A 68,371-nucleotide genomic window follows, 5' to 3' on the forward strand; every position below is an offset into this window, starting at 1 on the left:
TGCTTGACCATAACAGAAGTCTCATAATACCAGTATAGTTGAATGTGATTCTCAATTCTTTGTTTAGATAATAGCAGTGGAAAGATTAGAGTTTGGGGGAGTTTTGGTTGTTGTTTGGGTTTTTTTCTTGTTTTGTTTTTAATATGCATGTCAGCCAAATAATTTAGAGTGTCAAAATATAAATGTCAAAGTCAGTCTGTCTTTCTGTCAAGAATACACAGAGAATGTGAGCATGTTGCCAACTTCTACAACACTGTCAAAAGTATTAACAGCACTTTTTTTCCCCTCAAGGCATATGGTTCAGTAACAACCCAATGAGCTTCCATTTTTTAATAATGTGTTATTTGTGCTTAAAAAGCACAAAGGCAAAAATAACAGACAGAAGTTAACTGATAATAATACAGTGACAACACAGCTGTGGTGGTCTGGAAGAGCTAATAACGGGCTACTACAGTAAAATCTGTGGATGGCAGTGCCCTGAAACTAATTAGGAAGGAGCTGGAGTAATGAAGAATCACCATTAAGGGGACAAGTACCACCAACAAGAACAGCCTCAAAGTCTCGAGTCTGTGCTCCTCATGTGATCAAAAAATCATGGCAGCTCCTCACCACATCCAGCACAAGAGAGATTTACTGTGGAATGAGGGTGATGAGTGCAGAGTTTTGTGCAGGCCTCTGCAGCAAATACCCTCCCATAACCCAGAACTGGGTTAAATTATGCCCACTGCTGGGCCAGCACTCTTATTTCTGAGAATGGAACTGAGATTTTTCTGGAATGAACTTGTAAGGATTTCACAATGCTGTTTTTCACAACCATTAAGAGCCATCTTAAGGGCTTAAGACACACCTACAGATGTGATACTTTTTCCCCTTCCTTTTTATTAACGGAACGCGTTTGTACTCATGGGCTTGAGAAAGTCCCCAGCTCCCAAAGAGAGCAGAGAGAATGGAACGGGAACACCATCAAGGAGTCATAAGGACAGCGTTCTTTCTTCTTTATTCACCTCAGCCTCTTCATGGCATGAAATCTGACAGTGTGCTGGGCAACAAGTTTGGCCCTGCTAAAAAGTAACACACATTTCCCTCTTTTCACTTCTTTATCTGAAGTACCTCATGATTTTTAACAAATACAGTTTTGGAAAGAACACCACTGCTCTGTAAGAGATTCTTATCTCAAAAGTCCCATATCTTTCCATTGGATTTTTAATCAAGGTACTTCAATGGAAAATAAGAAAAACTGCACCATACATACATTTGCACGTCCACAGTGCACAGGGTTTATTTAATGTGCACATCAAGTATAACACACTTTCACCACCTGCTTTATATTCGTATCACAAATGCAGGCAAATGTTTAAAACTATGATAAAAAGGAAAAATTATGACTATTTAATGCTTTAATTTCTCATTTTCAAGGTGCATTGGCACTTACGTGTAAAAGCAGCTTTTTTCATAGCTCTGCAGTGAGGAATGGAGTATCTTATACTGGAACTTATAAATCAAATCACAAAAATATATATACATTAGTGTAATATACATACAATTTGTTTTGGATAAATCTCCACCCTGTAAGAGACTACCTTTGTGTGTTTTCACTGTGAATTATTTAAAAAAAAGCAAGCAAGTTAAATGCCCCAAAAGCACCAAAAAACCTGCTACCACAACAGGCTGATTTTCAGGAATTGAGCAGATATTCAAATAAGACTCCCAAATATATAACATTTAATTCTTGATTATTTTTGTCTCAAATTACATGACTCTCGACAAATAAGTGTCAATAAAAAAGAAAACCCATTGAAGAGAAAATGTATTGCAATCAAAAAAGATCTGAAAACCTATTGCCTTTAAATTGAATTGTTCTGGACTTATTTCTATTTAGCTGTAGACACTATTAAAGCCACTGGAGTTCTGTACTTCTTCCATAAGTTTCAGTCACTATATCACATGCACATCAGCTTGCTTACTGCTGAAAGTACAAGTAATAGGATTTATGGTACATGTGGAAAATAGCAACAAAATTCCAAAGCCCTTGAATCAGCAAAGCTATTTTTTTCAGGAGCTACTAAATTATCAAAAAGTAGAAGAAATCATCAAAAATAGAAGATATTTTTCAGAGTATAATTCCAGCCATCAACATTTTCACAACGATGACTTTGTCAGAACATTTCTTCTCATTCAGGTACCAGATAACACATGTAGATCTTTCACAATACTTGCACCAAAACATGATATTATCCCAATGTTGTGACACAGTAAATTCATATCATAATGGATTATTGTGTGTTGCCACTCCAGGGTACTTTCTCAGCCAATTGTTGTTTTCCATTTGGTGTCATCTCTCTGCCGGACATCACACTGTTTTGGCAATGGTAGCCCAGGTTGGTTCCAGGTTCTGCTCCACTCCTCTCATTAGAGCTCTTTAGTGTTATCTAAACTCTTGCATGTGGTGCTGTTCATGCAGCTCTCTGCTGCTCACAGATGCTTCTCAAATCCCATATGCAGATAAACCTAGACCAAAAGATTCCCAACACCTCATACATTCTTATAGCTGCATCTTTCTGGGCTTTTTTTTTTTGCTGGCTTTTTCTCTCCCCTTCATTTTCTGCTTCTCATGTTTTTGAAAAGCATGAGACAAAAACTATTTTGTCAGGAATTCTTAAATCTTCTTAAAATTTTAATCTCTTTCCTCCTCTTGCCCTGGTATTTCTTTTCCCCTAAGGTAGGATGATGGCAGTATTTCATATTGGAGCATACAGCAAGGGAAAGAATGGATTTATAGGAAACCATTCTATTTCAGTACTGCAGATTCCCATTATACAACTTATTCTTAGGAGCAGTAACTCACAGATTAAAGTAGTAGATATACATTCAAACTCAGGTAGAAGACAAGATGTAAATTTTAGTTTTGAAGTACTGAAAAGCCAAGGATACTATTTATCCCTCTGAGTCAATATATGAGGACATGGCCAAGTAGCTCTAAACCAGGAAGGATGACTGAAATCAAAGCCGTGTGCCACTGTGTTAACTGCTGCCAAGAGCGGCTGTGAAAGTGTTCCCCCACCAGTCTTAGGATTTCTGTGTAAACAACCAAAGCACGTGCCCTCTCTCAGCCGAGCTGGCTCAAACATCTGACTGACAGCTTGCTGCCTTTAATGAACTGGAAAACTGTGTCTTCTGCCTCTAGATTTGGGAAAGTTCGGCTCTGAGAAATCATGAGCTGCTCTTGGGCCTCTCCATCATCCCACTCCTTTCAACAGTCTACTTTGAATAATTAAAAGACACAGGCTTGTTTAACATTTCTGAAGGTTTTTTTGACTCTCAAGACATACCACTTTATCTTTCCTGTTGCTTTATGTCATTCAGACAGAAGATTCAGGTATTTGGAAGCTACTAGGCCCCCATGACAAAAGCTTTTATTCCCAAATGAAATGCGGTCAGCTTTTTCTCCTTAATATGTGCTCGTATTCATTAGCAAGATGACATTTTTCCACAAAACTGCATCTATAGAATGTAGCAGATCACATTCACAGCACTAACACCTTACCAAGAATTGTGCTGACTTAGGACTGCTGGACCTGATATCCACATTCTGTGTAAAAGACCTTATGGAATAAAGATAACTGAGATGCCCATCACCTAATTTTAACTCCAAGTTTTGGGGTTTTTTTTCTTGTTATGGTTATTACAACCAAGAAAGGCCTTTTAGTTTTAAAAAGACAGGAGGGTGATAGGAAAGCTGTTTCCTGAGCAGAGCACTGCTAGACAGGATGTGAATGTTGCTATGATTCTTCCTTGCTGTGAAATTGAATTAGTCTCAATGTAGAGCTGCTGATTAACCACTGCAACTGGTACCACTTAAGTTGCAGCAAGAGTTCTAAGTTCATATCCCATTCTACCTTATGTAAAGTTGGTTTTAATTTTTCTTCTTCATCCTTCCTCCACTTCAGGAGTTTTCTCCAATCCAGAAAACATTTCCAGATTAGTCTGCCTCATTTTCTCCTGGCAGCTTCCCCAAGAAACACATCCCCCTGCAGTGGCCCGAGTAAGGTTTTTCCTCCCAGGGCAGAGGAATCTCCTTCTGACACTCCTCTTGAAGATGGAGCACTTTACACAGAAGCTTGCAATAGGCCCCTGAAATCCTTACAGAGAATTTCATAGCTGCTAAATGAGAAGAAATTCTGTTTGTGATGTTGGTTTCTGAATCTGTGTCCTCACACTAGAATAATAAACAAAAACCTTCCGCTCTTAACAGCTGCAGCCTCAAAAATCTATGAGTGATTGAGCTCAGTGGACCTCAGGCCACACAATTCTAGATTTCCCCCTTTCAGTAGTTTTCTTTCCTCTGGTGCACGAAGCATCCATTCCCTCCAGAGGCCCCCTGTGACATCTGTTGAAACATCTGCTTCATTTTCTATTCTGTATAATATCCATAAGAAAACACTCAAAAAACCCCACAAAAAATTACTTGCATTTCTTACACTGAAAACGTAATAAAAGCACACATCATTTGGAGAACTTTTAACAACTTGTTCTCATCTTGAGTAACATAGTAACAAACTTTACAGGGAGAGAACAGTACACTTAAACACCAGTATTGCCAGTGTATCCTATGACATTTACTTTTCTCTACCACTTCCAAAGAAAACATGTACATATATGCTGTGCAACAGAAAGTGGAAAAAACCATATCTCATCATGAATCCACATTTGCAACACTGCCAAAATAAACATAATCAAGGGTAACCTAACACTCCTTCTTTCATCATAACCCAGCTTTCTTCCCCCACGTGTCCTTATCCCTTTAGCACACAAGGATAAGTATCCAAGGCTTTTTCAGCCAAGGTCTTTAGCTTTCTATGCTCTGCTTCATCCCTAGTAATAAAGTGGAATCAAAAATTATGTTTATTACACACTTATAAATAATTTCAGAAGTGATTTTTCTTCATTATATTTTAGAAGCAATGCACTGTTGAGAAATCCTATGTACTGTTTTAATCTATGAGTCATAAGCAAATTTTCACAATTAAAGGCCCGTTGTTCTCGTTCTTTTAAAACATATTTTGTAAGAATTAAGTTAGCACTTAGCAAAGATATTATATCTGCACTTCTAAAACAACTATGACCCTATCTACAAATTCTGACAGAGGAAAAAACTGAAGTTGCAACCCAGAGGTTAGAGGACTTTGTCATTTTGCTGTAAAATCCCTTGCTTCACCTGTGCACATGAAGGGAAAAGGGGAACAATATAACACGGCATAGGAAGATTAAACGCAGAAACAGCTTCTCAGTAAAACAAAATGTTTTAAACATGGAAATATTATAAGCTACTCTTAAAAAACATTGATCAAATGAAGTTTAGTACTGAAGAAAATAATGTCACCTGCACCTAGACATGTTCTTCAAAGAGAAAGAGAGCATAATTCTCCAAATTACACTCTTACCATTCTAGATCTGACAACTACCAAAGTAAGCACAATCCCCACATATCCTGCACTTGCATCACCTGAACACAGCTTCTTTTAGGACCATCACACCAGGAGATATGCTCCAAAGACTCTAGCTATCTGAGGAGTTGCCATTTCTAGGATTTCTAGGCACTGAACAGAACTTTGGTATAGATGTCCTGCCAGGCTTTCCAGAGCACAGCCTGCAGCACAAGCCATAGCCTGATGCTTCTTGGATGTGAGTCCACACAGATCCACAAAGTCTATACCTTTGCACTACCTTATCTAGATCATGTTACTTCTCTAGACAGCATTTCAAACCCTGCCATAACATTATTGTGAGGAGCATATGATTCGAAGCAAGTGGTGCAAGGTAGATGTGATGCTGATCAGTATTCTGTTTATATAAAAAAACCTAACTAACATGAAAAGATTGTCTGCTGGAAAAACTCAGCCCTTTAAAAACAGCCCAAAGTGCTTCTAGAATCTGAAATCCTTTCTCCTTATTTTGAAAATAGGATCTTTTGAGACAGACTCAGGAAGAGTAAGTTACAGTCAGCATAAGAAAATTAGTCATAAGCACCTAGCTACACACCATTATGGCCTTGTAAGTGTACATATATGCTTCTTTCCTCTCACCAAAATTCCCAATGAGATTCATTTGCAAGTGCCAGCTTTCTCCTACAAAACAGTATTTCCTACTATAGCATATAGATTTTCAACTGAGAAGAAAACAAAGTGAGAATCAATTTTGGTATTTTTCAAGTTATGCTAGACAAATTTTGAAGAATAAAACCTGATGAGCCGTAACTTGTTTCTACCACATCTACCCTTATATACATTTCCTATTGTACATACCCTTAAATAAATACAGATTTTAACCCTAAGAATATAATGGGATTATCATACTAAATAATTTAACACGACTTTTCATTTTCTAAATCAACACTCTACTCACTTCACTTAAAAAACCTGGAGATTTTTTTCTTCTTCAAGAAAAATTCAGAACTATGACACAACACAATGTGCAAAGCATCCTAATATCATATATTACAAATAGGTTTTTCACCCCAAGGATGGTTGGGTACTGGGACAGGCTCCCCAGGGAAGTGATCACAGCACCAGCCTGACAGAGTTCAAGAAGCGTTTGGACAACACTCTCAGGCACAGGGTGTGACTCTTGGAGATGGTGCCATGCAGGGCCAGGAATTAGACTTGATGAGCCTTGTGGGTCCAATCCAACTCAAGATATTCCATGATAATAAATAAATATTAATTATACTGCAAGGCTCCCTAGTAATTACTGTAAATAAATATTTAAACCAACTTAGCAAGATTTCTGAAGTCTTTAATAAAGGCAGATGCCAATAATTCATTTTGAAAAGTGGTAGATTGAAGATGAGCATTCTGAAATACTGTGAGAAATAAACGAACATAGGCTTGTGTAAAGAGCTGTATTTCAGAATGCTTTATACAGTAAAAGGCTGTCAAATGCACAGTTTTTCTCTTTAAATATCATCTATTTAATAGTTCTATTAGCCTGATGCATTTCATTTTTTTGCAATCATTTACTTAATATTCCTATACAGGTCTCATGGGTCTCAGTTCTTGGCTATTTGTACGCAACCCAAAAGAATTTTAAATTAAACTACTGTTTTAAACATGCCATTTTGATGTAAATGCATCTACATATGCTATATTTGTTTAGTGCTGCAGACTGACATGACATTCCATTTGCTTTTCTTTTTTATTGTATAAAAGGCTTTTTTTACCAAAGTTGTTGCCCTGATTTTAATGAAGTGCACAGTTCAAAAAGCAGTAATATGCAGGGTTTGCAAAGAGTCCAAGACACTGTACATCTAGATTTTTCATGACATATTTTGCATGTGCACACAAGGGAGAAGCTTGAAGTAGAAAAAGACTTTCTTATTTTTATCAGTATAAGTAGACTACATTCAGCCACTGCATTTAATATTATTCAGAATGACATTGTAGGCAACCACAGCTGTCATGTTCATATTTTGCTTTTTGAGATGGAATTAAATTCAACCACACAATTGTGTACATGATTTTCCATCAAATCTGCTCTTATTTTTAAACTTAAAGTACTGCAATGAGTTTATTCAGACAGTTACAGGGTTAAGAGACACCCCTGAAAAACACCCACAAGAGTGTTTTTCAATATATTTGAAATATTACAGCTCAGTGGAAACATTGAGCAAAATTATTGTACCCACTGAAGCAGACAACTTGGTATCAAAACTTAGGAACCTAAATAAAATTTCCAGATAGCAAATAAGGAATGACTTCTGGAGGAAATGAGAGAAAAGATACAATTAACAACATAATAAGTGGAGGAACTAAAAAGGTAAGGTGAAATGATGGAAGAGAAAAGGACACAGCATCCATATAAAATGATCAATGAGACACAGGTACAACCTACAGTAACACAAGACAATCCAATTTAACTCTTCTTAATATACACCAGGAGCCTGAGAAAAGATCTAACTACGTCAATTCTGCTACACAATTGGTTTAGAAGAGCCGCTGTCTTTCATGATAAACATCGGATGTTAGGATGGCTGAACCTCCAACACAGAGAAGTTTCCTTTCACAGTGAAAGCATAAATATATTCACAAAGGAGAAACACTGCAGAATTTTTTTTGTTTGTTTCCAACTGTGTTTTTATTCCAGCATCATGCACTTTTTTTTCATTTTATTTTTTCCTAAACTTGTAGGTTACTCAGTTTTTCTACCACAGTTCATAAGGGAGATGACAAAACAGAGTATGGTGCAAATGGCAAAGCAAAGCAGCATCTGCAACTCCCATGTATAGCTGTCCCCAGGGGCAGCCCGGGCTGGCACAGCCCCTCCAGCCTACTGCCCACAGGTCTGTCTGCTCGAGTTAATCTCAAAACTAGATAATCTACCCTGGGTTAATCAAAAACAGACCTTAGCAAATCAAGACCTACAAATACCATTTTGTTTTATACAAAACCCAGGTGGAAAGATACAAGGATTTTAGGGGGTGGGGGGGGAAGAGAAGGAATAGGGACAGGACAACTTTTAAGAACTGTCAATATTCAGTGTTTGAACTTTTCTTTCAGGAAATTAACATCTGAATAAAAGTAATATTTTTTTTCTCTCCAGAAAACCAAGACCCAGATTCTCAACACCCCCTGAGATGGTTGTTTAATGAGTGTCATCTTTTACTTAATATTGACAGATAGCATTACACTGCAAAACCAAAATGTTTACACCACCAGGGAAGTTGGTTTGGTTTTGATTGGGTTTTTTTTTTGTTAAAACTACTGAAAATATTGCAGTTATTTGATTTTAATAAAATAATTTCATGTGTGTAGTCCAGTTCAGAAACAAAATGAGCACAGCTTTACAAAGTCAGTATTAAGACATTGATAGTTTTTCCCCTAATGTTCATGCTGGTTAATCACACACCTTTAATAACAAAAATGCCCATTGCTCCCAAGCAAGATTGAAAAATAATTGTTATTCATGTTTACTATTCATTTGTTTGCTATTCATTTGTTCAAGGCTTCTCCTTTATAATTAACCTCTTATAGCAAGCAGATTACATATCAGACATGTAAAAGCATGCTATTTAACTGCTTATTGAGTTGTATGAGGCTAGATCTTGAATTATCCCAGTGACATAAGAATGTGCAAACCAGTGCATTCTGAAAAGCATTCTTCTTCTTTGAAAAATTAAAAACTTTATGAAGTAACGTGACTTGTAAATCTCTCAACAATTACAAAGATAACTACTAGTTCCAGGAGACTTAAACATTTTAGGAACTCTCCATTTTTCGCTTACAATTCATAAAAAAAAATTTTGCTCAACTAATATGATCAAGTTATAAGAAACTGGCATTTATAGAAGTAAGTATTTTTAGAAACTGAATTTATAAATTTAATTGAAAAACTTGAAATTCATTTAGGCAGTAAAGGACATACTGTATCATTAATACAGAAAAAGCAAGACGAATTGAGATTATTTAAAATAAGAGTATCCAATAGAGCAAAAGCATTTTCAGGAGGGGAGCAGAAAGGTGTGGAGATGTAAACTCAAGGTTTCTAACTTAAAAATCAATCACATCCTTACCACATGCATTTCACTAATACTAACCAGACAAACACAGGCAAAACTCCCTGTGCTTAGTTTCAGATCATTCTGATTGAAGTCTCATCTCATTAAGTAACATACACTCTCTACAATTTGTCAGGGAATGCTGCAACTTGTTTCTGCAGCTGGATTTTTTCATCTCGTCTGTTCTGTACACTGTATGGCAATAGGAAAGAACGTGGCATGTGAAACAGGTATTTGAATGACAAATTATTTCTATGTTACTTTTATTTTCTACTTCAACAAGTAATTTAACATGTGCTGAAGAACATATGAACTTATTTTGCCATCTAGTCAAAGTTTATTGAACACAGAACTGTTTTCTGCCCTTATTTAACATAATCCCCATGGAGAATATTTAATTATTTTGGTTATTGCCTTCCAAAATTCTTATTTCTGGAACTTTCAGATGCATCTCTGAAAGTACTTCTCCCCTCAATCTCTACGGCTTTAATTTGGAAGGCTGAAAAGTAGGTTTGCCTTCTGTTTTCCAGGGTAACAGATTCTTCTGATTACTTTAAATATTTAAACTTTATTTTTGTTTCTAATTTTGTGAGGTTTTTTGGTCTTAGATTTTGGTATTTTCTGGTTTTTGACCTCCTGAGTCTTCTGGAACCACACTGAGACAGAAGGAACCACAGATGCATATTGGTTTCTGCTAGAGTATAGTATGGAGGGGTGGAAATAATAGCCTGGAAATGCATCATTTCACAATGGCTTTTTAAAGCCATTTTTAAAATGACTTTTTTTTTAGGACCCTGTCAAAGGAACCATATAGGAACCCCTATAGATTGTCAAAGTAGGTAAACCTGCACCATGTTGAATAGAATAAAATTAATAAACCACTACCAAGGCAGGGGCTTGCAAAGCAGGATATCTGGCTAATCACCTCCTTCCTGATTATAAGCATTAAGGATGTCTGTAACATCCAAGTGCTATTGAGACTGACTGCAGCTATAGCTCAAGTGAGAGAGTTTTATTTATCCTTTTTTGAAAATTATAATTTCGGTTGAAAATACTTTGGTTTATTGTCAATTAGAAGAATACTTAGTTTATGAGAGGCTAAGCAGAATTTATGGGAAATTGTTTCAGCTGGAAGACTGGGAACTGGTTTTTTACCCTCTTCATATATCCCAGATGATCCCCTCACTGAACACACAACCCATTAGTCTAAAAACAGAGGATGTTGAAATATTCTTTCAGTTCACAGTGACCACAATCATCTGTTTCTGCCTCTAGAACAACAGGCCTCAACTGTATGTCTATGGTTTACCTTCTCCAGTTAATCAAGTAATTTCCAGTCAAGCAGTGATTCTAACATCTGATAAACTTACCCTTTTATTAATAAATACAAGGCCTCCCACATCCTTGACAGTACATGGCTGCAGATCACTGCCACCAGTCTACACCTGTCTTGCCCACAAGTACATTTTACTTTCGGTGGTGGTCCAATAAAAATTTCAAAATATTTCAAAGATAACATGTTATTCAACAGAGATAAAGGCATCAAGTATTGCTCTACTGCCACAATGGCTTTAAGTAAAAAGAAAGGAGAAAGTAACATTTATGCTTCAGAGATACATGTCCCTCAAAAACCCCAAATCAACAGAGAAATATTTTTAGTACATTATTTAAATAAAATAAAAGACCTCACACACTCTTATATAAGCACTTGCACTGTTAAGCAAGCCCCAGAATGATTTTTCAGGGACTGGGCAGATTTCCTATTCTTAGAGAATTTCACTGAATTAAGCCATTAGCACTAGTTCCTGGAGAATGTCAAACACTTTGAGCGATTAAAATGAATACAGAAATCAGTGACATGACATTCAGTCCCAGGGACGGTTCCTTATTTTACCCTGTACATATTTGAAAGACTGTTCCACTTTTGAAATAATAGATGTTGTCATTTTTATAAAAGTCATGATAGAAAATACAACCATAATAGATTTTTCCGGTCTTAAATTATGTTTAAAAGTTTAGTTCCTTCCTAACGTTCCAGTGGAATGACTTTTTGGCAGAACTAGCTGGAAAGTAGAAAGCAGATTTAAATGCAGAGCTTAACCCATTTATTTCTGATCTGAAATGAGTACTAATATTTGTAAAATTCTGAAGTCTTCTTCAAGCTTTAAGTTACTAAAATAGTCTTCTTTAAAATAATCATTTCGCCTTATTTGCCTTTTGATATTTTTTCTCCTGAGAATTTATAGAGAGATTATTTGGCAAAGTAACTGAAAAGTCCAACTTTTCCTTTTTTTTCCCAACTGTTTAGCTTATTTCTTTATAACTCTCAACAACCCTTTCAATTTGGAGAAATTCCTCCCAGACTGGCTCTGCAGTGGAGCTATTCACTGCAGCCATTTACTGTTTTTTCTTAAGTATTACGCAAACAAGGATTAGAATTAAACACATACATTTATTAAACATCCATGTAAAACACTCTCCATTCCATAACAAGCTGATCACCAAGGCATGCAGTTTTTTGCCCAAGACCAAATGGGGGGAAAAAAATTAGCTAGTTACACTCCACAACAAAAGAGAAGATGCCCAAGCCTTAAACAAAAAGGAATTATCAGTAAAGCATATGTAGCACATTAAACCAAGAAATACTTACCAGCATAAAAAGACAAGAAAACCAAAATCAGACAAAAAACCAACTCAACACACAAAAAAAAAAAAAATCCCTGAAATCAAGGTCAAAACTTGCTTTTTCTCCAAATAAGCACTGTCTGTCTTGTGGAATATGCAAAAACTACAGTAATAGTTGTTTTATACCAAGTCTTATTCCAGAAAACACTTTCCATGGGACTAAGAATTGAAACGTTTGAACTTTAGACATGAGTGAATGATACTTTTTCTTCTAGTAGAATAGCTCACATGACTAAAAGTAAGTTAACATCATTAGAGTTTATAGACCCTCATTCTACAAAGCCAGCTAATTGCTCAGTGTATCAGTTTTATTAGTGCACTGCAGCTTTATCTATATCCTCCACTAGCTGGAGTCATTCCCACAGTGCTGTATTTCACTGTTAGCTGCGTTCAAATTTCCACAAGTTAATGCATCTCTTCTCCTAACCAACTTTCCCTTCTGTATTACAAAGGAGTAAATAATATAAATTGCAAAAAAAATCCATTTTATAGGCAATAATAGCTAAAATGAAGGCAAGCTTTTACAATTTTACATTGATGTTCTGCAGCTTTTCTTTGGACCATTCAACAAAGATAAATGTAAGCATACAGATCAAATGTAAGCATATATTTTGGTATTAATTAAAAATTAAGCAAGAGCCCTACTGTACGGCTACATCATACAAAGTTGTCACTTGTTGAATTTGATACTTGGAGTTTGTACAAGGTGAATTTTTATATTGTAGAAACAGTATTGAAGAGAAAATAGAAGCAGTGATGATGAGTTTCCACAGAGAGACTATGAGACGATATCAGTCAGGTCATTGCATGTAACTACCCAGGACAAAGCAGCTATTGCCTTTTCTGCCTGAAAAGAATCTGGAGAGAAAGAAGTTGAGTTGTTTTCCCGCCACGTAGATTTAATCTGGACACCCTTGCTATTTCAGGAAGTTAGAAGTCCTTTCTGAATGACACCTTCAAGGAAGTACATAAAATGGGTTATTGCCTTCTTAGCCAGTGTAAGTTCTCCACAGCTTCATCTGTTCTTTTTCAGATGTTCCCACAACAGCATGACTTACCAAGAGCATTGCAAGTTCAGCAAATGCATGCACACGTGCTGCTGCTGAACTTCACTTTGCACTCCACTGTCATACTTGGTTCTATTGTTTTAACTAATATACTTAGTACTCTACTGCATGAGGATGGACAACACACACCTCTGAAACAAAGGACAAATTTTGAGGGTAACACAGAGAAGTCATTTATTACAGTAAAATTAATTCTTATCAGAATCTTATAGGTCTATAAATGTAATGTATGTGTGTGAATAAGGGTATGGACTAGTGTTTGTAATAAATAATTATTGAACACTTCTAGAGCAGCCATATGACTGTACAATAAGAGTTATACATTCTCACTATAAATCCCTCCAATCATGTAGGGTTACATAACTAAAAAGCTTGAGCCACTTAAATTGAATTAGTCAAAAACAATCCATGGCTAATTGGCATCTGCATCTTCAAATAACATTTGCTTTCTAGTTAAAGTCACACAAACCAAAAGGAAAAAACCTCCACATCCATCTCATCAATTACTTCATACATTTCATGACCACTTCCTTGATGATGACTTTATGCTACAATACTCCCTATTTTTTTTCATTTCAAAGGATTTTGAAATGCAGGCCTCTTCCACAATTTGGTTTTCAGCATTTAGTCTTTCTGGAAGAACCTTTCCAAGGGATCATTCCTGCTACCCTCCTCCCCAAAAAAGAAAAAAAAAATACTTAAATACAAGGCCTTTTCTTCTAGAAGAATAAAGAAGTATCACAAATACCACTAACTGATAATTATATATGTTGCACTCAACTAAAAGCAACTAAATTAGTGAAGAATACAAAACCACCTCTTCTATATATTTTTTTTACTAAAACCCATCACAAAAACACTGCGCAAGCACTAGAAAATGTGTATGTAAGTTACATAAAATTATGTGCTGCATAATCATGGCATATTTATCCATGACACTGTAATTAATAATCAGCTGTCAACATCCTGGAATGATTTTCCAAACATGTTAAACATAGGATGCTTAAATATTTTTAACTTCTTTTGTTAACATGCATCTTTGAACAAGCAGAATTATTTTTCCAAAGCACTGCATTATTACGAACGCCTGAATAGGATTAAGAGGCTTTCTCAAAATACAAGAGACGAAGGGGATTTCATCTGCTATGTGGGAAGCCAATGCTGTTCATGGACTTCTCAGGTTTACATTACATTCATTATCCACAAGCACTGTTAGGTGTTGACAGTTCTAACTTCCTTCACTGGAACAACAAGCCCTGCAAAACCGAACGCGCACAGAATTTACGATTCACCGCCCATCTGCCAAGGCAGCGAGTCAGTCCTTCAGAAGCTCATGTCACAGCAGGCACATCTCCCCCAACCTTTCTGGGGAGGTGAGAAGAGGGAGTCACGGCCAGAACCAGGAGGGGGAGCTGAGGAGAAGAGGTTTACACATAGTTTAAACGGCACATAAGTCTGCGCCTCAACCTGCTATGCCAGAGGAGTCAGCATAAGTTTGTAACAGGATATTAATTTCCAGGTCCAGAGGAGGACCTCAAAAATGAAATAGACAGCTGAAGCACATCTACTGTGACGAAAAAACAGAGTTGGGGTTGTTCAGCCAGAGAAGGGAAAGCTCCAGAGGAACTTTTTGCAGCCCTTCAGTTCCTAAAGGGGGCCTACAAAAGAGCTGAAAAGGGACTTTTTATAAGGGCATGTAGTGACAAGACAAGGGGGAATGGCTCCAAACAGAGTAGGTTTAGATTGGATGTTAGGAAGAAATTCTTTACTGTGAGGCTGGTGAGGCTCTGGAACAGGCTGTGCAGAGAAGTTGTGGATGCCCCATCCCTGAAATGCTCAAGTCCAGGTTATAAAAGGTACTGAGGAATCCGGTCTAGTGGAAGGTGGCCCTGCCCATGGCAGGGTAGGGTGGGGGTGGAACTGGATGATCTTTAAGGTTTCTTCCAACTCAAATCATTCTAGGATTCCACAAAAAATACAGAGACACAGGTGAAATTAGGAGAGATTCTTTTGTCAGTAACATGAAGATGTTTTGACAATCTCTTTTGATGTTCAAAAACCCAGGAACACCTCCTCTTGGTCTTACTATTAAAAGCAATCAACATTCTGAAATATTCCTATTCTGGACTTTAACTTTCCCTTTTCCATAAGGAACATAAGTTTTGTCTATAGACCACAATTTTATTTCAAAGCATACTCAGATACATTAAAAGCATATTTATGTCCAATATTATTTTCGTTATGCTAAAAAAAAGTCACACTTCAAGTAATTGTCTGATGGTGCCAGTATGTTAACCATGAGGCTGTCATTAATTGATTTTGTGTCCAACTTAATTGTGTAGTGCAACCACAAAATGCTAGACAGATTACACAGAGAATTTCACTCATGCATCTTTTCAAACTACTGCTTATGCAATGTTTAGAAAAGAAAAAGATATTAAAATACTGAACTAAGAAAAGTAAAGTGGAATAAGTAGAAAAAATAGATCAATGATTTAAATACAAGTTTTAAAAAGATGTGTAACTCAATACAAAAAAAAACCACTGTGCAACCTTAGTAGAAAAATTCTTTGACAAAGAATAAACATGAAAGTACATACCAAACACTAGTATTCTCTATGAGGTTGAAATTGAGAGACAAAAGTCAAATGATTACAAGTAAAACCTTTCAGCAAATACAGATTGTTTACAGCACACATTGCATTTTTTACTTTTTTAAAATATAAGTGAAATATAAAAAAAAACCCCACAGTGTTCAGTCTTTAAGACAATGTTATAAAGTATATTATTTTCAGCAGTTACTAAAAATGTTTTGGAAGGTATAGAACAAAACTTACTTTGACTCAATTTTCAATAGCAGAGCATAGAGAACAAAGGCAGGAGATATGAACAAGAGAGGCCTGAGCTCTTAAACTCATCAAGGCAGAGGCTTATGCTTGGATTTGGAGAACTAGATGAACATAAAGCATGAGCAGGAATAAAAGTCATTAGGTCAGTGAGAGGATTTTTGCACAAACAGATCATTTGTTGCAGAGGAAAAATGTTGCAGTGGTTTTTTAGACCATGCTGGTACCTATTCTGTCCCTGGCAGCAGCTGCAGTGGGAAAGGGATTTTAGAACAGGCGAGTGAATAGACAATTTCTGCAGTTTTAAAGGTTCCCGATTTGCTGTGTCAGGCACAGTTTCTTTATCCATTTTACATCCATGACCTACAAGTTTTGAGTCTACTGTAGTTTTCACATTACAAGTTTTGGTGAATAGCAAACCCAGTCTGTCAAGTTGTGATGTTCCTAAATCTGGCATTTCCAAGGTCAGAAACTGTTATGAACTTTTTTTATTGTTTCATGTCTTCACTTACTTTACTATTATAACTTTTTCTACTTTCAGACTTCACAGCTACAACTGGTTCTAATTTCTCCATTATTTCTATTTTTAAAACCTATTTCTACAACTTTCTAGAAATCATCTTACCTTTACTACTTCCCACAAGAAACAGGTAAGCCTGTTTTTGGATTATTGTTCCACTCAATGTACTACTTAACTTCAGTGCAGAACATATATTTTATCTGATGCCTTTTGCCCATTTGGTATTGTACAGCTCCTCCCCATTGGGAGGATCTTCAAAAAAACAAAAAACAAAAATACCCCCATCAAACTGCCCCCATCCCCTCTCAAAGAGAAAAAAATAAGACAGCTCAACATCAATTTCATTGGGTATTTAATATGAAAAAATAAGGAAGTTTCTGAATTATAAAAAGCATAGAAGATTCCCCAACACACAGGAGGGCCTGTCTCACAGAGAACAATTAACCCAAGGATTACTGTATGGAAAACAGACAAGAACAACACTTGAGAGTGAAAGGCCTGTTTACATTGAAACACTAGAGACCTGTATTTACATCAAACTGTAATTAACCACAAGTGTCAACAGGACAATCCCACCCACAGGAAAAGCAGATGTAATACAGTGATGGATCAGCAAAGTATATACCATGGAAATATTCTATTTCAGCAGTAATAAACCCAATATATGTCTATGGGACATTTATGATAAAGATAGAAAGAGTTTTAATCCCACTTTGGAATTTCTTGCTTTGATCTATGTTGGAAACCAAAAATAATCAATCTTAAAAAAACCCCAAATTAACAAAATTCCATGGAAGAAAGAAAACTCACTTTATGCAATACACTAAAACTCTCCTTTTTTCCCCTCATTCTTTTAAACCATAGAGATGGATGTGGTGATGTGGTCATTGGAGTAAAGACAGTTTTGCCTGATTGAATTTAAAAATTATATTAGCATTGTAGATAATTAGGAATATTAATGATACCTATAATGTATAATAAAATATAACCTCAGAGAGAGTTAGAATAATTGGTGTTTGCAAGAAGCAATAGAAATAGGCATGCTCTATATATAGCACTAGCTGCACACATGTATGATACCTGTTACTATCAGTAACTGCCATCTATTCTTTCTGGGGGAAAAAAGTTCAGGAGAAAAAAAAAAAACTGCCTGCACAAGAAAGTATTTTTTTTACTGAAAAGAAAACAAGAGAGCAGCACTGGAATATTGAGGTTTATTTCCAGATCTTCAACTGATCTAATGAGCACATTCAGGTGATTTAATTTGCTATTACACATAAGTTTCATCACCTGTAAAATGGTACTTATTTCCATTGTAAAACTCTTGAAATGTACTGATGAAGATCTCTACATAATCAAGTACTTTTATTTTTTAGTTCACTAAGTAGGCATCTAGGTCAAGAGATTACAGAATCTAAGATTTAAGGAACAAAAAAATTATCACATGCAATATTAAAAAGTATTCCCACAGCCTTGAGAGTATCACTGCTGAGATAATACAGATAAAACCCAAAACCCTACTAAAATAATTGTTCCCAATTAGTAAAAAAATAATTTTGATGGAAAGTAATTAATTTATTCCAAAAATCATCTATAGCTTTCTTAAATAAAAATCTCTCATACTTCAGTTTAAGCGCATAATAATTTAGATTTGTACATATTCTTCTACAGAAATACAACTGCATTGGCTAGAAAACAAAACTTATTTACTATGAACTGGCTCTTTCTCAAATCCTATTAAAATCAAATTGCTGGAATATTAATGACTAACTTATAATAATTGACACTGAGCAACAATGTTAATTAAAGTAGCAAACAGAAACAAAAGCCAGCTAGCACAGAGGAAAATGGTCTGTATTTATGATTTGCAGAATTACTGTGCTCTTAGCTTTGGGGAGATATTACCAAGCCTTTGCTTAATATAAAGATAACAAAAGCATTTTTGTCAATTCTATTATTTTATTTATGCTCAGGTTACTCTATCACTGAAAACAATTTATATAACACTCCAACTTTACATTTCCTTTGTCATTGAGAGTTTACAGGAACTGGGAGGCTGCCAGCCAGCTCATCCAGCTGTCACTTCTACTCCTTTCTACCCAAAAGGGGAAAACAGGAAAATTCTTGTCTTGCTTCAGCAAGATACTCCAAGCAAAATACAGAATTGTCACTTGATACAATGGCAGCACCAGAAGACCAAGTACAGACTATATCCCCCTAATGTACGAAGGCATTGGGCTTCACACATTTGCAATCTGCCAAAAAGAAGATACCCTCAACAAGACTACAAGGCTGCTGAACCAAGGATAGGAATTGGTAGGATAAAGGTCCCTGTTTTCCTTTTTCAGCAGAGCTGTGAAGACAGGCAATCAACCTGGAAAACCCAGTCCCAGTTCAGCTCTACCTTTGACAAATTTTTCTGTTTCATACTTCATCTTGCCCACTCAGATGGCTAGACCAAGAGCTCCTCACCACAGCAGCACAAGATAACCGGGCATAAAGAGAATTCTCACTAACAAATATCACAACACTCAGTACCAAAACTAAATACTGTCAGTATTTAGCCTGACACCTCAGGTCATAGATTCTGTAGGCTAAGTGGGTGATACTGATACAGAGGTATTAAATAATAAATTCAGATGATCTATATTAGGTTGCAGATAAGTTTTTTGCCAATAGTCTTCCAAATCACTCACTGTTAGCTGAACATGGTATACCTAAATTATAGAGGATATTTTACCTAATATTTACTGCAATAAAATATTTGCCTACGGTAACTATATATGGACTAATCTTGGAGTTTCAGGAATTTTTTTATTTGATTGAATTTGTTTTTAAATGACACCTAACTCCTTACATTGATCACTTGGTCCAAGATCAGAACATCATGCATTTCTTCTCCTGCAATTCTTTCATGAACATCTTGGTCCAATTTAACCTACAATTGCTCCTTCTACTATCCTTCAAAATTTCTGATCATTTGAGACCCCCTGCTTCTAGCTGGGAAGCCAATACATGATGTACAGGGTAATCCTGTGCTATCTGTGAAGTCCTGGAACTAAAGTAGTGTAAAGCTCATTAAAAACACGTATAAATCCCCACTACACAAACAAGTACATATGAAGCATCCCATTCAATTGCAGTTGTGTATCTATTTTCCTGACTCCAGCTCCAGGACTTCAAACTCAATCCATCAATTGTTTAAAGATGGACCACCTCTGTGTCTTTTAACTTAAAGGTAAATGAAAATTTAAAACAAACAACCAAAAAAACATGTCCACTTCAGTAAACCTTCCTATCATTAGTTTTTAATACTCATGAAAGAATTTCCCCTTTCAAATGTTTTGCTTTTTCATGTAGATGGCATTGAGGAGTTAAATCAAGTCTGCTATTATGAAAGTTTTTTTTGGTGTTTTTAGTACAGAATTAAACTGCATCTATTTATCTCTGTTACAGCCCTTCTGCCATCTGTGACAGATCATATTTCTTGAATTCATCATCAGAAGATCACTTGTTTCATGTGTTACCTCTTTACACTGCTGTACATGCATTCCAATAACTGATATTTTACCTCTAGGAAAGAAATCCTTGGATTTTAAGAAGCAGAGGGAGACTAATGACAGAGCCCTCAGCAGGACTCCAGCTCCTCAACACCAATCAGGGATTACATTTCCTGCCTTCCACTGCAGCAGGAAAGCACCAGCTGAGCAGTTCAGAGGAGATCTAAGTAGTTTAGAAAAAACCCTCAGAGCCAATCACAACTGCCTACTGGACACAGCGGTCACAGAGAACTGGATTAGTATGCAAAGCAGGAGAAAGATGCAAGTTATTTATTAATTCAGTCATCTAGGTGCCTCAATAAACTATTAGAGAAGAGGCAAAAGAGACAGAAAATAACAAATTATGCTAGGAAAAAATCTCCCTCTTTTTCAACAACTAATTTGATAAACACAGTTATTCCTGTATCAGGACTCAGACAATTGATGCAACTCTGCTGTCTTATCTCCACACAGATTTCTTTGAAGGCCAAAGAGACCCAGAACATAGCTCCCCTCCCAGGCACACCAACCTACACAGAAAGGGCAAGGGCTGGAAACATGAGGGCCTGAGACCCCCAGCCAAACAGCCTCCTGAAGAAGAAAAGGTTGTCATCTTGTCTGGACGAATGGAAATCATGAGAGAGGCACCATTCCTAGGCTGGGCTACGTTCCTTCCTAGCATGTCAACAAGAAGCAGCATCTGCAATGATGTTTCAAAATTGATACTATGAAACAGAAGATTGTCACTCCTGAAATTATCAAGATAAGCCAGAGCAACATGGAGAGATTTTCTGCACATCACACACAAGAGACATGGTTCCAAGAAAAAGCAGAGTTAGCACTATAACCTGCAATGCTGCTAGAACTACAGTATTTGATCTCAACATTTCACTTCCCATGCAGCAGTCAAGGTCTGCTCTGCGTTGTAAGAATGTAACAAGCACAGTTCTATGCAAACTTAGTGTGATGCACTGTGCCACTGCTGCAGTAGAGTCCCAGCTTTGTACACATGAAGGAAGAAAGACAATGGGGAAGTGGGTTGCTCTTTTTCATCACAGAATAAAAAAAACTCTGGAATCAATCAATTGCAACAAATCCTGACCATAAGGAGGTTAGGTCAGGAGAGGGACAACCCCACATGTATAGGTTGTCAGCAGACAGACAACCTGCCGTGGAATGCCAAGACTCAAGTTTATTTTGGAATACTGATATGCAAATCTTAAGGGTATAAACAAACATGGAAAATGTAGATGGGCTTTAGAAGATCCCAGTTAACTAAAGCAAGTCACTTTCTTATCCACCAGCATTTAGCTACTATTCAAACATTTAACAACAATAACTATCAGTTTATATGACAGGCCACTGCTTTATGTATTCCACATAACATGAAACAACTTTCCCAAAAAGCCACCATACTCACACACACAAGGTTTTGTACTTGGGCATAGGATGGCAATACTAACATATACTTCCATCACAGCCTTCTATGTGTTGTCTTTGCTACATTTCCTTCCTCATTTCCAAAAGACAAGGAATACATTTGTAATAATTCTTCTGCATGGCCTCCACCCCATCATATCCCTTACTTCCCCTTCCCACATTCCTTATCTTGCAAGTCTTACATCAAAACTTACTTTTTTCCCCCCTAAAGTCAAACTATCACTTCAATTTTCCAGACCAGAGTGTCACCATTTTCCTAGGGGGTAGAGAAAAAACAAGCCCTAAAACGCAACACAGTTTTATTTAAACAAGTCTGTACTTCAAAGTCAAGTAGTCTATTCTACACTGACCATTTAAGCTCTGGTTTAAAAACTATGACTGCTGCTGCTTTTTGTAAAAAACCAAAACATTAAAAAAAAATTCGCCCATACTTAATAAAAATACTGCTTTCCTGAAATACTATCATAAAAAATGGAACCAGCTTTACCACCCAAATAAGTATAACAACTGGTTTTAAAATTTAGAAAGGGAAGCCAGAAGATTCTGAAGTTCTGGGATTAGTCAGAAGCAAAAAACCCTGCAAAAGTAGCAAGAGGCACACTCAAGAGAGCTCATTTACCTACCAGTGACAACTTGCAAAACAAATAAAATGTAGCCACTCCCAACAATAAAAATTTGACACAACAAAAAACCCCAAAACATCTTCCCTAGTCCTTGTAAGGCAGAGTGTCCTGTTTGTACCACTTTCCTCCTTTATACTTGGAACAAGAGAATAATAAAGTTCTGGCCTGCCTTTTCCTCAGTTAATGTATTGCTTCTATTCAAACTCATGAGATGTCCTTGGCAACTAATGATTTACCTCACCTGTTCCAGACACAAGCTGATTGTAATAAATTAATCTGGCTTTCAACACTACCTCTCCCATCCATATGGCCCCTACTATACATTCATCATTAATCTACAGTGTTTTCTGAAACAAGTGGTGCTGGTGAAGTAAATTCTCACAATTTAAAACAATATTCCCATTTATTTAAAATGGACGCAATTTAGAATGAATATACTCAGTACTGAATCCTAGCTTAGTCCTAGGACTAATCAGTCACAAGTGTTTGGATCCAACTGAGCCCCTAAATGTGCACCTTTTGCAATTATATTTAGGCCAATCGCCGAAATAAAGTGTCTGCTACATTCTGCTTCACAGACAAGTGATAGCACTATTGCTGCAGGAACCAATACACAAGGCATTAATAATCCAGACAAATACTATGATCTCAATCACACTTGGAATTATCTAAGTCCTTGCCAGCTGCTGCATTTCATGTGTTCTCTTCATTGCTCAATTTCCCTAATTTAATAATATTTTAGAACTTGTAAGTAATTCAAAGCATAAAACCATGCCTTATCTCCCTTTCACATCTTCACCACATAAGCCTCAATATTTTGGTTGCTGATGTAGAGCATTGCACGCTTTGATACTGCATGCTGCGAAACATATAATAAAGCCTCAAAAATGTTCAAACAGATCATTTGCAATATATCAAGAGGGAAACCAGTAAAGAAAAAAATGGTATGAGCTATCCTCTCTCTCTCACTTAATCACATCATTACAAAAAATGAATATAAAAGCTATTTACACAAAAATCATTCTAGGACAAAGAAATGAAAATTCTGATTCAAGAAGAATCAGAAGGTATGGCTGTGATGCAGTTCTGTTATTATAGCCAAAATAATTATCCCAAAGCAAATAATGAAGTTTCTCAGTTTTCCTAGACTCCATAAATCTATTTTGTGACACTATGATTTACCATACATCATGCCTTAAAATTTACAGTATCTACAACATAAATCTCTATTTGTTTTACTCAATATTGTTCACCTGCTACTACTGTTTTAGTATGAAAAAAAACACACAGGACAAAACATACCAAATTGAACTCCGCACTGACTCTGCTAAAGATCTGTGACATTGGCGGCAAACCCTGCCCCCCATATTTTGTGAGCAGTCAAGCAAAAACCCCAACCCTATTCACTGTTTCCATGCAGATACACAGACAGAATACATCTACATCCTTACAGAAACAACCTGACCTAGAAGCAAGCACCAGTACCTTGGACAGCCTGAGAAAATCAGCACACACTTATGTATGGTGATGGCAGCACATGGATGTGCTATGAAAGGGCGTGGAAGCCCGGGACAGCCTCAGGCTGCAGGTGCAAGCATTCCAACAGTGCAGGTATGCTGCTCTCAGACATCAGAAACAAGACGCTGCTCTACCATCAGTCAACTGACTCTGACCAGACATTGAAAACAGAGATGAATGGGGCAGCTTTCACTGCTGGCAATCTCCAGTGTCCTGAGGGCCATCTGCAGGAACCTTAAAGCTTCCCATGTAACCTATATGGAACTGAAAATATAAAAAGATGATAGAAGTGACTGGACCTTTTGTTGATAAGTTTCATTAAATGATCCCAATGAGTTACACTCCAATCTCATATGCAGTCATTGCAACATGGTTCAAACTCGTGTTTTGTATTTGCCACAAGGAAAGTTGTTCATATGAATTTCATTTAAGTATTAATACCAGACAATTCTACATCCTAGCAGACTCAAGGATCTCCTTCATACATACAGACTTAACCCACCTGTACCTTCAGTAATTTCCATATAATCTGTTACTACTTCCAAGATTAATCTTGCAAGTAGTCAGTTGATTCCTGTTTACCCTAGTTAAGTCCAGGTACTTCAAATAGTGTTTTTGAGCCCAAAGGCTTACCCAGCAGTCTAACTCTACAGAACAATGAAGACCTAGCTAATTATGCTCATTAATTAAGCTAATTAGGCAGCTTCAGCTAAAGTATGTAAATGCAGCTGGTTTCAGAATATTTCATTTTAAAAGGCTAACATAATTCAGCATGACTTAAGGCAAACAGACACTTGTATAGTAAGTGTTGGAAAACAGCTGTAGTGGGTTGTTTTGCACAGGAAACTATTGCTGTCATACTCCCACAGAGAGAAATGCTCAGGGGAATCAACATTACTTAACAAATTGAAAAGACTAAGCTCAGCTCCAGGACAGTGGAAGTGTAACTTGTACATCTACCTAACATATGTGCCCTGCTGTCCAGGAAATTCTCCGCAGAATTTCAGAGTCAACACCCAAGTGTGAACTGTGCTAATGCTGCTATCATCTAGGAAGCTTCAACCTGAAACAATCTCACTTTGCCTTTGTGCAGGCAGAGGTCATGATTGTAAAAAAAGTCATGGGTCTGTCTTGCCTTTTTAGACCACAAATAACTTATTCAAGCTTTATAAGCTAAACCATCAAAACAGAATTAGCAGGATATAATACACGTTTTTACATGATATTCTACTCCAAAAGGGATTGAATATGTAAAAGTATTTATAGGGTTAAATATGCATTAACATAGTCTTTGAATTTGCTAACATAAAGATTAGCTACAGATTACTACTGCCCCATGAAGGTCCAAAGGCCTCAAACATAATTTCTATTGCTAGGCCGAGCTTCAAGTGGTAGATTCATCTGAAATCTGGCTTACTAAAATATATTTGCAAAGTATACCTTCTTCTCATCTTGCTGCATAAAAACACTGAGACCCTATTCAAAAAATATAATATGAATATTTGGTGGATAAGCAAATATTCAAATAAGGCTAGAGAAAATAACTGCCAAAAGAAACAGCCAAATTTAAACTCTGACCTACATTCACTTTGGGTAACCAGTAGGGTCAAAGGCCAACAGCCTGTAAAACTAGAACTAGAGACTGTATTTTCATAGAAAAAAAAGTACTGAGATCTTCGCAAGAAAGGATTTAACATGACAATTGACAATTATGATTAAATAAAACTAAGAGCTGCAGTATGCATACTAGCAGTCTATCTCACTTTTGCTTGCTGTTTATCTTATTTCCTTTTCATTAAGGAAATGCCTCTATTCCCTACATGGAACTGTAGTGACATTTGACAAAGGAATTAAGAGGAGGATGAGCATGATCAGCTGCCTTTGCCCTGTTACCAAACACAGTCAATACACAGTTCATGACTCCAGCAGATGTTCATGCTTTACAGACTTATTGGAAACTTAAGGTCTTAGTTTTTCTGTCCTTCCTATATTACATGGAAAAGAGAATCTAAACAGAGAAACCACTGAATTACTAGCAGCAAGTATTAACTCATCCAACACAATCTACTGTACAAATCATCAAAAATTAAACTGCCCAACAGTTATATTTCCACAAATACAGAGCTATAATGAAACAGGCAAACTTGAATTCTCTTGACAAATAGCAGAAAAGCTTGTTTAAGCAAAGGACTGTCAGGGTCCTTGGCTACTCATCCATCACTCAGTACCCCTCCCAGTTAATACTTGGCTAAAATAATCCTGCTCACAAAACATGAATCTACAGTGCAGAGGACAGAGGGTCACCTAGTATAATGAGGCAGAGTCAAACTCTGACTGTAAACAGGCATTTGTGAATTCCCTCATCACTTATGTCCTCATCTCTGCCTCTACTCCATCTCCATTTGCTACCCATCTTCACATGACCATAAACTTGCCCACATCACAGGATTTATCCAAATAAAAGCTTCTCAAAGTGCACAAAGAGGAGCTGTGTGTGTGTCTGTCCTCAGAGAAGACGAAGATAGTAGAAATTTAATTTTAACTGCCTCATAAAAAGGTTGGGTTTGGGACTTTGTTTGTTTGTTTAAATTGCTTATAAAATGAGAGCCTTATTCTAATACAGACTACAACCAATGCAGTGAAAGTACAGTAGTTAAAACCAAATTAGGCAAAAGGTTTCTCTAGTCATGCAAGAATGCAATCTCACTGAGTAGCTAAGAGTATGAGGTTACAGGATAAATGGCTCCTAGGCAAACTCCTCCTCATCCTGACAATTTCTGGGCTTCAAACACTGGAGTTTTGGCTACACCCTAGACATCCATCTGGCCTTCACAAATACATCAGAGATCAGCTGCAGAAACTGGGGATGGGTACCAGCTAGGGATTCACAGACCCTCCAGTGAAGAAGCTGAGAAGGAAAAATGAACAGATGAGGCTTTACAGATCAGAGAGATTCTGCAGAGAGCCTGGGCCAAGTCTCATTAGAAATCAAAAGTTCATTCAAAATGGCAGAATATAAATGGAACACTTCAGGTGCATAATTTTAACCAAAAAATATCCAACAAGCTCTAAACACAAATAGACTATGACAAAAATTTTTTTCAAGGTCAATTTTGGTTGGCATTTCTCCTGCTTGATTTTACAAGTACTTAAGTCCTTAAGAAAAGAAAGATAAAATGTTGCTATTTTCAATTCCCAATACACCCTGTTTCACCCTATCATGTCCACTAAACAAGATGCCAGGCTGGAGAGAATCTGCCAGAGTGTGCAAAACCCAAAGCAACCAGTACTGGATCTCTGTTGCACTTCAAAACCCACTTTCTGATGAAGAATCTTAATATGGAAAAATTTCTAAAGACCATTCTTAAGAACATTTTACATCAGTGGTACTAATACAAGCATTAATTCAACACAGTGACTGAAACCTTAAGTAGAATTCCACATAAAACACAAGCTAAAATAAAATACTACGTTTATTCTTGTAACACTATTGTTCAAAAATAATAAAGGCCCTGCATGAAAGCATGTAGAAACAAACCACTGTCATTCAAGTTTTCAGAAACCTCTCTAGTTTTGAGTTTTTTATTCAGTATTCCTAAAGAACAGGTATATAATCAGTAACTACAGGAGTACATTTCACATCGTGACTTGACTGCTAATGTCCCTGATCACTATCTTATCTTAGTTAAAATCCAAGTTTAATAAGAACAGAAAAGTGCTCTCTATGCTAATGCTCAAGAATGTTCTCAAGAAACATGTTATTTCTAAAACAACTTTAACTGGGAGTTCCCAAAGCCCAACTCAGAAGCACAGAATGGTTTAGGTTGCAAAGGATCTTAAAGACCATCTTGTTCCAACCCCACTAACACAGACACCTTTCCAGGCTTCTCCTAAACCAGGTTGCTCAGAGATCTCCACCTAACCTGCCTGAAACACTTCCTGGAATTAGGGATCCACCTCTCTGGGCAATGGTTTGCAGTGCCTCACCACCCTCACAGTAAAGAATTTATTCCTAGTATCTCATCTTAACCTACTCCCTTTCAGCTTGAAGCCATTCCCTCTCGCCCTGTCACAGTAAACAGTCTCTTCATTTTTCTTGTAGGATCCATTCAAATAACATTACTTAAGGGTAGGTGTCTGTTCTTGAGTTTTGATGCATGAAGGTACAAAAAAAATACACAGAAAACTGAGAAAGTGGACAGAAAGAAGAAATGTGAGCAAAATTCCTCTATATGCTTACTCTATTCAAAAGGCATTCTAAAATAATTTGCAAGTAAATTAGAACTTCCTTCTTTTTGTATGATTTTAAGTACTCAGAACTTCAGTATATACCTAGATATGCATTTGGGGTTTGATGGGAAGGGGTGAAAAAAAGTACTTAGTTTACATGCCAAACAGAAAGGAGGCTGGCAGCTAACCTTAAACTCTTAGACTATAATAGAAACAAAGAGGAAAGAACCCACATGCATATGTGCATGACTCTGGCTATTGCAGTCCATCTAAGTCATTTCAGCTGAAGTTAATTTCCAGCAACAAAAGGAGATACAAAGGGCTACATGTGTACTCTTTAATATACAAGATTATAACTAATATAAAGTCTTTTTAAAATTTACTGTTATAATCTATTAAAGAATAACTAATTTTACAGCTTTCTAATGTGCAGCTCTTAAGCTCTAAATCACTGACCATAACTAATAAGCAGTGTAATAGCATGACTATCTGAAGTAAAACCACAGACTGCAATTTCGTTGATTGTAAATCATAATCATTTTAATGCAAAGCAACAGAAAATCTCTGTAATTACTGGGTGCATTTTGAATCACTTTTATGATTACTGCTCCATACCCATTAAAAATCCAAAACACTGAACTGCACAGGGTATAAAACTAGAATTATGATATACTACAAACTATAATTGAAATCCATAAATTCCCTTACCAGTGTTCAAAATTATTTTGTTGCCAAGAATTGCAGACCTGCAAAATTGACTTTACAAACATTTACTTTATCTAAGAAAGCAGTAGGTGCAGGGATAGTAGCAGTTGCTTTGAGATATGTAAATAAAAAATTTAAAATGTCAAGGATCAGATTTGGCACCCCTGCTTGTTTGTATAATACATGTGGCTACCAAACTCATCGACTGAAAAAAAAAACTGTTCTAAGTGTGAGAAGCAAAAACTGAAAAGGTCAGCAGTGGTAGACACACGGTTTGGACCTGTAATTAAACTTCAAGACACACCTTGAAGTAACACCTGGGATAACTTACCACCTACACCAGTGTACAAGAATATTCCACAAAGTAGTAAAACACTGTATATAATTTTTAAAAAGAGAAAACAAAACAAGACAAAACCTAGGAAACAAAAAAGAAAATGCTTGCACATAACTTGACCAATCTACTGCATTTCCTTAGTAATAAAAAGAAAATTTGCTTCTAGAAATGTCTGCTTTTTTTTAGGAGAGGTGGAAAGGAACTCAGGAAAATTAAATAACTCATAACAGGAAAAGACTTTAATGTTTCTAGAGAGATGAAAGTGTATCCTAGACATTATCAGATTAAAAATTCTGAAACAAACCCACATTAAGTGAGGTTAGCAAGAAATGGATATCAGAATATTTATGGTTGTGGACTATTGGGACAAAGAGAGACCAGGAGAGCTTTCCTCATTTTAGCTATCAGAAAAAAGGCATTGAAAAGATAGACCTGCTCTTACTGTGCTGTGAGTCTGGGTTATCGCTCAAATGGAGACTGTTGTTGCAATTAATCTCTTCATGCAAGGAGATACACCCATGTTGGAGAAAATGCACAGGGCACTGAGTCTGGGTTGTTCTATTGTTACACAATAACCTACTTAAAGAGGTCATTCATATTTTTTAAAATATGAAAAGCAAGTCCACAATAAATGTAGGCTGAAAATTAGAAGACAGCTTCTATTAAAAAAAAAAAAACAGAAATAGCACTTTTGAGGATCTTGCAGAGCTTGTCTAAGGATGACTGATAGGAATAAACCAGTTGCAATGCCAGAAACATTCCTCCACATCTATATACTGATATCACTGTCTGGTTCAACTGGTCACTGAAGTGTATTTTAGCATGCAATAAAAATTGGTTTTTATTCTGGTGAGGGTTTTCCTCAACTAATGACACTGCAAAAAAAAAAAAATCCAGTAAGAGACAATTTGCAGATCCTTCCCGCAGAACCTCCAGGGATAGAATCTGAAGAGAACAAGGTAAAAACTGCACTTTGCCTTTTCTTTTCCTTTTCTGTCCTCATCCTTTCTTTCCCTTCCCTCCCCACCCACCCCTTCATCTCCCAACTTCAACACAGTAATTTCTACAGGATCAGATTATGCATTCTATTCCATAACATCCTATTATGAGCCACAGTCATGGTTGAAAAAGTATTCTTTAATCTAAAAGCCCTTTTACACAGATTTATAACTTTCTCTAAGTAATTTCCTAATTTCCCCAAAGCTTCAGAGTAGAAGCAATTTCCAAATGTTTCCCTTAAAAGCAGTATATCGAACTGTTCGTTTTCAGGAATTGTGTGGTGAAAGTGAGTAACAGCAGTATTATTTAAGAATGTTTACTATTTAAAAATAAACTGTTGAAAACACCCAAGTTCACATAAGTAGAGGAATGTGTGGCTCAACAATTAAGCACAAAAAAAATCTCCTGTATGCTGCAGCTTGCCCCTTTCTCATTAAGATCAGCATTTGTGAATCAAAACACATTCAGTCCATTAGGAGGATAATGCAGACAACATTCAAAGACACTGCATGGGCTTCCACTGCATTAAACAGAAGATCTGCTGATTATACAAGTAGGGACTAAGATATACAGCACTACAGAGATGCAAACACAGAGATTTTTCTCATTTATCCCTTCCATTGCTAAGGCTTGAGGAAACACAAGAGTGACATTTTTGGCTTTTTTTTTTCTCTTGCTTGTGCATTTGAACTGTCCAGGGCTTTTCCATGAACTCGATTCCTCTTGGTAGCACATCCTTTCCCATGGTTAAATTACTGTGCAATGTTTCATGATACTGTGGACAAATCCTTTGCAGACTCTCCTTTTGCACACACACATTCCAGTGGCACCTACAGGCAAATCCCGCTCAGGCACAAAAGGTTTAAAGTAGAGAACAAGGTTACCTCAGTTTCCCCTACCCACCAGAAAACCAGCAGGAGCTGAAACACAGAGGACACACAGGTGGCTCTGTCTGACAGACACTGCCATCCATGTAGGGGTTAACAGCTGTGCAGAGACACTCACCTACAAGGCTGGATTTATGATCACAGCATGGGGGGGAATTGAGACTGCATGCAAGGAGACAGGCTGCTGCTCAGCAAGAAAACATGCCACCCTTGCCCAAAACTGGAGGTACAAGTGACCAAGAGCAGTGACTTTTTGGATAAAGGAAGATAACAGAAGGTTGAAACAAATGCGTTTTGTTGGAACAAGATTTTTATGCTGTACAGAGAATACTTATTAATCTTCCCACATAAAAATGCTTCTGTTACATTAATCAAAAAGTGACAAGATGTTTAATAGTCAACCCAAACTTGTCTAGAATCAATTATGTCAAACTCAACCTAACTTCTTGGTATGCCAGACAATAAATTGCCACAAAAAAAGGAAGTAAGTGGATGACAAAAATCCTAACTTCATTAGATTTTCTGAAGTTGTTTCACTAGACATTTGGATTAGTAAACTAGAGAAGCACAGTATAAATCAAAGTACCAAATGAGTACAAAATATAGGGAAAATGTATTTTTACAAACAAAAACTTCAAGAGACATCAAGATAAGTGTTGCAGGAGGCTATCCTCATTACAGCAACAATCACTGGTTTTAGTACTGATTTGGGTAGAGAAACAATTTTTTACATCAGTAGGCCACATGCAATTGGATAGAGCATTAGTGTATAGAACAACAGCTTTAGACTTCCAAATGGCTTACACTGGAGGGAGAGCCCAGAAAATATACAGGTGTTGTCATCGTATTGCAAAGCTCCCATACCTTCTCGGTGATTTCTCATGGCCATCTCCTTACAGCACTAACTCCTTCTTCACAGCACAACCAACAAACTCCGACTCTCTTCACAGCACAACCAACAAAGCCCAAGTCCCTCTTTGCCCAGCTAACCCACTCTTTTGTAGCACTCCTCTTCTAACTGGACACAGCTGTGGCCTGTTAAGGGCAGGCCTGCTCCTAATCTTTGGTGATTAGTACAGCTGCAACTCCTCAGGTGTGAGACCACCTTCTGCACTATCTTTATTTTCTTACATTCTATCCCTCCATATACGGGAATGTTATTCATCAGGGACAACAGCAAGAAAGCACCACTGACCACAAAGCACTGCATACACCAATGATGTAAAATAAACGTCTGGTTCTGTTACCCAGGGTCTCAGGGCCTTGTGGATCCAAGGCATGAATCCACAGTATCACAGCATTAAAAAAAGATATCAGCCATATAGGGGCAAACAAACCAATTTATCAGCTGCAAAGAGTTATGCCCAACACCAGCAAGGCCCCAATGGGATTCAACATCCAGAGCCCTAAAGTCCAACAAGGGAGGGGACAAACTTGAAAGAACAAGAATTGGTCTAGCAAGTAAAACCTAAAAGAAGACTTGATTAACCATCTTTATTAGTTAGACCCCTTTAGGCAGAACTCAGTAACATCCTTGGGCAGCTAAAGCTTGTCACCAGAAGAGAAGACAAAACCCTTTATTCTTCATGACCATAGCAGACATGGCAAGAAGTAACAAGTTAAACTGCTGCATGGAAGATTCAGGAAAAAAATGTAACAGCAAAGACAGCTTAGTGTTGTAAAAGAATTAATAGCCAAGATGAGGATCACCAGTAATGTGACCTTTGAAAAGTTATACAACTGCTTGTCAGTCACCAGTTTAAAAATCCAGCTTACAGTTGAGGAAAAAAATACTTACCAGTATGTCACCTCTACTCAAAGGTATTGGAAAAGTATTTCAGTCACAAAAACTTACAGGTTAGTGCTACCAGTTAGCTGAACAGTAGAAGGACATTTAACTCCTTATGTAGATCTGATGTCACACAAACAGAATTATTTTTACAACTCAAGCAACATCCGCTTGGACAAATCTTAGATACATTGAAAGGGAACACATGGAAAACGGCTGAACAATTTTCACTCCTTTTTCTGGTACTTAGAAATACACATTTCCATGCAGCACTACCATTTATTTGTACACGGGAAAAAAGAAGCTTATATAAAACTGCAAGAAACATTCTTCAGCTGCAAGCTGTCTAAACAACATCCAGAGCTGTGATTTAAACATGAACCTCTGAAAAAAAATATGCTTTTCTTTTCCATTTTTTTTCTTGTATTTAAAAGACACTGACAGGATTTGGAAAGCCAGGTTTAAATATTCTTTATACATAGTTTTGGGGATATAGAAAGAAAATATCCTCAGGGTGTTATTAGCATACCCCATACCCTTTCAGACCTTTGGTTTTTTTTTCAGGCTGATGGTCTACATGAGCACAAGCAATGGGCTCAGGTCTAAAAAATCTGTGTATTTATCAGAAAAGAGAGCAGAAACCATAGATTCTGAAGAAAAAGCAAGGGAGCACATGGGCAAACAGCCAAAAACTCCCCTGAACACGACTTTTTAAATTAAAAAAGAACAAGAAATTAGTAACAATGTCAGTAAAATTTCCACCTTTAGGATTGACCAGACAAAAGCAAACCAATCTACCCATCTCCAAACAAATCCCACCCCTTCACCAAAGTCAGAGTGATCTCATCCTTGGGGCATACAGCTCCAGAACAGCATGATACAAACCCACAGTGCAGAAACCCTTCTTTCCTCAGTCTGGCTTTCTTGCAGTTTCTTTACTATAGCTCATACCACCTTTTCAAGTTTTGCTCCTCCCAGGCAGTTTAGGTCTAGTAAGGCACCAATAAGTAAAATATGGAGTTATTCTTCTTAAATAGGTTAAAAATTCTTTTGAAAGAGATACAGCATCAGTAGATAATTATAACATAACTATCAGTTTATTCCACTTCTTGACTTGTCAATATTTTTGATGTACCAAAAAAATAGAATCTCATTCTTACTGACGACATCTTCTATTCCCTAACTTCTAGCTGAAAAATGGAAAACCATCCAGAATTTCACCAGACTGTTTGACAGGCTACAACTTAAGAGCCTCTAAACTGGAAAAAGGAAAGGAGTGGGTGGGCATTAGGGGAGGGGTGGGTGAGAGCGAGAAAGAAAGAGGAAGAAGCAAACAAGCAGAAAAAAAGAGATACAGATTTATTCAACAGCATTTGGCTGACAACATTAAAGGCAGAGGAGGGAGGGGCACCCACAATCTCAGCAGCTCATTCCAAGGAGAAGGGACTTTACCAGCTCGTGAAAATAGCAGCTAATAAAAATATGTTTTAAAAACCATTTAAATCTAGGCAAGATTTCAACCAGAAACCATAGTGGTAACATTTTTTATTTAGTACTTTGAAAGCACAATTGTAGCTCCTTGGCAAAACCCTCAGTTCATTCCCAACAAAATCAATAGCAAAATTTCCACTAACTCACACGATGGAAGTAATGGCCACAGCCTACAAACCTGACAGAATCTAGTGATAATATGCTTTTAATTTGAAAACCCTACTATAGAAAAGATAACTGCAGAAATTTCCTCTTCTATCTAAGAGCTATTTATCCACCATCATACAATTACATATTCTGTAGGTCTCACCTTCAAGCAACTAATGAGCAGACCACAAGAAAATACAGCAAGACAAAAATTCAATTCTGTAGTCTGTTCAGGTTCTAGTTTTATGGAGTTTTGTAATGCTTTTAAATATTCATATGTGCCCCTAAACCCATGCAATATTAAAGCCATAAATATTTCTCTGTTAGCTTATTATTGTCCATGAGATAAACATAACCACTAGTAGATAATTACTAATCAGATACTTATCTGAAAGAGTCTAGAGAAAATTAGGGGGTTTTTTGGTAAATGGAACACTTAGCAAGGCAAACACATACTAAAATAAAGGAAGACAGATCAAAAAGAGAAGGAGAAAAAAAAAAAAGAACAGCAGAAAAAAAAAAAAAACAATCTACCAAGGAGCACTGTGAGGGGCTGAATAAAGCAGCAAAGCAGCAAGGTGCTAGTGATAACAACAGAGTCATTCTGAAAGTCACTTTTGGGATGCCAGCTCTAAACATTTAGAGCAGAATTTATGTACCATTATTGATTTGAAGGCAAATAAAAGCTAGCACTTAGCTAGAAATAACACACACAAACTTTCAATTAGACATCTATGAAATGAAAAACTATCAAGTACATGAAGCATATATTCATACTGCACAAACTATCAGGAAAAACAATAACAAAAAAGGATGGAAGATTTTAAAGATAGAATGGGCTAAGTAGAAGTATCACATTCTTGTCTAGTTGTATGGCAAATTCAAATTAGAGAAAGACACTTTTCCATTGCAAACATGACAGGAGATACAAGGGGAAGAAAAGAAAAGAAAAATAAGCCCTTGAAATTCCTTCACTACCTTCACCTTGCATTTAATTCATATTCATTGTAAGTACAAAGCTGCTATTTATTATTGAGAAGATGATACTCATTTCCTTGTCCCTGTAGGAAGAAATATACTCAGCACAAAGGAAGTTCTGCCTTATTTTCCAAAATGAGATCAATAATATTAACTATTACATCAATTTCAGCCACTGAGAGGTCTATAAAACAAGTTCTATAAAAACATAGACAAAACCATGCTTCTTCCAAACCCATCACAAAAACAGAGGAAGGATATACAGCATATTTCCTGATAGACACCATAGGAATTGACTTAATGAATCCAGTGGTTGCATAAGCAGTTCTTTTTAATATACGTAAGTTAAGAGTATAAATTTTCTTTTAAGTGTTTCCATTGCTATGATGAAACAATTCCTTAGGGAAATACCTCAAACCTTCACAACTTCTCATAGAGGTGAATTAATTCCCACTACTGAAGACTCATAGGAAAGTAACCCAATTTCATCAGTGATACAATGTTTTATAAACAGCACAACACCCGAACCAGTACATACTTGCTACACTCTTAGCATAAAACAACCTCCACAAGAGATTCAGACCACTTCTTGTCATGATAATCCCTGCTTTCAAAGACATGCATAAAACTTACCTATGACAAGAGTCATTGCAGGCAAAGTTCCCTTGAAAAAAATACCCCAACCAGCTCAAGGTTATGCAGTTCTACTCATATTTATAAAGTAGAGGTAAATGAGCACTGAGGCCACCAGCCTGGGAGCACTTAGGAGCAAGTCTGGCTCACCTGATTTCCATCAGCCTAATAGCAAATAAGCTCCCTTCCTTTCACTTGATAGCACATGCATGCATTTCTTTGAAAGAGAAAAAAAAATTCCTGGGGAACTATTGCATCAGGACCCAAAACACTACTGAAAAGAGAATTTTTCAACATTGCTTCAAACTAGGAGATTTTACACCACAAGCCTGAGAAATACTGAAGAATTTTGCCTTAACCTTTGCTAGGGACACAAATATTACTTCTTGAAGAGATATAAAATGAGCAACTGGGGGGTTTGTTTGGTTTTGACATTACTGGCAATGACACACGTTTTATCACTTCTAATCATTGGCTCTATGAAGTATGTCCCTACTGTGTGCAATTTTTAGAGCTGGACAGAAACCAGCTAGTGGTATTCCTGTCAAACTTCCTCTTGCTCCATCCTACTCCACAAACTACAGAGCATTATTTTTACCACTGTGCAAATGCTAAGTGCATGTGAAAATGCTCTCTCTGAAACATCCTCTTGGCAAAATCTTATTTAGAAGTTATCACAAGAAAGTCCAACAAAGTTTTCTTCACATGAAAACAGCAGGTTAAATCAAAATTACTTTTAGTCCCTTTTCGTTATTTGGTGTTTTCTTCTCTTTTAAGTGTTAATACCTTAAAAGGAACAAATCTTCTTGGTTAGCAATTTCAATTTCCACCATTAGTTTCTACAAGTTAGTGTTTTAAAATGAGATCCCCTTTTGACATTTGGTGTGATGTGAGAAAGAATACAGACTCAGATGCTGAAATAACCATTTGCCCTTATATTTAGGTTGAAATCTTTATCTTAGGAACTAGCACATAAAGACCTATGGTAGTCTTGATGATTCTTTATTCTGGTATTTTTCATTCCCTAACTGTAGAAAAACCCCTGCTAAACTAATTACTGGATATTTAGGGGGGGACCTTAACTATGAGGTAAACAAGAGGTCAGAGATGCATTTGTATAAAAATTCTTAATGCAGTACAATGCAAGCAGTTATAAGTAGAAAAGGTTTAAATAAAATCTCAACAAAAACATTTTGGCAAACAAAAAACAAAGGGACAAGAATTCAGAGATGCTGCAATTAGAAGCAGTCGTTATGATCATACTATTTGAACTAGAAAATTATGCAAAAAAGAAAAGCCTTTCAAAATTTTTCCATTGAAGGCATTTTGTATTGAGCTTAGAACTCATTTTTTTAAGAATACATTGAGTCCTGCCTCAAAAAGATCAGAGCAGTACCACACAGCAGTTCAAAAGCTATTATATATCCTCCTTTTCCTAGATCAGTCCCTTCTTTCTGCCACAAAACTGGGACTGGAGGGACTTTGGATGACTGCTGCTTATGGCAGTTTTAAGACTGAAATTTTTAACATCAAAGTTTAAAGCTTTCATTTTAAGAGAACAACCTGTGTTCAGCCACCTGTGTAAGTCAGTGGGAAGGCAGCTGGGGACACTGAGCACAATGGGCAGGGAAGTGATTGCCCTGCTCTCCTGAGTGGGAGAGAAAGTTTCTCATTAGAACAAAAGGGAGGAGAGAGAAGGATCCAAATAGCAGCCTGAGACACTGGGCAGCAGGAGAGGGAGGTGCAATGAAACTCACACAGAATGCAGAATAGGAGAAAAAAATGTTAGGAAGACCAAAGGCAAAAGATGTATATTCTTGGATGGGAAAAAGATTGTTTTTAGGGAAGAAGATAGGGTGTCTTGAGGCAGACTTTGGGGAGATAATTTAGGAGAAATCAGGAAATGGGTAGCTCTGGAGTACACAGAAGGGTCTGGGAAGAGCTGGGAAATGTGGAGCCAAAGGCAGAGGTACCACTTCCAACAAAGTTCTCTATTCACAAACTAAGGGCACTGATGCAAAAATGGCACACGCTCCTAGTTTTGTCTGGAGGTTGTTTTGTTATTTCCTCTATGGAATATACTTACTAAGTTTTTGGTTTATACTGGCTTTTGGCCTTCTACACAGCATGAATAGCCTAGTTACAGAACTCAGCCACTGAAGCCACTGCCTTTTTCTCCTAATAAAAATATTTCCTTCTGTGCATGTGAAAGCATGGCCAAGTGGCCACTTAAACTAACTCTGGGAAAAGAAAACATTACAAGCTTTCCTTAGCCCACGACTGAAAGGCAAAATTTTTTTTTCCCAGACTTTTAGCTCTTTTCTTAACCAGGCCTAGTTTACCATGTATTTTTGAGGCACAGACATCAGAACCAGACTTAATTTCCCCAGAAGATTGACATCATATGCAGTGATAACACCACATGCCTGCATCAGGATGTGTTTCCTCAAAACCAACGCAATTATTCTGGGAAAAAAACCCAAATGTGTAGAAGGCATACATTTGTACCTGCCTATAAGGTTTATTTGCCATATATTATTGCTACTTCTCCCTGATTTTAAGTTACTGAGAGGACAACTGTAAATAACTATGTTACCTCCGACCAATACACATTGGTGGAGATTTCAGAGAATATTTACCAAACATTTATTGTAGCACAGATCTGCAATATCTGTGTTCAAAAGTCTGCCCCACTATTGTTTGAGCTGTTAATGGTGATACTTAAAGATTAGAAAAATTCTGATTTTTTTTCATGCTACTGTTGTATTTATCGTTCTAAACTCGTGTAGCCCTGTTCTTGTCCACCACCACAATTAGAGCCTGTAGGGATATGCTTGTTAGCTGATTTAAATTTGAACACCTCACTCAAAAAGCAGCATCAAATGAAATCCCTGGCAAAACCCCCACTGACTTCACTGGGAATGAGACCAACTGGAAGAACAGGGCTCCCACGAGAGGCATGAATCACTGTCATTCCCATCCTGCTGAGTTTGTGAGAATGAAGATGAGATACTGTTTGAAGGCTCTTCTACTTGTGTTTCACGTGACACGCCACTTTTTGTTTTGCAAAATCATAAGAAAAGTTTTTTACTATCTGCAGTAACAAACTGAAGAGGCTGGATGAGTCACTGGGGACAGTTTTGGGCCAGCTTGGCTCACAGACTGCCAGTGTCATGGAAGGTTCACCCGAATCTCCCCTTCCTGCTGCACAGCCATTCCCAAAATAACGTGGCAGTGCTAAACATAGCCATGCTGTGCTCTTTTAATAAAAGACGATTCCTGCAGGGCGCACAAGCCACCACATTTGTCAAGATAAGCACATCAATATGAGATGTCATATTAGCCTAGACAAAGAGATTGAACAGATAGCTTTGTCAAACACCAAGCAGAGGGGCTCATTCAAACTGACAAAGCAAGAAATTCAAACATTGAACCTACATTCTAGTATTAACATCCTCTTCTGCTGTAGAAGAGTCTCAAACCAGTAAGCAAGTTCCTGTAAGTGATATAATAAATTTATTCCTAATCTATAATAATAGTATTCCTGTCAATTCAAACCTCTCTGCTGCACTTATCAAAAACTCTGTAATGGCTGTTAGCATGTTTCAGGTTATGTTTGGATCTATACACCTTAGTGGATAGGGACCCTCCAGAATGACACATGCACACAGGGTGTAATTAACGTGGAGAATTAACAAGCATAACTAATTGCCATGCAGCCAGGCCACCAGCTATTCCTTGATCACTTTTCTGTTACTTACATGTAAAGAAGTTTACTCTTAATCCTAAGGCAATAGACAAAGACATTGCAGCAGTGGGTCCCAGTGCCTCATCTGTCTAAAATCTGTCATGACTTTAAACAAATTATTCAATTCCACATCAGAAATCAGTGACACAGCTGCCCATATCATGGAATATGTGAGATTTTAATATTGGTCATATGCAAAACTAGAAACATGGCTCACAAGATTACTTCTTTAGTGAGAAATTATCTTGGATTTTTTTGTATTCCACATATGTGGTTGTGGATATGGGCTTAATCATCCTACATATGGCAGAAGCAGAAGCTATGGGGGTAGGGTTATCAACATAAATATTTTCCTTAAAATGCATTTACATTTCAGAAAGATGTATGATCACCAAACTTTAAACAAGATAGGTTATCAGTGCATGGAAGTGAAACTGGTATACAGACTTTTGTCCCAACACAGGTGGTGTCCCTCTTGAGGTGCAGTATTTACACAAAATCCCAAAGTAGGTGAGAAAAATCAGTTCATTTTTGCACTACAGAGCTCTGAGAGAATCAAGTCCTTTGGGGGAACTGCCAGAGGCTAGGCATTTCTCTTTTGCCAGGAACCTTTAAGTTTAGCTTTTCCTTCAAACTTAGAGCCTTGTGGAGGATGTGGGAAGGATTCCCCTTGCAGGGCAGCTGCTCAGTCCCACACTACTCCTCTGCCAGACCACACCTCGATCACAGCTCAGAAATTACTCTTAACACAATTGTGGAAAGGGGGAAAGAAAGCTGTGGAGTCGATACTATCCTCTCTCAGGATGCCACCTGTAATGTACCCTAATGAGATCTTCCATCCCTCTTAACTGAAAAATAATGAAATCCATGAAGATTTGCATTCAACATTTCCAGAGGAGATTGAATACACTTTAAAATATTCAGGAACAATTCAAATGCAAATACAATATAGTACTGTATTGTTCACATTCTGAAACATTTTGCTTTGATGGGCTGATTGGAAGATCTTTTCCAGTTTGTGTTTGGTGAGTTTAATAAACCGGGACTTTGAAACAGCTGCCAAATATATGAGGTGCTAAGTTTTCTTTAAAAGAAAACAGAGTTGTGAAGTCAAAGGCAAATTCCGTGGTATCTTATATAAAATACCTTTTCACTTCCTGAACATTGCCTGTAGCTTTGCTAATTTATTGCCATGAAAATATTGTTACTACTTAATGCACTAGTACTTCTGTCAATAGGCAGCTTTCCCCAAGGCATATTTGAGAACGCTCTGCTAATCAGAGTTGATGCAGTTATTCTAAAGCAGCCAGGTCTTTAGAAAAAGGTTCATGTTTAAATCCAGTACAGGTGAGTGTTGTTATTTCTTCAAAGCACAATATTTTTAATTTGCTGAATTCACTTCTGTAGATATCTAAAGTACTGATTACATTATCCCAGCCCCAGCTTGAACCAGTGTATTTCAAAGTAGAATTGCTGTCTTCTTTACCTCTTAAAACTTAACTTTTGTGAAATATTCCTCATTTTGTAGTGGCAAGGATTAAACAAAGACTTAATCAGAACCATAAATCTGTGCTATATTATCAGCACATAACTTAAAAAGAACGTGTTTGGGTGTTTAAGCAGATACTCATTTGGATCTGACATTTTACTTTTCTACATCTGCTTGAACTCTTGAGATTATGATCTCATGCATCTGAATTTTTAGTGTTTGTTTTCCAAGCATGCTGATAATCATGAAGAGCACAGTGAGTGACAATGAGGTCATGTACATGTACATATGTCATACTACAGTTTATTCTCTCTAATAAATATGGAAATCTCCATGACTATAACTTTACTGAGGCTAAGCAAATAATCTTAATTGGTGTGGGAGATTTAATGCATGTATGTTTTTAATGTACTTGCAATTCCATGCAGATGAAAAATTGAATAAAGTTCCTCAAGAAAGAGGTCAGGCCATTTATTTCAATTAGAAATAATAAAGAAATTACAGTAAACTGTTAAATGTCACTTAATCTACGTTCAAGATAAATAGAATACTAAAGTTCTCTTGGCATGTTCCACAACAAGGTACCCTACTTGTCTTTTTATTGACAGAGTTGAATGCTCCTCTGCTCCCTCTTCCACAGTGACATTTAGTGACTTCTTCACAAACCCATCATGGACATTATCCATTCTGGAATAAGCCTACCAAAGAAAAAAGTGTTTTTTGTGAAGTTCATGGCTATACTTCTCAGATCCCCTTATTTCAGATCAGTGCTGTGTTTTCCTACATTCACCTTCACTATAATGCAGGGGGTAGTATATGCTCATTTTGGTTTCCTTCTGCCATCAATTCATTTCCCAAAACTTCTAGGGGTAAAAGACTGTCAAAAGTCTTTCTACATTGCGCATAATTAACTTTCTAATTAATGACAGAATTATAACCATCAAAGATAATTTTTTTGAGCAGCTAGATGTTTCAAGATGACAAAAAGTTTCACTTGGTCATGGGCTCTTTTTTGAAGGGCATTAAATCCCATCACCTCCAGAAGAAGTTTCTTAGACATGGGAGACTCCTAAGGTCTACCAGCCAGCAATAGCAAGCTTGGTGAAAAACTAAAACATAAAGCTTTGAGTACTATGGAGCATTACCAACATGGAACAAAATCTGACTCCTTTGCAGCTTTCCTCAGTTACTGTTACGTTCCTTGGTTTACCTGAAATCCACATAGGATGCAATATAAGGAGGTGAGGCCTCATACAAATTCTCCATGGAAATAATCAAGATGGCTTATGATAATTCTCTGTGTCTGAAGTCACCCACACACATGGCTTCAATTCCAATTTTAAGGGATTTATGTTAAGCTCTGTAAAGTAGCTGTTAGCCATTTCTGCTGACTGAAATCAAACTAAGTTAAACTAAATTTTACCATAGCAATAGATTTCTATTCTGCCAACTCTGTTGTTCCACCTTTCATCTGAAACTACAGCAAAAAGGAAAGACAGCAAAAGGATGCTTTTAACATCTCCACAGCCACATACAATATTAATTTTTGATCTCTTGATATGTTTACAGCCCAGCCAGCTAGCAAAAGACTCTGAAGAAGCCAGAGGAGCAACACTTCCAGTTCTCAGGGATGTTTTAAAATAAAACACCAAATCTTGCTTGAGAACTTCTTAACTGAGTCCAAGAAGTACTCCTCAGGGAACAAATGCATATACATATGTACATGTACACACATATACACACCAGCAGGGTCCTCCTTTCAGAGACACTAAGTTCTATGCATAGATATTAAGAAGAAAAGATGGCATTTTCCATGTAAGCCATGGAAGTGGAAAACTAGTATGCAGCTCAGCACAACCAGAAATGCAAATAGTTGTCAAATAGTGGTCTAGTGCCTCACTCCAGAATGTCCACATGACAAGGATGACTAGTAAATGTATACAAAAAAACCATGACATTAACTTCAAGTTGATTCTTCAGTCCTGTGTGCTGCAGAAAATACATTCAATTCCTCTTGACATTAAGAAGCCTGTATAGTCTACATATGCTGTATGTTCTATATAAAACTCTAATGCCTAAATTATACAACAATTTTCTAAAGTTTGGGGTTTTTAGGTTTTGTTGGGTTTTTTTTTAAGACACTGCTATAATATGGCTCTTTCCCAAATGCAAAAATACAGTATTTCATCTTTCTTGCTCTAAACAACAACCAATGAATAATGTACAGTGACATGATCTTCTGCTATTTACTTTAAGCCATTTTGGAGATAGATTGCTACAGTGGGTGGCATTCAGAATAATGCATGTTGAGCAACACACATTCAAATCTTACCAGCTTTATGCTTTCTTACAACTTGCTACAATGTGAAGTGATTCACACAGAGAATGTTTCTGTTACTGTAAAAAACTATGTTATATGCATTTATTATCCAAAATAAATACATTGACACCTCAGCCTGAAAAAAAAAAAACAAACTAGGAAAATAAACTTTGTTTCTCTTTGTATTTCAAAACATGACATTTAGATTTTAAAAAATTAAAGCTAAGTAATGTTTTCTGTGTAAGTCAAGCTTGTCCTGACAGTTAATCCACATTGTTATCAGACTCATCAAATTAAAATAAAGTGAGCTAAAGAAGAAATCAATGCCAAGGATTTGAACTGCCTTGATGTCATATGCTGGCATCTTATAAATTTTACAATTCCTGTTCAAAAGTATCAAAGAATCATTCAAATTGGAAAAGACCTGTAAGACCACTGAGTCCATCCTTACCCTGCACTGCCAAGTCTGCCACCAAACCTTGTTCCAAAGAGCCACTTCTACACAACTTTAAAATACCACAGAGAGAAGGCAGATGATCCACTTGGAAAGACTGAACTGTTAACTAAGAACACACACAAAGTCAAATGGAAAAGTGCAACACAGCTGTGGAGGTGGTAATGTGGTGCAGCTACACTGACAAGCCATAACTTCCATGGAATTTCTTTTATATCAAACGTGTAATAGTAATTTCAATCTAATGATGTGTTACTCCAAACCCTGGAGGGAAAAGAATCTCTGCAAAATGACACAGTAACTTTTGGAAGATGTTGTACTTATGTTCATGAGTGTTAAATCTGACATAACGTCTTTTAGCATATCCTCAGCCAGAAGCTCAGAAAAAGGGAACAAATAAACATCCCAAACCAGACAACTATGCTGTACTTGAGAAGTGACTATGGGCCTCTGTCACCAAGATGTTAAAAAATTAGAATACTGAAATTTGTAGTTTTATTATCTGCACCTTCACAATGTTATCCAAATTGAATTTTACCCATTATCCTCACAGCCATGTCCATGACAGCAGATAACACATTCTCAATTTTAATTCTGTAAATCCAGACTTGCAGCCCTCCCCATCACCTTGCCTCCATACATTTATAAGCATTTCAGAGAGAAAGAGTACCCACAAGTTGAAGGTCAACATCAACTGCTCAGTCTTTCTGAAAAATGACACTTCAAATCATTGAAGAAAATATAGGCAACTTGGGTTATCAAACTACTCTGAAGCACTTCATCCTGAACTCTTAAACCCCCATACATTATAATACCTTCATTTCTTTCACAAATAATTTTCTTCTCTACAGTATTATTAATTTTATTCTGTTGTTTTACTTATTCTGCTCATTACATTTTCAGCAGGAAATCTACCAAAAATTTCAGACAAAACAATTTCAAACTTCCAAAACTGATGAATCTTGCATTACACCTTTTCAAAATATAAGAATTAGGTAAATATTGAGGCTTCATCAGCCTGGAACGGACTCTACTGAAATGTACCCTTTTCTGGCCTTTCAGCAGACTGTGCATCCTGGAGATTGGCTGACCTGTGCTGGAGCCTGCTGAATAGTTTTGACATTCACCAGTCACTACCATATTCCAGCAAATAAATCCAGGCAACAGTTGGATTCAGCTGCTGGAGTTCTTCCTCCAGCCAGATGATCGCTTATTTCAGGAGCCATTTCACCAACAGAAACCGACTAAAACAGGACCACTAGCAAAAGATGAGAGAAGACATCCGTCTTGAACACAATGGAAAAGTTTCACAGAAAAGACAAAGAAACGCCCAAACCATTAAGACCATCCTGTCAATTTCCACTTTCCCACCTCAAACTAAACCAGACTAATAGGAACAGTTAATGAAAAGAAAGGGAGGCAAAACCTAAACACAGCACCATGCCATACCACCAGTGCCAGAACGTGATGGTGGATCTGACCTTTGTTGGCCCCACTACTCTTCGCACCTTGCTGGTGCTCAATCCTTACCAAATCCCCTCCAAAACACCACTGGCACAACTGGAGAAACTTAGCACCGGCACATGGCAGAGGCGGGACCAGGCCCTGCTGGACCCCCATCCCCAGCCCATCCGCCCCGCTACTCCCGACAGCCACGGCTCCTGCTGGGGGAGCGGCCGGCGGGGACCCCCTTACCTTGTTGGAGTAGGGCGGCTTACTCAGGTTGATGCCGTCGCGGACGAGCTTGTCCCGGATCATGATCTTCAGCTTCAGCCGGGGGTACGCCACCAGCCCCGCGCCGCCCGCCGCCCCCCGCCGCCCGCCGGGCCGGGCCCTGGGGGCCGCCCCCCGCCGCGGCTCCTCGGGCCCCCCCGCCCGGCGGGGACAGCGCCCTGTGGGGGCGGGCGGCGGCGGCGGCGGCTCCAGGGTGAAGTAGAGCCCCGCCGCCCTCTCGTCCGCCTCCTTCAGCCGCCGCACGGCTTCGTGGATCCGGCGGCGGTGGTGGGGCACGGCCACGCCGATGGCATCCAGGTCCGGGTCGCCGATCTGCTTGCAGACCTCCAGGTCGTCGTAGCCATTATCGACGAAGGACTCCGCGTACTGGGGGAGCTGCAGGGTCTTCAGCCACTCGTAGACTATGTTGGTGCACATGCTGGCTCCAAAATAATAACGATTGCAACTTTCAGCACTGAAGCCAGCCTTCCCCTTTCCACTTTTCGCCAAAGGACATAAAGCCACAAAAACTGCGATGCAAGTAAGAGGTCTCAAAATCAAGGTCAAGAAAACATCCACCAGGAAAAGGAAAAAAAAAATCCTTAAAGCAGATCAGTAGGGCACCGCAAGCACTGCTGACCGAACCCCTCCTGCTTATTCCTCCTCTTGTACCGAGTACAGCCGCTTTCTGCCACCGGAGAAGGGAGGCTCGGACTGGAGAGAAGCAAAATATAAGGGTGCATCCCCTGAAATCCCAGGTCGCTGCTGCACAACATCCACCCACTTTCTCTGGAAGTAATTCGCAGTCGCTGTCTTTTTTTTTTCTTTCTTCCTTTCAGTGTTAGTTTCTGTTTCTGCTTCTGTCTCACCTTCCTGCTCTCTGTCGTATGATGAATCTGTTTACTATAAGTAGCTGCTTTGGTACACGATGGTGTCGGGGGAGAGGATCCCGCACCCTCGCCCAGCGTGGGTAGGGGTGCCGGTGTGCAGTGCGCTCCTCTCCCACGCCTCTCCCAGCAGCGGGCGCACACGGCGGCTTTTGCTTTCCTTTTAAACGTCTCTTTTCGGATTAGGAGCAAAACAGAGGGAAGGAAAAAAAAGAAAATCCCACTCACTTTTCCGAGTTACTTTCCCAGTTTCCCTTCATCCCCGTAAAGCTGGTAAAATGCGCTTCGCTGGCAGCGAGACCAGAAACTGCTTTCCAGCTCCACTTTCTCCGCGCTGATGCCGGCGGTGCCTTCCTGCCCCAGCGGGGCACGCAGCCCTACGCCCGGCCCGCACAACTTTCCCCTATCTCTGCTGGCGCTCCCGCCGCTGTCCGCAGCCGCCCTGGGCAGGAGGCGGCGGCGGCGGGGCCGTGCGGGCGGCCGGCGCTCTGTGCATCCTCCGGCGGCGGATGAGCCGATCTGCGGCAGGCCACCGGCGCTGCCCCCGCCTTTCCCGGATGCCGCCGGAGCTCTCCCTTCCCGGCCACCGGTACCCGGAGCGGTGCTCCCCGCCCGGGTCCTCCCTCTCCTCTACCCCGGAGGCGCCTGATGCGCCGCCCGCAGATCTCCTCCGGCTCCTCCCGGTGCGGCTTCTCCCCGCTCCTCCTCCGCGCCCGCCGCCCCGCTGCCAACCCCCTGCCCCGGCTCTCCCCCAGGCCTTTCCAACTTTCCCTGCCGGCTGCCCGCGGTCTCTGCCGCTCGCCTGCCCTGCCCGACCGGCCGGGTGCAGCCGGCCCGGGAGGCAAGGCAGCCTGGCAGGGCAGCGGCTCGGGGCTGCCGCGGCTCCGCGGGCTCTCGGCCGGGCTTGCCCGCCCCGTATTCCCCGGGACACGGGAACGCCGAGGGGGGCACGGCCCGGGGAGCTGCTCCCCAGCGCCCTTGGGACAGCCGGCCAGACGGCGGCGCCGGCTGCCCCGCGGGGCAGCGAGCCCTTTGCGGTGGAAGGGGGACCCTTCGTGGGTCAGAGGGGCGCAGAACGGCGCTGTCTCGGCGAGCGGCGCTGCCCGGGGAGCGGTGCGGGCAGGCGGGAGGCGCCGGGCCCGCTCCCCCCGCGCCGCCGGGGCCGCCCGGGGCCGCTGAGGCGCCGCGCGCTGCCCGCGAACGCCGGGCTCGCAGCGCCCCCGCCGGGCCGCCGAGGGAAGCGCCGCAGGCCCGGCCCCGCCGCCGCCCGCGGCTCCCCTCGCCTGGGGCTGAGGGCAGGACCCCTGCCATTTTCATTTTAAACTGCTTGAAACTTGTTTTTCTGCGAAGATTCCTCCTCATGCCGGCTGAGGGGAGCTGGGGACAGGCGGCAGCCTTCCGCTGCACAGAGGTGCCGGAGGAGGGGCATCCCTCCTCCAATTTTGTAATTCGGCGGAGAGCGTTATTCGGAACGGGTTTCTTGCAGGACTTTTATTAGCAGAGTTAGGCGCACATTTGTCCCCGGGCTTCATGTAGCTCGCCACATGATTGCGCAGCACAGCGGCGTTCTCACAGCAAGCATTGCCCTGCAAGGTGTTTCGGAAAGGTTAGCTACTTACCAGCGGTTAAATGCAGCCTCTGGGCATAAAGGATCACAGACAGGGTCGTCTGCTAAAGACGGAGAAAAGGAGGAAGAGCATTTTACTCCTTTTAAAATCTCCTTCCATCTTCTTTTTTTTTTATTTTTTCTTTTTTTATTTTTATTTTTTCCCCCTGAATCTTGTTTTCCTTCCAGACCACATAATATGTCAAACTCTCTTCTAGTCCACAGACAGATTGATGCAGCAATTATCTTCTCTTCACAGACCTGATGAAAGACTGACAGCACCGGCAAAACTAGCAAGGAGGTTCTGTGATCTGAAGCTGGAACTGATGGTATGAGGCAGGAAATCTGACTGATGCGGGCCCTATTCATCAGTCTTATTGACAATACATACTGAATTATATCATTTTTATGTGCGCATTTTGGAAGGGTCTTGAAAAGTTTTTAAGATATTGCAAATGTTATGATTTGGATGTGCTTGGTGAAAGGGTAAGACCCTTCTGATGGGGCTGCAGGAGGAGAAGTGGTGGGTTCCCATGGGACTGTGGAGGCTGGGAAGGTTGCAACATTGTCAGCCTCTCTGGTGGTTTGGCACTGATGTTGGTTTCACAAAAATTAAGTCACCTGTCATCAAATACAGTAAAGTTTTATGGGACAGTGAAACACAAAAATAAACAACAATAGAAAAAAAGAAAGACAATCAAAAGTCCAGGAAACAAAAGACTGGTCTACCTCACCTCAACCCCACAGATAAATCTAGGACAAGTCTTTGTGAGGACTGACATCAGATCTGGGTGGGTAGTTAGAGGGAATGTTCCTCAGTGTTGATACGAGTGCCAGCACTGTTCATCATTGTCATTGATGCTCCCAGTGCCAAGGTGGAATACATACTCAGGGAGTTCCCAGACAACACCAAATATGGGGGAGGGTAGTCAATATGTTGGCAAGGTGATTCAAGAGTAAAGAAGGAAGGTCAAAAAGTGGCAGAGCAGATGGAGGCATGTTTTGATTGATAATAGCAAACTCATTTTGAAGAAGTCCTTTGTGTGCTTTTTATTAACTGCAGTGAAATTATTCAGAGACACTTAGGGTTGTTTATTTTTTCTACATTCAAGATTTATTTGATTTTTCACACATTAAGGAAGACGCATGGGCATTTCCTCTGGATACCTGACTACTGTTCAGTGTTTTGAGTCATGCACTCACATATTTGATGGTTGAAAAAAAACTAGACAAGAACACAAACACTTTAAAGCTGAGTACTCACATAGTGAATGAATTAATACAATTCCAACAAGATATTTGTGAAGGTGTTCAGGTAGAACAGGAAATTCTGTGCAGATTCACACAAAGAATGAGTACCCCATGACTGTACTGCAAGGAATAATGTGCAATGAACAAGTGGAAGCTAATATTTCTGTGGATTTTTTTAAAAGAGGAGAGCCAGACTCTAAAATATTTCTCTAGGGTTTCCACTAGGGCACAAGGTGAATAAGCCACTAGAACTCCTCATACACAAAGGCAAATGTTTGCAGAACCAGGCTATTAGTTCAGGTAAATAGAGCTATTTATACTTGTGTGTAAAATGTTGCGATTATTTGACTGTACGTGGTATACATTGGAAAAGGGTCCAGAAGGAAATAACAATGACTGTGAGAGCTTTGAACGTACCCAATGTCTTACCCCAACTGTTAATCCTAAAAAACATACAGCAACATAACTCAGCATCTAAGGGAAGATTTGGCCATGTAAACTCTGCAGAGAAATAAACTTAGAACTTCAAAAACTAGTATACGTCATGTCAATTCCCACAGCTGTACTAACTCTAATGGAAAGTACTATCTGTTAAGTGTTCTGGAGATTGACTTTTCCTCATTGAAAAATCAGATGGCCATTATTTAAAGTACTCTTTCATAGAAGATTAGGAAAATTTTGTTTGGAGAGGACCCCTGGAAGTCACCCAGTCCCATACCCCACTCAGATCAGACCTAATTGCAAACTCTGATCAGATTGCCAATGGGTTTGCCCCATCGACTTTGAAAATCCACTGGGATGGAGGTTCCCCAGTCTTTCTGGGTGGTCTCTTCCAGCACTGATCTACTCTCACCATGAAGAATTTCTTCCCCTTGTCTGGTCAAAGCAATTGTGACCTTTGTCTCATGTCCTTTTGCTGAGCATTTCTGAGAATGGTTTGACTCTGTCTTCTCTATGGCTTTCCCCACAGGCAATGAAAAACTGCAGTGTGATCCCCTTTGCCTTTTCATCTGTATAATAAACAAACCAAGTTCTCCTAGCCTCTTCTCATATTTTGTCAGCAGACAAAATCTTTAAAACATGTTTGTGAGGTATGTAAGTAAAAGTTTTATCACAGAAAAGACAAACAAAAAAAAACCCTAATGAGAACATTGCAATCAGGAATTTATATGAAATTTAAATGTAAAAATAGAACTGTTTACAAAACAGATTTATCACTTAGGATTTTATATAAACAAAGCAATGTTTTAATTAAAAGGAAACTTTAAAATATACAAAAACATGACCCCACTCTAAATTTACTCACTATGTTTGTAATAACTTAATGCTCACTGAGACTATGCAACAGGGAATGTGAAAGGATCTAGCTGATTAAATATCCATTTTTCTTTGTTGTGTATATAAAATTAATTTCTATTTGAGAGTGCATTTGAAACAGAACAGTTACTTTATTTACTGTGATTCTCTTTTCCTGTAAAAATTTACAGGCATTAATTTCAGTTCTCTTTTTAATGAGATACATTTCATCAGAACAAGTTCTGTAACAAGAATTCAGTCTAAAAATTACCCTCTTTTTCCTTAGTAACAGAAAGAAAATTTATTACAGCCAAACTTCTTCCACAGACTAACAAATTCTCCATTCAACATTCTCCATTCAACCAGTCAACTTCAAGCACTTTATTTTTGATATCACAGTCCATGAGAAGGTAAATGGGCTTGCACAAATTTTACGTTCTTGGCCTTTTGTAACAAAGATTCTATCCTGAAAGAAAATGAAATTATCCTAAACAAAAACAAAAATTTTGTGATTATTTTACCAGCTGCTGACAGACACCTATTTTCACAAAGCAATAGTTCCCTATAATAGTTTAGGGTGGGTTTGTCTTTACAAACATAAAACACTGACCAACTCTCATTGTTACTAGCTTTGAGCCAGCAGGTAGTGCTGATATGGTGTGTATGGTTGAATTTTACCCAAACCCAAAACATTTTGCTTCACACTCAATGCTCTTTAAGTGAACTGCTTATTGTAGATAAATATAAGAAAAAATCTTAAATTATTACTAATAGTAATTGCTAATTACTAATAGTAATATTACTACTGCATAAGTTGTGGAAATCCCTACTAATACCAACTGAATATCAGCACAGTGGGTAGAAAATGAATAAATATTTACACCCTCACAATTTACAATCTAGTGCTTCTGTGTGATACTGTCTGGAAATCATAATGAAGAAAAAGCTTGAAGCTTTGCTCTCTTGGTCATTTATTTCTGTTTTCTTTTTTCTATGAAGTTCTACTTACTCGTCTTCATCAAGAAGAGCTTCTTCATAAGACACATTCATTAATCATGAAACAGCAATCTTTATAAGGCTTTCAACTTGGATCTTTTTCCCAGTGAGAAATTTAATTTAAAGCATTGGCTAATGCCCAACAAAACCGAATTCACAGTCAGTATAGTCACATGCCTTAAACAAATATGTTTTGAAAATCCACAAACATCAAGCACCAGGTTTCCAGGAAACGAAAGAGAAGAAAACGATTTAATAAAATGGGCAACAATAATTTTTAATTATTGTTGTTTGTATTATTATTATCTGTAATTCCTGTGGAAAATGCCAGGGAAGGGGAGAACCCCTCAATCCTCCATAAATTATCCTCTCCCTTCCAAAGGGGTCCTCTGGTGTCCTAAAACCTCAAGTTAGTATCCTGGCCATGGTGGATACCAGGGAAAGAACCCTGCCTTTCAGTTCAGACCAGCTGAGCCTTCTCTGTGCTCCTAGAGCAGTGTCACCCATTCATCCTACAGAGCTTCATCAAAGCTGCCCTATGACAGACAGGTCCTGGTTTGTCCCATGTTTGTTTTTACTCTGGCTCTCTTCAGCAACATATACACAAAGGCCCAAATTTAGAAAGTACTTAGGGGAAGATAGATAGAAAATAATGAGATTTTCAAAATTACTCAAAACCCAGACTCTCTTAAGTAAATATGCATTACATCTGTGTGTAGAGGGATAGAATATAAGTAAATAAAGGCAGCATAGAAAGTAATCTTACCCCCTAAAGAGTTGCAGCTGGGTTAATTATTAAGGCTTAGGAGCAGGCCCGATGTTAAGAGGCCACAGCTGTAGCCGATCAGCAGAGTGCTATAGAAGAGTGGATTGGCTGGCTGAGGGGAACTGGAGTCAGTGCCTGCTGTGAGGGCAAGGGAGGGTCAGTGCCTAGAGGAGCTGCCTATGGGAAATATCAAGGACGTACGAAACTCTAGCAATATGGAATCTTTGCAATATAATTATAATAGAACTCTTGTAATACAGTAACAACATCTGTGTCCTTAAACTTCTTCCTGTTAGGTGCATAGCTGATTGTAGACTGGCTGTTCCTGTTACCTCCTGGCATGTGTTCAGGTTCCCTCATTCCATTCCAGTTGGCTCTTTCCCCCACTGCTCCATTTTTCCATCCTTCTTCTATATCTGGAGCAATTTTCTGCAGTTCTGTCTGCCTCATGAATTGTGTTATTTCACCATCTCAAATTTCCACAATTCCTCCCCTTTTCCTTTGCAACATCCCTTCTGAATAGCTTTTTTGTTCACATTTCTCACTTTCAGTTATTTTCTCTTTCTCTTGCTGAATCCAGATCTAACTCTTTACCCCTACACCTCCAACAAAAATAGTTAAGTGGTAAAATTCCTTGTAATGTTTTCCCTGTTCTGTACTTATTTTTGACTTAGGCACCTGCTACCTAGACAAAATATCAAGCTAGAGGGGCTTCACATCTGATTCAGTGTGGCCATTACTAGGTATGGTCTTTGTGAAGGGTGAAAGCACCATCCTAGATTTGCCTTTCTCTCTTGAGCTCAGCTACTGTAGATGTTATAAACACACACAACTTCCTGGGTGGTGCTTCAAAGACAAGCTCTTAAAGCAGGAGCTGTGCTAGGTAGAAATCAGCAAGAGCAAAGAAGCAAATAGTTGTTCTATTTCTTGAGGGCCATTGAACACAAAGTGCTTCCTCAGAGGAAGAAGGTGGCTATCAGGTAACAATTGTGGGAGTCAAGCAGTACTGCAGGTTAGCAGTCAGGATTTGTCCTCTTATGGACCTGAATCCATCACATCAGCAGGACTATAAGTCCTGGATGAGGAGATGGAACCAGCTGGCATGAAAACATGGGCTGTGTATGTTGGACCATCTGAAACAGCTAAGGATTTGGCTCCTGGCTTTGAAATAAAGAGTCCTGATACTGCTGCGACTGTGAAGAGCCTCCACCAAAAAATCAGAAATCTTTCGCTGTGCCATTTCAAAACAAAGACAGAATAAAATGTTTGGATTTGTGCAAAAGCTTTTCTCCAAATAATCAATGTTTGAAAGAATCAAATATTTCCCTAATTCCCCCCAGACATCCTGATTTTGGATAAGTAATGAGAAATTAATCATCCTGTCAAAATAGATGCTGTGAGACCTTTTAGTCATGCTCACCTCTCTCACCATAATAGATTTTTGTCAGTCATTCAACTAGGTGTCCCAAAAGACAGCACTGCATCTCAGCTCCTGCCTCTTGTATGTTTTTTTTTTTTTCTGCCTAGGACTAATTCCAACATTCCTTGATATGTCAGGAGTCGATCACACATCACAGGGGCCCAACCCATCACACCCTCCTTGCCTCCACTGACTGCCACAGCACCACACTGCAGCAGCTCTTCATTAAGTCTGGGTTGATTCCAGCCTTCCTGCAGCTGATACCCAGGATCTTCCTAACACAAGCAGACACAGCTGGTGCATCTGTGGGGTTTTAACTTCTTAGATGGATAAACACAAGGCTAGCAGAATATAAGTTCAGGGAATTACCAAACAAGAGTTCTCACAGTCATATGAGTTCATTTACACTATGTATATTTCTGCTAAAGTTGATGCAACAGTATAATTAGAAATGTGAGTAAGGAAAAGGAAGCTGTAACTTGGGTTTACTCTTTCTCTGAGTCATGATAACTAAAAGAACCTGGAGTTGTTCTGTAAATACAAAATTGAGATGATGTATTTTATCTCCAGAGAACACATCTGTTTTATATTTTTGATGTCTTAGATTTTAATTCCTTTTTTAACAGCCAGCACGTCAAGAGAAGTTTTTTTTAATCTTTGTATTACTTGGTCTTCATTTCTTGATAGCCTGCATGCTATTTTCCATTAATGTACAAACACTTTCATTAACATGAACCATCATCTATCTTTAATTATCAGTTTATATTTGAAGTGAATCTGGGAAGACTGCTGAGGGGTAGAGACCTTACCTGCAGAAAGAAAGACAGATCTGAGAGTTAAGCTCTATACCTCTGGTAGAAGACATGAGAGGAATGAGTTACAAAGCAAATAATTAAAAAAATACTGTATGTGCAAATCACCGATGCTTTTTAACCCTGGAAGTGTTGGTAGGGGAATGGAGGATGTTTTCTTTCCTTCCAGGCATCTGTAGACTTTCACATCTCACCCACTTCAGCTGAGTATGCAATATAGGAGTGTTATGGAAGTGGAAAGGGGCTGCACACATGAGATAATCCAAGCTGTGACACCAACTCTGATCTAGACATGGGTCAAACCTAGCCCAGAAACAGCCTCATTGGCAGCACCTTGGCATTTGACAACATCCTGATTTTTGTTGTCATTTGAGGTTGTGGCATTTAGAAGACAGTTTTAAGTCTATAGCTCTGGTTTTTAAGTATCCAAGAAAGGCTCTATCTCACCTTAGTGGACCAGGGACATTTCTGTGCTCCCAGATTCTGTGCATGTAAATTCTCCAGCTGTGTCACAACTGCTTGCCAGAGTAGAATTTGGGGGGTCCAGTTAGTTATCATTGCAGTAACTCTTATGGTAAGAACAGCAGTCACACAGCCTGGAAGGCAGCTATTCCTGATGTCAAACAAAACCTTAATTCGGATGTTTGAGAGAACAGGAGTCCAAAGTGACTTGTGATTCATGAAACCCACCCACCTTTCCATCTAACGAGCCTCTGCAATCCTGCTAGTGATATGAGACAGGTCAAATCATGTCCTCAAAATTCAGGACTCTGATTTGGAATTAAGAGTCAAGGTTTGCTCTAAATTTAACATAATGATGAATTAGCTTATTTTGGATTAATCAAATATTAGGCCAATTCCTCTTTAATTCAAGCCCAGTTGAAGACCAGGTGGAAGATTAATGCATCTCTGTCTCTGACCAGTGTTAGCCTTAAAAACTATAATTGCTTCAGACCGGTTAGCTGAAGTGTCAGAAGTATTCTGAGGAGATGTTCTGTAATGAATATTTTTTCCTTTTTCCAGAAGATATAAAGAGCTAACTCTTTCTAGTGATGCCAGTCAATAGGTTTATGAGGCAATCTGTAGCCTACCTTTCCATTAGCAGGTAATGGAAAGATACGGGTTGGACATTCCCTGTCTTTTTACAATATAAAAAAATCACCTCTCTTACAGCTGCAAAAGTCAACCCAAAGGAAGCTTCATCAGCTCCAGCCTAGGCAAAATGCCCTGCCTTCAGTGAAGGGTTCATGGGTTTTGTGTTACGAGTTTTTAACAAAATCCCATTTCACATAAATGAGCTCTTTTACTTTCAGAAAAAGATAGTCCTCTATGGATGTTTTCAGTGAGAGTTTTTGAACTCTAAAGTCCCTATTTCATGGATGTTTTCTCCCTTAGTAATGCTATGCTGAACTACCCACCACCTGTCTACCATAATTGTAGGAGGAATCATTGGAAGTGGCACATTTTTGAAGTAAGAGCAAGAGAGATGCTAAAGATTCTTGTAAATTAGATAAGGAGTATGAAATGGAAGATCCTATCAATGAGATCAAAGAAAACTGTAGAAGTGGGACATATATATCTCTGTGTTCAGCCTAGTAATTCAATCTTAATCCTCATGAGTAGAAATTTTTATACATAATGAATTTAATAAAAAAAACTTAGGTAAAATTTTGAGGGCACTTTTACAAAGCATGCAGATAAACCTTTGTTATGCTAGAAGGTTTACTGAACTTCCAAAGTAAACTAAATCTGAACACTCTCTCACTCCTAAGTGAGGTGCATGTGAGTGAGTGTTCATGGATGCCAGGACAATGATGCTGGGGGCTTTGAGCTCTAAAAAGTAAAGGTAGAACACCATGTTATTTTCATTTTGCCTCTGCCTGAAGTACAAATAGAAAAATGTGTCTTCTTACACTGCAAACTGAAAATATTCAGTGCTGCTCTTTTAATATTTTCTAATCTAGCCTGTCGCAGACATTTCTCCACAGAAATCCTTTCTTTCAGATTTCTGTGTCTTCTGGAAGGCAGAGGCCTCAGAAGAGAAGGTAAACAATTGTTATCAGCTGCTGTGGAATGCAATAGGATTCACCTTGATTGGCTCATTTTCTATGTTTATAATTAAGGGCCAATCATCAGTGCAAGCCAGGGGACTGAGTCCCTGGACACAACTTTGTTGTAGATTCTTTTCTATCTATTCTTAGCTTAGCTAGCAGCTCTGCAAAACCTCTCGCTATATTCCTTTTAGTATAACTATAATGTATTATATCATATATTAATAAATCAAGCCTTCTGATCAAGAAACAGGATTCACCGTCTCTCTCTCACCAGCTGCGCCCACTCAGGCCTGGTAATATCTGGTGACCCCTCGTGTAAGAGCAAAAATTAATCTGATAAGACCAGAGGAGCAAAATTGCTGCACTGGGTAAAATCCTGTATGTGTGGCATTTGATGGTTGCTTTGAAGTGACCACAAAAGTGGATTCAAGCCAGGAGCTGAAGAACTGAAGATCGTGATTTGGACAGAGTTCACAGCCAAGGCTGACCACAAAGAGAACCTTTCTTCTGAAAAACCTTCAAGAAACATGGTAGACAAGAGCAGCATACCTGCAGAGCTGGCCAGAGCAAGCTGGACTCTTTCAAAAGGTACTGTTCACTTTTCTATCCCTGAGGGTTCAGCCGCAAGAAAATTATGGCTGTTTATATGGGGGAGATACCCTTTGAAGTACGTGGTTCATTTTACTCCTTCAGAGGAAAAACTCATAGCCCTCTGGAAATATTGGTGCAGGGAAGACGGTTTCCTTTTGTCAGAAACAGATATCTATGAATTCTTTCGATGGGCAAAGCTTTTTGGGTTCTTTGATGATGTCTTATATGCTTTAGATGTTTTTGTCTGGGAGTGCATGGACTCCATTATCCAGCGCGTCTACATTGAGGGACGTGTCCTGCCTTCTATCTACCCAGCATTTATAAAGCTTTTCCCTGTCCTGAAATGCAGAGCAGCTTGTTTTCTAACTGTTATGGCCAAGCTCCGTTTCCACCACCCTTGGCAGAAGACCCGGTGGGTGATGACTTTGGGCTTTTTTCCCCCCCCTGCTTCACGGCGGGGGGGGCTGAAACTTCGCAGCGCGAAGAAGTTTTTTTTTACTCTTGCTCTGGAGCATGCTCAGATGGAGTCTTCTCCTCCCCCCCCTTCTCTCTCTTCGGGGGGATGGGAGTGGCCGCTCAAGCCAGTGCCGGCCTCTCAGACTCCGCCTTCAGACATGGGGGCGGCACCGGTCTCTGAGGTTTCCTCCACGCCCTTGCTAGAGCTGTCACTCCAGGAGATCCCGTCTCCGCCTCTCCAGGAGGTCCCGCCTGCGGTTTCACCGGCCTCCCTGCCCCCGCCAGAGCCTGTGTCGGAGAAGGCAGAAGAGACAGCACTTTTGGCCATTGACCTGTTGCTAAGTAACAGCGACGCTCCGCCGTCTCTCCCAGCTCTGCTGCTGCCGGTTTGCACTGCGACGGCGATTGTGACTGCGCCTCCGCAGTGGACCCCGGAGTCAGCGGCAGAAAACGCCGCTGAACCTGCAGGACCCTCGGAGCAGCCCGCGGCTGATCCCACAATCAGCGCGGTTCCCTCCCCAGTTCCGGCTTCCCCCCCGCTGCTTCCACCGGACGTCCCAGCGGCTTTGCCGTTGTCAGAGACTGCCCCAGCAGCCGTCCCGGAGGGGGCTCTCTCCTTCCGTGGAGCGGGGGCTGCCCGCCAGCTCACTGTTGTGGCAGTCCAGCTGCCTGTTTTTAAGATCAGCATTCTCGGCGGTTTCGGGGATGGTTTTTCGGGGATTGTCCCATGGAGGCCGCCGCCTCTCTTGTGTCCTAGTGGCATGGGGGGGCAGGTGCATCCAGAGAGTTCTGCCTCTGATCCCCAGCCCGGAGGGGATGGGGATGATGCCACGGAGCGGATGAGAGACAAACCTGATGCATTGCAGAGGGAGAGGGCACAGTTGGAGGAGACCATAGCTGGTTTGCTGTGGGAAACAAACATCTCCAGACCCCAGATGGGATTGCTGGGGAAGGCTTTTATTTCCCTGCTGCTGGCATGCCTCAGTGGTTTAGGGGAAAGGAAGCATCTCACTACCCATGCTGCCATTGTGCTGGCAGCAGGGTTCAGGCCTGTGGATATGCAGAGCCTTCCTCATGGGTTTGGCCTGGGCCGTTTGGCTCAGGAAATTCCTGGGCCAGGGCCAACACTTGGCCTTTTTATGTTTTTGGGGATTCTGGTTTGTCCTACCGGTCCGGGTCCTCCTTTGTGAGCCAGTTTTGGGGTTCCTGGTCCAGCATGGGCCAGGGCCCCCAGGGCCTTTCCTTCTCTGGCACAGCTCTGCCCGGCTGCTGCTCTTTTGCTTTTTGATCAAAAAAAAAAAAAAAAAAAAAAAAAAAAAAAAAAAAAAGATTGAAAATAGAGGGCAGCAGCTCTGAAGCGCTGAAGCACTGAAAGGCCAGAAAGGACATTTCAAAATTGTACAAATTGTTTTAAATTGTTTAAAATTGTATTAAGACTGTCAATGGTTTTTGATAACTATTGATGGAACTCTTTTGCAGAAGTCTGTTTCAGGACCAAAAGGACTCTCAGATATTCCAAGGGAAACAACTTCGGCTCTTGGACTGTTCCTGAAACTCAGCTGCATGGACTCAAATTCTCTTTACATTGTATTTTGCAATTTTCTTATATTGTAGGATTGTTTTAGTGAATTATTAGTATTCTATATTTTATAGGTGAAGGAATTTCCTGTTCATTCCACATCAGCATTTTTCTTTTATTTTATACAATTTTGAAAGGTGAGATGTCGCAGACATTTCTCCACAGAAATCCTTTCTTTCGGATTTCTTTGTCTTCGGAGCCTTGATTGGCTCATTTTCTATGTTTATAATTAAGGGCCAATCACCAGTGCAAGCTAGGGGACTGAGTCCCTGGACACAACTTTGTTGTGGATTCTTTTCTATCTATTCTTAGCTTAGCTAGCAGCTCTGCAAAACCTCTCTCTATATTCTAATTAGTATAGTCTTAATGTATTATATATAATATCTTAATAAATATGCCTTCTGATCAAGATACAAGATTCACCGTCTCTCTCTCTCACCAGCTGCGACCCACTCAGGCGCAGTAATATCTGGTGACCCCTCGTGTAAGAGCAAAAATTAATCTGATAAGACCAGAGGAGCAAAATTGCTGCACTGGGTAAAAATCCTGTATGTGTGGCATTTGATGGTTGCTTTGAAGTGACCACAGAAGTGGATTCAAGCCAGGAGCTGAAGAACTCATGGCGTTGCACATCCATTGGAAATTGTCATGCAGAGATAGCAGCAGTATATGTGGTCCCTCCCTATTTGCATTTAATGTAATCATATTAAAAGTTTTCTGTAACAAGATCTTATTATAGCAAAAAACAAACTAAAAAAGAAACACATTGAGCAGGAATATATACTATTTTTTGTCAGTGTACAGATTAATTTTGAAGATTTTAATTTCATGAGGAAAAAGTTAAAGCTTCCTTATTTCATCAGGTTTTTACTGCTAGAATAAACAAGAAAAAGAGAGGTCTTGCACAATCATTCTTGACAGCAGAGCACTGTAAAATGATAATATTTAGAAACTGGTAATGCCAATATCATTTTTATTTCATTTGACAATAGGGACTCTACAAATGCATCTGTCTCCGTCATTAGCAATGCTAGTGAACCAAAGCAAGTGACTGAAGTGTAGATTCTGAAGCTCACTAGTGAGCTAAGCATCATAAATCCAATTCTATTTTGCTTCTGTTCTTTTCTCTATCAAAAATATTTTTTCAAGTTTTTGAAGGGCTAACCCAGCAGTTTAGTTAATTTTATTTTCCTTTTTACTTGCAGAACTAGCTCTTCTAGATTGCACTGCCTAACCAATGCCATCAGCAAATTATCTCAAGTACATCTTGAGCAGTTCTGCATATTTCAGCACAAGTTTTCTTTGAAAAGATGACTTATGTAGATACATCTGCAAGAAGAAGCTAATTTGGTGAGTTTGATTTCAACAGACACTTAAATGTCTTTCAGAATAGAGGCAGACTCTGAACCTGAAGTAATTTCCTTTTTGAATGCTGCTAGATGATTGTTATTGAGGAGAGAAGGAAGGAGGGGTAAAGCATGCCTGGAAAACATTGCTGGTCACTAGCCTGTACTGCTTTGAGAATTGTTCACTCACTTCAGCAGATATTTTTCTCCAAGTGTTCCAGAGATCATACAAATTTAAAGCACTTTCAGATCAAGGTTTTGGCTTTGTTTAGCCATCTTCATTTTTTCAATGCAACACTCAGACCACTACAGAGACTGCAAATAATTATTCATAGTTTTGAGCAGTTGAATAGTAATTACTTGAGATTTAATTCCTTCAGTAAAAAGCCTACTGTGCTTTGCTTCTGTAGCAACCATTGTGTTTTCAATCCAGGATATTCAGAAATCATGAATTATGTCTGACATTTGATGTCATTCATATGATTTTTCATGACAGCTGTTTTTTTGCCGGGGCAACTTAGAGTGCAGAAGAGTTCCTTTTCTTTCCTTTTTGTTAAGGAAAGAAAGATAAAATTTTCACAAAATCACTTCCTTTGGTGATTTGGAGTTTTAGTAAATTTTAGTAAACTTTGCACTGCCAGCAGTGCAGGTGGCATCTCAGCAAAGCAGAGCAGAGAGGCAGAATTACCTCCCTCAACCTCTTGAAGCACCCCAGCATATGGTTTGCATTCTATTATTGTAGTCACTGCAAACAGTAGTATATGATATATTAGCCATTGCTTCTGACTTCATTGCTCCCCATTTGAATGCCAGAATAAATACCCAGAGATCCCAAATAACCGCAGGAGTGAAAATCTGATGGATCCTGCCCATGGTTGTGGCAGGCTGTGCTAAGTCAAGGCCACCGTGTGGCTTCACCCCGTGAGTGCTCAGCACAGGCAAGGGGCTCTGTCTATGTAGCTGTTCCTGGGAAAGGATAGAAATAAACATTACTGCTTCCCTGCCTTCCCTCCACCACAAACAGCGACAGTCATCTGAGTAACAGGGACTTGTCATGCCTGCCTTCATCAATAACGAAATTAAAATCTTGATTGCCATTAAAGAAGCTTTTTTTTTTCATTTTTGCTGGGCTGTAACAAGCATTTCAACTGTTCATTTGTGTTAATGTTGCAAGATAGGGTGTAACCTGTAGACTAACTAATTAAATGCTCTTTGATTTTGAGTGAAGTGTTTGGTACAGTCTAGACAACAGAGTCTAATTAGCGCTGGATGTTTAATGGAACTAAAGACCCATGAAAAGCAAAAGGTGCTGAAATAAAAAGTCAGTGAGAGAGATGTGAAGATAAATGAGAGAAATAAGGAAATCAAAACAACCCTTTGCTATGCTAGAAATACCATTCCCTCAGAAAAAAACCCCACTATATTAATTATGAAAATTTAAAATATCCAATCAACTCCAATGTCCAGCTGTTTAGGGTAATATAATGGAAAGCTATCCAAAATACATCATGTCAGCAAGGAACAAATTAAGGCATTTTGCACTATCTCACTGCATTTCATTTCTTCCAGGCAACAAATTCACCCCAGTATTTTTACAATATAATAAAAACTCCATGTGTATTGCTTTGTGAGCTATGATTCACCGCCTCTCAGCAGGAAATTGAATGTTTGCCTTAACAGTACCTTCCTCTGTCTGTAAATGTAGTCAATTTGTGGTTTTCCTCAGCTGACAAAAATGTGGATGCAACTTTTGATTGCACACATGTATTTAAGTCCAAAAAAAAAAAAAAACCAACACAGTATAACAAAAAAAAAAAAAAAAAAACCAAAAAGAAACCCCCAAACCACCTCAATAGATTGGTCAGCTTTAAGCCAATAAAGTTTTATTCAATGCATGTGTTCTCTCTAAGAAGGGATTAAGCTGGGTGAGTTAGGAATAACAAAGCTAGATTTCCCCCCCAGCTCTGCACTAATTCCCTGGTACTGTAATCTGCTGAAGAGTTGGGAGCAAGCTGTGCCGAATCAGTGCCAAAAGCTATGGACCATTTAGTTCTTCAGCACCTCTCATTCCCAGGAACCACCTTGGTTTAGGTTTAGGTTTGGCAGCACACTTGGTTTTCCCCTATTTTCTTTTAGGGCTTTTCAGTGTATTTTCAGTTTATTTATTCTGAAGGAGAGCAAGCGAACGAAGGAGTCAGGAAGCTAGTGATACGCTAATACTAATAATACTAACACCAGTTCCTGAATAGGATAGTTTATAAAAAACCCAAACTAAAAAACCCACCAAAACACAAACAAACTAAAAGAAAACAAACACCCACAACACTTGCAGTACAAAACCAGATCCCTTAATCCTGCAGCAGCACATCAGTAGATTTATAATCCGGCCCTCGCTTTCTAAGAAGTAGCATTTGCCTAATGCTGTACAGCATCCCTGGCTGGGGGATGCAGTAGGGCAAGGATCCCTCCAAGGGCAAAGCTTCCTGAGGAGGGATGTGTGTGTGTGCCCTGTGCTCTGTGGCAGACTGCTGGGGAGCAGAGCTGTGCTATGGGTCAGTGCAATGCAGAAGTGGCACCTGGCCCCTGTCAGACACGCAGAACAGGAGCTTGAGCAGCTCAGCCTTTGCTTAGCTGTCATGGGGCAGGAATAAAAATGGCTCAGTGGTTCTGGAAGCCCCTCCTGCCTCTGGGCTCTGTGGCTTTTCTCCTCACACCTCACTGCCCATATACAGTGTCAGATAATGTTTGCCTTCTACATAAAGCCACCATACCCTCTTCCATCTCTTCAAAACATAGAAACCAGGGTAATGTATTCCTGAGCTGGGCTCCTGTGTGCCACTGAGACATGCTTTGTGGGAGAGGCCCCAGTAACTCATAGCCAGGATCAACTTTGATAAACTTGGTAGAGATTAGCAAACGCTTGATGAGCACCACAGTGCAGCCTTGGAGCCATTTTCCTGTTTTCCTTCTGGTCAAAAATAAACAACAGTAAATGAATTAAAAAAAAAAAAAAAAAAAAAAAAGTGTTCCAGAAATATATCAATGTACTTCATCTGCATATTGGAGTTTATCCCCGGGGACTAGAATCAACCTATTTCAAAGCAGCCTTCCTGACTTGAGTATAGCCTGAAAAGCAGATATTTAACACTGAGTGTTTCTCACTACCAGCATCTTTCTATTACTATTTTGCAGCTATTACTATTATGCAGCTGCAACCACATTGCTCAGACGATGGGTTAAATGCTTTCACCTTCCCTACTTGTCAGTCCTGAAGCTACTGCTATTGCTGAGAAAAGGAAAGAACTGACTCAGCAGTCACAGCAGCAGGGTTTCATATAGATCAGCACAGCACGCAAGGTGGCACCATATGTTCCTGCCCTTCAGCATCTAACAAATATCAATTAATTCCAGCAGGCACCAACACAGAAGCAAATACTAATTAGAGACTTGGAGAAAGTGGTGGTATTAGCAGTCTAAATATTGGGGGAAATTCATGCTATGCTTAGAGGCATTTGAAGAAGGATAAACTGAAGGTCATTTGCATGTTTGCATTTAGAAAGCTGTGATAGCAGTCAGCCACCCCACACTCCCCACAACATGCTAAACCAGAGTTAGATTGGTCAGAAGAGATTTGGAAAACGGGCTTAGAAGTTCATATTGGGTACAAGGAAGAACAGGCTCTTGTGTGAATGGCTAAGAGGAAGAAAACACGGAGTTAAAAGAAAGATACCTTACTCAGGAGTTTTGAGAGTGTCACAGAGTGCTGTGGTGCTGCTGATCCATAACTAAGTAACAGAATAAGAAACAATAATTTCTTCAAAAGTACAGATTTATGTAATTAAAATTACTTTTGGGGATCTACCCCTGGTTATATACAATACATTTGACTCAAACTTACTGCAGTCTTTATAAGGCATTTATTCTCTATGACTGGGAAGCTTGCATGGTGACAAGGAAGAGGGGACTTAAGAGCTCTTATTCTATAGACAATAACAAAGCAGAGATAGATCTTTTTTTTTTTTTTTTTTTAATGGGATATTTACTATATCTACTAACAAAACCTGCTGTTTTCTTCAAAGTCTTTTAAGTACTGTGACTTGATGATGGGAGTCTACTGCCAATAAGGGAGTGGAAGTTGCAGGTAGGGGCTCTGTTTAAGTGAGCCCTGGAAGTGGTTTGAAATATTGTAAGGTCAAAATTCAGCCTTAAGAGTTTGTGCACCCCAGCTCTTTCAAAGATTCCAGTCCAGAGGATTAGAATATCAGAAGCAGTGACACAATCTTTAATCTGTGGAGTTGATTAAAAAAAAAAAAAAAAACAACAAGAACAACAACCCCCCACAAAGCCAAAAACAAACAAAAAAACTGACCCCCCCCAAAAAAAATTGACAAAACCAGGAAAAATAATCTAACCTAATACAGACTTACATGCAAGTCTATATTTTGAAAGGCAGTGAGAAGAAGCAGGGCCAGAGTGCCTAAAGCCGTGGAAAAGTACTTTCATAACATTGACTACAACTTAACAAAGCCATTGACTCTTGTGAAATCCCACCCCACCACCTACAACCTGTCAAGACGATTTCTACTGCAATGTAGAAATGCTGGCAACCAGAACTATTTGCACAGAAACAAATAGAGCAAGAAATAATTATTGAGTTTCCAGGTGTATTTCCATAGAATTTAGAGGTTTTCTTTTCCTCCAGTGCCAGGACAAACTAAGTCTCTGGAGATCAATATCCCAAGTATTTCTTTTGGAGCAGAGGAAAATCATACCACTGTTGGCTTCTCCTTGTCCATCAACTATTCTTTGTTCTCCAAGGTAGGTTAGTGCAGTCCTTTATTTTTCTGCTTTGTTTTGGTTTCAATTTCTTTCTCTGTAGAAACTTTGTTATTGCTGGAGGTAAAATGACAAAGAGCTAGTTCAAACTTAGAAGGTGAGAAATGTGGAAAATTTTACACCAAGACTGTTTTTTATGACTGATTATATAGAAACAAGTGGACGAACAAGACTACTGCAAGGTCTGTGTGTCATTTGCTATTCACATGGTGCTGAGAATGAAGAAATTAAATGGGTGGAGCTCAGAAAGGTAGAAAGTATCCTGGCACACTGCTCATGGAATTTTTTGAAATGAAACTCCTCAAATGTGAATTAATATCTAATGTTGGGTGTTTTCTGTAGTCACAGCTGTTTCTTTATGAGAAGGAAGGCAATGGGAGGGAGACTTCAGCATTGCTGCTTGTGCTTAACTCACTGCAGCAATACCAGATCTCCAAAATTAAGTCATGGCCCCAAAGTATGGCCTTTTCACTGTCATCAGTTCACATTCCTTTGAAGACTGTGCATGGCACAAGGTCACTCAACTTCAAAAAGCATACAAAAAGCCCATTAAATGCTTACAAGAGAGAAAGCCGTGAGATTTGTGAGAGAAACTTTTACACCAAGGACATTCACAAGAGCAAGCCACTTTCTAATCCTGAAAAATTTAAAGGCATGTGAGACAAAACTTCAGGACAGTTTAGTGGTTAAACAAAAATGCAGACAAAATAATGAAACAAATTTTCATTATACCTATAATTTACTATAGTTTCCAGTGCATTTTTTTCCTCTCTTCTTGCCTTTTTCAGCCAAGTGGATAATTTACATATCAAATAATCATAAAGGCAGCTAGCTATGGCCTGACTTTTTGCCATTGTCACCATTAGTAGTTTTCCTATTCACCCTGACACACACTGATTTTCTTCTAGCTAAGGTCTTTGCTTTAATCCAAGGGCTCTAAAATTTCTTGCACTAAGCTTTGCTCGACTTTTGAAAGAGCAGGTAATAGATAATTTACTGACCACAGTCTTAAAGTCTGAAAGAAAAGGCAATATTCAGAGGATGGGCAAGAGCCTGCTTTACATTCCTAAGACCATTTTATTCATGACCCAGACCAAAGAAAAATCTGAATCCCTTTTGGAAGGTTAAGTGCATAGACAGAGAGATCTGAGAGGCTCTGTGTGTCACAGAAAAAAAATTATCCCCAAGACTAGAAAACAGTGATGGATGCTACCCCTCACTGGGATTTTAAAAAACATCCTAGCCTCTAAGCCTGGCCTTCAGATATGTTTCATCCCTGGTGGAAGACAATGGAGAAGTGTGAACACTCAAAGGACTTTTAAAAAATGAAGGAAAAAATCTATTTCTGTGGTTATCCTGCTCTCAGGAATGTGAAATTAAATAGCAGACAGTAAATAGTTTTTGCTTTTTTTCTGAAAAAACTTAGAATTTGTGATAGAAACACTAAAATGCATAACCCTTATAAGATATTACTCTGATATTTGGTAAATATGTGATATGGAAAGAGATTACGTTAGTGCTTTACTTGTCCATCAAAATTCTAAAGACACTTTTCAGGCTTTGAAAGAATCTCAGGGGAGAGTTTGGTAGAAAGGAGGATGACACTTTTGTGATCCAACTGACAGCTGGAAAAGAAGCAGCAATTTTCCTGCTGAATTCAGGCTGCTGTATGATAAACATTGTTTTACATTGAAACCTTGATGTATGAATGTAAATTGTTTGCAACAAGAAAACCATTGCTGACCAAAGGACATGTGCAAGGCAGCACAGGTTATCAAAGCGATATCAGCCCAGTTCTGTCTTTAGCAATTCTATATGTAACTACAAATCAAAGGAAAGGGCTGATTCATCTCATTTTGTGAACAAGTTGTAATTTGTGTCTGTAGAGTCCAAATTTGGATTTTGGAATGGGGATCTGTAGCTGGATCAGAACGGTGGGCACTCAGCTCTGTGCAGTGGCACTGAGGCACCACCCATGTTTTGTTTCCTCTCAGCTAGTCCAGGGGTTTGAGGTTTCTAGCTCACTACAAAAAGACACTGAGATTACTAAAATATTTGCCATATTCAGAAGTAAATACACAGGCCAATTTTTTGAATTCCTGTCTGAAGAAATAACAGAATACTCTGTGTAGTTCTCAGAGTTGCTGGGAATTTAGTTGCCTGTGTAATGACCTCAACTAAAACATTGCAAGACAAAGGCAAAAGGAGAAGAAAAAACAAAAACTCATCTAGCACAGTGAGCCCAGACAGCCTGGCAGAGGCAGTACTCAAAAAGATTTACAATAAAAATAACAAAGGCAATTTCAAACATTAGTGACGGAAGTGACATACCTGCATCAAAAAACAGCCTAGGCTCTAACATTAACCCTAGGCGGAACCCTAACCCTAGGCAGAGAAGTAAATGCACCACTGAGCTAAGGATGGTTGAAATGAGAAAGCTGTGGAGGAAGCCATGTTGTGGCAGTTCTGTATTCCGCTTGGCAAGCCTTATGCAGCTGCAGTGTCCTTGGAGGTCAGGTTTTCAAAACTCAAAGCGCAGGTGGAACCATAGCTACAAGTGAGTTGAGTAAAAGATGCATGAAGGCGAGGCTGGTGTGAAACAGAAAGGTGGAGATCGAGCAATGTTGTGACCGTTTGGCATTCCTATTGCGATGCCTTTGGCAACCGCAGTGTACGTGGAGCCGTGGGCTCTGTGCATTTGGAGACGCTAAACCTAGGCATAACCCTAACCCTAGGCAAGAAATGCAGCCTTGGGTTAAGACTGGTC

General features: G+C 39.1%; 2 protein-coding genes across 2 annotated transcripts; one reads left to right on the forward strand and one right to left on the reverse strand.

Annotated features, from left to right (window-relative positions):
* Window positions 1–45,128: 45,128 nt before the first annotated feature.
* Window positions 45,129–46,146, reverse strand: SAMD5 (sterile alpha motif domain containing 5). The gene is made up of 2 exons (XM_058801471.1): window positions 45,445–46,146; window positions 45,129–45,239 (listed from the first exon to the last, which is right to left on the reverse strand). Exons 1-2 carry the CDS (start codon window positions 46,144–46,146, stop codon window positions 45,129–45,131), a joined length of 813 nt encoding a protein of 270 aa, XP_058657454.1.
* Window positions 46,147–48,139: 1,993 nt separating this feature from the next.
* Window positions 48,140–60,484, forward strand: LOC131555438 (uncharacterized). The gene is made up of 3 exons (XM_058801472.1): window positions 48,140–48,201; window positions 58,187–58,417; window positions 60,415–60,484. The coding sequence occupies exons 1-3, from the start codon at window positions 48,140–48,142 to the stop codon at window positions 60,482–60,484; spliced, it is 363 nt and encodes a 120-aa protein (XP_058657455.1).
* Window positions 60,485–68,371: the final 7,887 nt, after the last annotated feature.

The sequence above is a fragment of the Ammospiza caudacuta genome, chromosome 3 (genome assembly GCF_027887145.1).
Source record: "Ammospiza caudacuta isolate bAmmCau1 chromosome 3, bAmmCau1.pri, whole genome shotgun sequence".
In the NCBI taxonomy this organism is placed as follows: Eukaryota; Metazoa; Chordata; class Aves; order Passeriformes; family Passerellidae; genus Ammospiza; species Ammospiza caudacuta.

Excerpts from the sequence above, each read along its gene's own strand:
- SAMD5 (XM_058801471.1), bottom strand. The coding sequence starts at position 46,146 with ATGTGCACCAACATAGTCTACGAGTGGCTGAAGACCCTGCAGCTCCCC. Across the intron at positions 45,240-45,444 it reads ATCACGTTCTGGCACTGGTG|TCGGTTTCTGTTGGTGAAAT; the intron begins GTATGGCATGGT and ends GTCCTGTTTTAG.
- LOC131555438 (XM_058801472.1), top strand. The coding sequence starts at position 48,140 with ATGATTGCGCAGCACAGCGGCGTTCTCACAGCAAGCATTGCCCTGCAA. Across the intron at positions 48,202-58,186 it reads CTGCAAGGTGTTTCGGAAAG|TAACAGCGACGCTCCGCCGT; the intron begins GTTAGCTACTTA and ends CCTGTTGCTAAG. Across the intron at positions 58,418-60,414 it reads GTCCCAGCGGCTTTGCCGTT|GGACTCTACAAATGCATCTG; the intron begins GTCAGAGACTGC and ends ATTTGACAATAG.